The sequence below is a fragment of the Salvia miltiorrhiza genome, unplaced genomic scaffold (assembly GCF_028751815.1).
Source record: "Salvia miltiorrhiza cultivar Shanhuang (shh) unplaced genomic scaffold, IMPLAD_Smil_shh original_scaffold_217, whole genome shotgun sequence".
In the NCBI taxonomy this organism is placed as follows: domain Eukaryota; kingdom Viridiplantae; phylum Streptophyta; class Magnoliopsida; order Lamiales; family Lamiaceae; genus Salvia; species Salvia miltiorrhiza.
The window spans coordinates 163,896-234,664 of NW_026651503.1; the positions used below are offsets into that span (position 1 = coordinate 163,896).

The 70,769-nt window shown below is 36.4% G+C and overlaps 4 protein-coding genes and 1 non-coding gene across 11 annotated transcripts in view; 2 read left to right on the forward strand and 3 right to left on the reverse strand.

Moving 5' to 3' along the window:
- Positions 1–875, reverse strand: part of LOC131003465 (protein MODIFIED TRANSPORT TO THE VACUOLE 1-like) — a 4,607-nt gene extending 3,732 nt beyond the window's left edge. Inside the window, exon 1 of one of the 2 annotated variants that reach the window (XM_057929938.1) lies at positions 395–875. In XM_057929938.1, coding sequence (XP_057785921.1) covers positions 395–601 — 207 coding nt within the window. In that variant the 5' untranslated portion in view covers positions 602–875. The remainder of the gene's footprint in view (positions 1–394) is intronic. The other variant, XM_057929937.1, reaches the window with a different exon arrangement.
- A 7,185-nt stretch (positions 876–8,060) lies between these two features.
- Positions 8,061–10,498, forward strand: LOC131003489 (benzyl alcohol O-benzoyltransferase-like). 6 transcript variants are annotated; one of them, XM_057929980.1, is made up of 4 exons: positions 8,061–8,236; positions 8,330–8,864; positions 9,404–9,872; positions 9,945–10,498. In XM_057929980.1, the coding sequence occupies exons 2-4, from the start codon at positions 8,424–8,426 to the stop codon at positions 10,304–10,306; spliced, it is 1,272 nt and encodes a 423-aa protein (XP_057785963.1). In that variant the 5' UTR covers positions 8,061–8,236; positions 8,330–8,423; the 3' UTR covers positions 10,307–10,498. The 6 variants fall into 6 exon arrangements, with proteins under 6 accessions (XP_057785963.1, XP_057785960.1, XP_057785958.1 ...); XM_057929979.1 differs by having other exon boundaries at positions 8,086–8,236; positions 8,333–8,864; XM_057929978.1 differs by having other exon boundaries at positions 8,159–8,240; positions 8,333–8,864.
- Positions 10,499–29,590: 19,092 nt separating this feature from the next.
- Positions 29,591–30,668, forward strand: LOC131003473 (enoyl-CoA delta isomerase 1, peroxisomal-like). The gene has a single exon (XM_057929953.1). It carries the CDS (start codon positions 29,695–29,697, stop codon positions 30,427–30,429), a length of 735 nt encoding a protein of 244 aa, XP_057785936.1. The 5' UTR covers positions 29,591–29,694; the 3' UTR covers positions 30,430–30,668.
- Positions 30,669–32,875: 2,207 nt separating this feature from the next.
- LOC131003480 (protein FAR1-RELATED SEQUENCE 5-like) lies at positions 32,876–35,785 on the reverse strand. Its single transcript, XM_057929965.1, has 2 exons — positions 35,388–35,785; positions 32,876–34,461 (listed from the first exon to the last, which is right to left on the reverse strand). The coding sequence occupies exons 1-2, from the start codon at positions 35,536–35,538 to the stop codon at positions 32,876–32,878; spliced, it is 1,737 nt and encodes a 578-aa protein (XP_057785948.1). The 5' UTR covers positions 35,539–35,785.
- Positions 35,786–65,121: 29,336 nt separating this feature from the next.
- On the reverse strand, positions 65,122–65,228 carry LOC131003525 (small nucleolar RNA R71). The gene has a single exon (XR_009094709.1). It is a non-coding gene; the product is annotated as a small nucleolar RNA R71 (small nucleolar RNA).
- Positions 65,229–70,769: the final 5,541 nt, after the last annotated feature.

A 70,769-nucleotide genomic window follows, 5' to 3' on the forward strand; every position in this document is an offset into this window, starting at 1 on the left:
CAATCCATCCATAGGTCAAGATAATTATTTACACAAACACTTATTCAACATGTCAGTATTCTGCTAAAGTTTTGGTTGCATCCTTACCCAAATGATTCAAATGCTCCGAGATGTTTCGAAAAAAAAACATAACAAAGTAACAAACAAACCTATGGAGACGAATATGCAACTCAAGACACAGAAAACGATCAGATAACTTGGGGGGAATGAAATCTCCGTCTCATAACTATACTCATGTAAGAGATCAGCAAATTGAACTATGGTAACACACATAAATAACCGCAAAACCACCATTTTAATCAACCAAAACAAGTAACACACACAACAACTCAAAATTATCAAAACAACAAAAGCGTACAGCTAAAAAGAACAACGAATCGCATAATTGGATAACCTTCTGTTTAACAATCGGCGATTTGTGATCAAGCCGTCTGAGGATGAATTGGGAGACCTCTTTAACAATGGAAATGTGTGAAGACCTCAGCAAATCGCATATTTCCTCCAATTTGTAAACCGGAGTAACCTTATCCTCGTCGGAAGTCGCGACGTCGATCATTTTGGACCTCCAGTACGACTCCACTGCCCTCCTGCTCTGCTCCATTCTTCACCAAAATCACTTTTTCACTCCACCAAAGAAACCGATCGATTAGCCGATCCGCCGACTCGATTTACAAATCAAACAAACAGATTGTTCAACGAATTACTACAGGATCGGTCGACCGACCAGTGATTAATAGAGTTGTTAATCCTTGCGATCGCGGAGGTCTATGTTCATCGAAATGGAAGGAACGGAGAATTGGGATATTCTTTTTTGGGGGGGTTGATTTATTTTGTTAACAGAACTTGAATTTCTAATTTTGTTTATAGTTTTCCTTAATGAAAGTCAGGTACTCCTTCCTCTTCTTTTTTATTTTTTTTAAGTCAGACACTCTTGTGTAACTAATTTTGTCGGTGTTTTTACACCTTCAAAATCTTCTTCCTTCTCAATCAAATTTGAGTAAATTGCGTGGGGCTGTTGACTAAGGGCTCGTTTGATTTTCAATAAAGGATTATGTAGGATAATTTGTAATCAGGATAATTTGCATGAATAATGACGGATTATTATTCCCTCCGTCTCAGTCCAATAGGCTCAGTTTCCTTTTCGGGACGTCCCAGCTCAATAGGCTCAGTCTTAAAATAAAAATAATTAAGGGTTGTTTATATTATAATAAGGGCCTAATTTCAAATTAGATGGGGCGGTTAATTAAATCTTTCTTCCGATTCTTTTTTTTACATTTTACTTTTGAAAATGGCATCTCTCATCTCTTTCCTACGAAAACCCAAAATCCTCTCTTCTCTCTCTAGCGGCGCGAACTGATTCTTCAACCTCCGCCTCTCTCACCTTCGCCGATCAACCGCAACCCACCCCCGTGATTCCCCGCCGTGATGTATACTAAAAACCCTCGTCGATTCCTGCGGAGTCTGACCGATCCTTGGTCGATTTTGTCGACCAAGAGTCTCTGAGCGGCAGATACGCTTTCGACTCCCAATTTTCTGATGGGGATTCGTCTACTCTAGATCTCAGTTTCTCCGTTCCATGTCTACCTCAGGAGGTTCGAAGGAAGGCGGTTCGAGAGGCTCCAAGGAAGGTGGTTCGAAAGGGATTATGAACTCCTATATATGATTTGTCGGAGACCTTCGTCCCTGAGACAGAACCACTGGAGGTGGTGGTGGCTGAAGAAGAGGAGGAGGTGGTGCTTGTCCCTGAGACGGGTGAGGACTTTTCTTTTACTATTGTGATGGCATCTGTGATGCCCTAATTTCTATTGTTGGTGATTGTTTTTTTTTTTGAAAAGCGAATTGTTGGTGATTGTTGGTGGTGATTGTTGTTGCATCTGTGATGCCCTAATTTCTATTGTTGGTGATTTTTGGTGGTGATTGTTGTTGCATCTGTGATGCCCTAATTTATATTGTTGGTGATTGTTGGTAGTGATTGTTGTTGCATCTGTGATGCCCTAATTTTAAGTTTTATTTTTATTCATCTACCTTTTTCAATTCAGTTTTATTTTAATAATTGAGTTAAATTAAATGAAAATGGTATAAATGAGATAAGGAAGCAAATATGATTAACAAAAAATAAGGGAATACTTAAAAGCTTAATCTTTGGTGGACCACACTACTTATCCCTTATAAAATGAATTTCTTAATCTCCGTGCCAAAAGCAACTGAGCCTATTGGACTGGGATGGAGGGAGTAATATTGAGTTGGTGTTTGCTATCATGGCTAAATACAGAATATCCTGGTTTAACTTAATCCTAGGAGGGAGGTGGTATTATTAATCTTAAGAAATTTGGATTAATAATACTGGGTCGTGAGATTAAACCGGGTCATCCGCATTATTACTAAATAATACTCCCTCCGTCCACGAAAGAACTTCTTATCTTTCCTTTTTGGGACGTCCATAAAAGAACTTCCTACTTATTTATGGACTATACCCCACCACTTATAATCCTCTTATTTTTCACTTTTCACAACTCTCAATATTAATTATAACACTTTTTCACCACTCTCAAATCTCAATACACTCAACTACCTTTTATCCACTCTCAAAACACTCAACAATATTTTTTCTTAAAACCCGTGCCACTCCCTCCTAGGAAGTTCTTTCATGGACGGAGGGAGTACCAAATACTAGACTAATCTGTACTAAATTAGCTAATACAATGTATTAGCCAATATCAAATACGCCCTAAGAGGTTAATGCATAAGTTTAAAGACTTTGAGCTTAAATATTTTTTTATTTAATATTGTTAATTTATAAAAAAAATTAAGTAAAATTTCGAATGTTTGACATGGATTCCAAAAAAACTCAATAATACAACTATACAAAATTATAATGCTATATTTTCGTGTTCGTTATAAAGAATGCAATTACATTTTTTTTTTGTGTGTAGTTGCGTGATAATGCTTTGGTAAATTAAATCTTATTCATCAAGTAAACAATTTATTTTTAAAATACCGACTATTATTGTCATCTTCAATTAATTAATTATCGATTAATTTTAGTTTTTTTATATAAATTACATAAATAAATAAATAAATAAATTTAAAGACTGCGCGATAGAGTATTAATTTTAATCAGGTTTTGAGCATTAATTTCTTACCTCTAGATTAACACACACACAATTTTAGTTTGTTAATTCCACATAATGATCTTTTTACATTTCAAATTATTTTTCTTCTCATTCTCTGCATACAACATATTTTTACAATTTTCAATTAAAAAAAAAACATATCTTTACAATTTTCGTGCAATAAAAATACACAATAGATTAAATTATTTAAAATTTAATTAAATATTTTTTTAAAAAATCTTTAATTTGACATATAATATGTAAAACAAAATGAATTTTTAATGAATAGATTAAATTATTTAAAATTTAATTAATTAATCATATCTTACTTTTTCCTTTTCCTTGAAACGTACGTTGCAACATTGAGCTATATAATTTTAAAATAATAAATTTAATAATAGAAAAATAATAATATAACATGTAGATTATAATTACTTCCTCTCTCCTACTCCAATAGGCTCATTTTCCTTTTTGGATAAAAAAATTGTACTTAATTGGTGTGGACCACACCACTTTTCTACTAAAAAGTAAGTTTTTTTAATTTACGTGCCTAAAAGAAGTGAGCATATTTGAGTGAAACGGAGGGAATATTATTTAATTTTCTTAAAAAAGAGGAGGAAATGAAAAGAACTTACAATGCACTTGATTTTTATCATTTAGGCTCCATCAAAATTTAAAGACTTTCCTTTTACTATTGTGATGACATCTGTGATGCCCTAATTTCTATTGTTGGTGATTGTGTTTTTTTTTTGAAAGGCGAATTGTTGGTGATTGTTGGTGGTGATTGTTGTTGCATCTGTGATGCCCTAATTTCTATTGTTGGTGCATATGTGATGCCCTAATTTTAAGTTTTATTTTTATTCATCCGTCTTTTTCAATTCAGTTTTATTTTAATAATTGAGTTAAATTAAATGAAAATGGTATAAATGAGATAAGGAAGCAAATATGATTAACAAAAAATAAGGGAATACTTAAAAGCTTAATCTTTGGTGGACCACACTACTTATCCCTTATAAAATGAATTTCTTAATCTCCGTGCCAAAAGTAACTGAGCCTATTGGACTGGAACAGAGGGAGTAATACTGAGTTGGTGTTTGCTATCATGGCTAAATACAGAATATCCTGGTTTAAGTTAATCCTAGGAGGGAGGTGGTATTATTAATCTTAAGAAATCTGGATTAATAATACTGGGTCGTGAGATTAAACCGGGTCATCCGCAGTATTACTAAATAATACTCCCTCCGTCCACGAAAGAACTTCCTATCTTTCCTTTTTGGGACGTCCACAAAAGAACTTCCTACCTATTTATGGACTATACCCCAACACTTATAATCCTCTTATTTTTCACTTTTCACAACTCTCAATATTAATTATAACACATTTTCACCACTCTCGAATCTCAATACACTCAACTACCTTTTATCCACTCTCAAAACACTCAACAATATTTTTTCTTAAAACCCGTGCCACTCCCTCCTAGGAAGTTCTTTCATGGACGGAGGGAGTACCAAATACTAGACTGATCTGTACTAAATTAGCTAATACAGTGTATTAGCCAATATCAAATACGCCCTAAGAGGTTAATGCATAAGTTTAAAGACTTTGAGCTTAAATATTTTTTTATTTAATATTGTTAATTTATAAAAAAAATTAAGTAAAATTTCGAATGTTTGACATGGAGTCCAAAAAAACTCAATAATACAACTATACAAAATTATAATGCTATATTTTCGTGTTCGCTATAAAGAATGCAATTACATTTTTTTTTGTGTGTAGTTGCGTGATAATGCTTCGGTAAATTAAATCTTATTCATCAAGTAAACAATTTATTTTTAAAATACCGACTATTATTGTCATCTTCAATTAATTAATTATCGATTAATTTTAGTTTTTTATGTAAATTACATAAATAAATAAATAAATAAATAAATAAATTTAAAGACTGCGCGATAGAGTATTAATTTTAATCAGGTTTTGAGCATTAATTTCTTACCGCTAGATTAACACACACACAATTTTAGTTTGTTAATTCCACATAATGATCTTTTTACATTTCAAATTATTTTTCTTCTCATTCTCTGCATACAACATATTTTTACAATTTTCAATTAAAAAAAAAACATATCTTTACAATTTTCGTGCAATAAAAATACACAATAGATTAAATTATTTAAAATTTCATTAAATATTTTTTAAAAAAAATCTATAATTTGACATATAATATGTAAAACAAAATGAATTTTTAATGAATAGATTAAATTATTTAAAATTTAATTAATTAATCATATCTTACTTTTTCCTTTTCCTTGAAACGTACGTTGCAACATTGAGCTATATAATTTTAAAATAATAAATTTAATAATAGAAAAATAATAATATAACATGTAGATTATAAATATAATTACTCCCTCTCTCCTACTCCAATAGGCTCATTTTTCTTTTTGGATAAAAAAAATTGTACCTAATTGGTGTGGACCGCACCACTTTTCTACTAAAAAGTAAGTTTTTTTAATTTACGTGCCTAAAAGAAGTGAGCCTATTTGAGTGAAACGGAGGAAATATTATTTAATTTTCTTAAAAAAGAGGAGGAAATGAAAAGAACTTACAATGCACTTGATTTTTATCATTTAGGCTCCATCAAAATTTAAAGACTTTCCTTTTACTATTGTGATGACATCTGTGATGCCCTAATTTCTATTGTTGGTGATTGTGTTTTTTTTTTGAAAGGCGAATTGTTGGTGATTGTTGGTGGTGATTGTTGTTGCATCTGTGATGCCCTAATTTCTATTGTTGGTGCATATGTGATGCCCTAATTTTAAGTTTTATTTTTATTCATCCGTCTTTTTCAATTCAGTTTTATTTTAATAATTGAGTTAAATTAAATGAAAATGGTATAAATGAGATAAGGAAGCAAATATGATTAACAAAAAATAAGGGAATACTTAAAAACTTAATCTTTGGTGGACCACACTACTTATCCCTTATAAAATGAATTTCTTAATCTCCGTGCCAAAAGCAACTGAGCCTATTGGACTGGGACGAAGGGAGTAATACTGAGTTGGTGTTTGTTATCATGGCTAAATACAGAATATCCTGGTTTAAGTTGATCCTAGGAGGGAGGTGGTATTATTAATCTTAAGAAATCTGGATTAATAATACTGGGTCGTGAGATTAAACCGGGTCATCCGCATTATTACTAAATAATACTCCCTCCGTCCACGAAAGAACTTCCTATCTTTCCTTTTTAGGACGTCCACAAAAGAACTTCCTACTTATTTATGGACTATACTCCACCACTTATAATCCTCTTATTTTTCACTTTTCACAACTCTCAATATTAATTATAGCACCTTTTCACCACTCTCAAATCTCAATACACTCAACTACCTTTTATCCACTCTCAAAACACTCAACAATATTTTTTCTTAAAACCCGTGTCACTCCCTCCTAGGAGGTTCTTTCATGGACGGAGGGAGTACCAAATACTAGACTAATCTGTACTAAATTAGCTAATACAATGTATTAGCCAATATCAAATACGCCCTAAGAGGTTAATGCATAAGTTTAAAGACTTTGAGCTTAAATATTTTTTTATTTAATATTGTTAATTTATAAAAAAAATTAAGTAAAATTTCGAATGTTTGACATGGATTCCAAAAAAACTCAATAATACAACTATACAAAATTATAATGCTATATTTTCGTGTTCGTTATAAAGAATGCAATTACATTTTTTTTTGTGTGTAGTTGCGTGATAATGCTTTGGTAAATTAAATCTTATTCATCAAGTAAACAATTTATTTTTAAAATACCGACTATTATTGTCATCTTCAATTAATTAAAAATCGATTAATTTTAGTTTTTTTATATAAATTACATAAATAAATAAATAAATAAATTTAAAGACTGCGCGATAGAGTATTAATTTTAATCAGGTTTTGAGCATTAATTTCTTACCGCTAGATTAACACACACACAATTTTAGTTTGTTAATTCCACATAATGATCTTTTTACATTTCAAATTATTTTTCTTCTCATTCTCTGCATACAACATATTTTTACAATTTTCAATTTAAAAAAAAAACATCTCTTTACAATTTTCGTGCAATAAAAATACACAATAGATTAAATTATTTAAAATTTAATTAAATATTTTTTTAAAAAATCTTTAATTTGACATATAATATGTAAAACAAAATGAATTTTTAATGAATAGATTAAATTATTTAAAATTTAATTAATTAATCATATCTTACTTTTTCCTTTTCCTTGAAACGTACGTTGCAACATTGAGCTATATAATTTTAAAATAATAAATTTAATAATAGAAAAATAATAATATAACATGTAGATTATAATTACTCCCTCTCTCCTACTCCAATAGACTCATTTTCCTTTTTGGATAAAAAAATTGTACTTAATTGGTGTGGATCACTCCACTTTTCTACTAAAAAGTAAATTTTTTTAATTTACGTGCCTAAAAGAAGTGAGCCTATTTGAGTGAAACGGAGGAAATATTATTTAATTTTCTTAAAAAAGAGGAGGAAATGAAAAGAACTTACAATGCACTTGATTTTTATCATTTAGGCTCCATCAAAATTTAAAGAACTTTCAATGCACTTGATTTTTATCATTTTAGGCTCAATCAAAATTTCGCTTCACCTATCTTCCTCTTTTCATGAATTTAAGATTTAATTGGTGAATTTCAATTTTAATGTATTATTAGGAGTGATAAATGTATTTCCTTACATCAATTTAAAATTTTAATTGATGAATCTCAATTATATTGTATTATTAGAGTTGATAAATTCATCGTTAGAGTATATAATTTCTCAAAATTTTAATTTTTGGAATAAAATTAAATAGTATGTATAATTATATTCTTATAATAAATTTTATTTTAAAAAATTTATTAAAGTAATAAGATAAGATAGTTCGTACAAATTGTGAAACACTAATCTCTAAACCATTACTGTAATTTTTTTTTTTTTGTAAATTTGATGGGTTTATGTGGCGGCCGACCATCATTCAATTTTGTTGCCGATAAACTCGATCTTAAAGACTTATTCATCACTTTTCCTCATATTCACGACTTCGCCGGCGGCTGTCGCCTGGCCACTCTGTAAGTTCCGTACCGTTCCTTTTCGCAATTCACCTATCAAAGTTTAATTTTAGGTAGTATTAATTAGGAACTTTCATTTTGATGGTTATGAAGCAGGCGGAGATTTTGGTTTGTGGAACGATTTTGAAGGCAAAAAGGTTTTGATCATTTTTTGAATCTATAGATGCACACATCTAATTAGTTAAAAATGGCGTTAATCAACGCTGCAACCTTCAAAGTAATTAGGAAAAACCCTGAGCTAATCCGGCCGGCAAAGCCCACGCCTCATGAATTGAGAATCCTCTCCGACATCGACGATCAAGACGGCCTCCGTTTTCAGATGCCGCTGGTAGAAATATACCGGCATAACCCCTCCATGGAAGGGAGAGACCCTGTCAGGGTTATTCGCGACGCTGTAGCTGAGGCATTGGTCTTCTACTACCCTTTTGCCGGGCGGCTGAGGGAATACGCCACCAGGAAACTGGTGGTGGAGTGCACCGGCGAGGGGGTGGTGTTCGTTGAGGCCGACGCCGACGCCACTCTGCAACAGCTTGGCACACTTCTACCGCCGATCCAAAACCTGCACGAGCTGCTCTACGATGTCCCTGCCGCTGCTGGAGTCATCGATTGCCCTTTGATGCTTATTCAGGTATTTTCTAGCTCATATTGTGTTTCTTTTCTAGGATTATATATAATGTTTAGTTTTACGTCAATTACCTTATGAAGTCTTTCATGTGCTCACAGTTGATGGATTAAACTGATTGTGATGAACAAGATGGTTGTTGAGTAAATGAAAACCTGATTCATTCTTTCTCATATATTGATTATAGGTTATTAAGGTCAAATTTGACAGCAAAGTCAAGAAGCCCAATTTTGAATTGAATAGCATAATTTGTGTTTGATGTTTAATTGCAACGAGTGAAACGTGATATGAGAGAACGGTTAAATTATTACCAAAATCATTCTTATAAAGTATTTGAATTCTTAAAAGCAACGAGTGAAACATGATTTTTGAACAACCAAAAAAGGCCTCTGCAAGTTGCAGATGCCAATCCGGTCCATGAATACATTTTACGGAGAAGGGAAAGCACTGAGTGATTTATGTAATCTTCAATGTTTAGATATGCATTGGAATGGTGCCACATTGTTCATATCTGTCTATTTTTTTCACACATTCCGCCTCTTCAGGTTACGCGCCTACTATGTGGTGGATTCGTCTTTGCCTTGCGCTTCAATCACGCCATGTGCGATGCTGCAGGGATTCTCCAATTCTTCACAGCAGTTGGCGAACTTGCCCGTGGTGCTGAATACCCTTCTGTTCTACCAGTTTGGCAGAGACACATTCTCTGTGCTCGTTACCCACCACGCGTGACATTGAGACACCCCGAGCACGATATCGTGATTGACACTAAGCGAACCATCATCCCACATGATCGCATGATGCGACACTTGTTCTTCGGTCCCACTGAGATCTCCACCCTCCGCCACACCTTACCTCCACACCTCCACAGTTGCTCGAGGTTTCAACTGGTGACAGCCTGCATGTGGCGCTGCCGAACAATTGCTACCTCTCCTCACCCTAGCGAAGAGGTTAGATTGCTGTGTGTTGTGAATGTTCGTAAGCGATTGAATCCACCTCTCCCAGATGGGTACTATGGTAATGCTATTGTTTACCCTGCAGCAGTCACCACTGCTGACAAGTTATTGAAAAACCCATTCCATTATGCAGTAGAGCTCGTGAAAAGGGCGATTGACAAAGCAACAGAGGAGTATGTGAAATCAGTTGTGGATTTGTTGGTGATGAGAGGGCGGCCGAATCTGTCGGGGGTGCAAACATATTTAGTGTCTTACGCCAAGGGTTTCGAAGAAGTGGATGTTGGTTGGGGGAAGCCCGCGTATGGCGGGGTGGCAAGAGGCGGCTTTGATTCGTTCCCGCGAGCCGTGACTTATTTTTTACCCTTTAAGAATAGCAAGGGTGAGGAGGGGATAGTGGCCCCCATATGCTTACCGCCAAAAGCCATGGATGCACTCGTTGAGGAGCTTCAGAAGATGTTGTTTTGTCGAAGAAGCTCAATTGTTTCAGCGCTGTAACAGTCGCAAGTCGCAACACCTATGAGGTGGTGATGTATGGCGAGTTTCGATTATACTTTTACTTGGCATGTTAGTCATGGTACCACCAACCCCGTGTAATTATCTAAGAACTGATTTCATAATTCATAACAACTTCCAAAACTCATTATGTAAATACAAATATACAATCATATAATTCGGCTTCGTTTGACATGATGTTGCTTTGTTGGAAGTTATTTCTTTATTACGGATAAATATCAGTTTTTAGTCCATAGTTATATCTCACTCTAAATATATAATTATAAAATAATATCCATCGTTTCACTTTTTTTGTGCGTAAAAATTATTCGGCTACCGATATTTGACGTGTTCTGGCCAAGCGCCAACATGGCAGACATACAGAATTAAAAAAAGAAAAAAAATGAACGAAAATTCACATTGCCAAAAACCCATATCTGGAATTAAAATTAAAAACGTTTCTTCATTCTAATCTTATTCTAATTCCTCCCTCCCCTGCCACCTCATTCGCCGCCCCCTTCCCACCCATCGTCATCTCCTCCGCCGATTCCTCTCTCCCCCGCCATCTCCTTCGCCGGCCCCTGCCCACCTACCGCCATCTCCTCCACCGCTGACCGCATTTACAATCATCTAAGTTTGGTTTCGAAAACCATCTTTGAATCTTAAAACAAGGCTGAATTTCCTAAATTCTTGATTGTAACTAATTTTGGTTTCGAATTTGGTTTTCGAAAGGGTCCATCTTATCTTGGTTCCCACGATATATTAGCGGTCAGTACACTTTTTATTATGAAAATGTGTATAAAGCATGCATTGATGGTAGTAGTTAAAAATGTGAAATCCTAAAAATTGAAATTGGAGCATAGGAGTTAGGATATATATATATATATATGTAAAGGCCACTCCATTGCATCTATATAATACTATATAATAACGAAATCGGGTTGCTGCAAATAGTAATCTCAATTTTTTGTTCTTTTAATTATTCCATTTATGAAAATCTATAATTATAACTTAAATAAATGTTTCTAACCAATTGTTTTATTATATATAGAGTCAATTATTTTTCTTATATATTTAACCGTTACATTAATCAATCAATGTGCATTTATATGAGATACATTAAAATTTTGAAAGTCTATATAAATTATAGACATATAAATTAGTTTAAAATTATAAACTAATTCTAAAAGAATATTTTTATGGTCACATAACTATGAACTTTCTACAAATGTGTTATTTCCATCAATGCTTCAGTTTTCTTTTGTCAATTCTTTTAGCCATGAATCGCTTATGTTGGATGTTCTGTTCCTCATTTACCATTCACCTTAAGTCTTTATCTCCATCTACCCGTCTCATCCACTCTCAATTCAATTAATTCATTTTTTCACAAAATAAAAGAATACATAATCACTTATCTACGCAAACGGCCGGGTGAGTAAACTTATTGTAATATTTATCTTATTAGACTTGGGGGTATTGATGTGTATATTTTAGTTGTTCATATTTTTAGATTATTTTGTGCTTTAATTAAATTTAATATACATAATTAGGTATTTATTGATGCAGGAATTGAAGAGTTCTATGTCGATGGAGGAGAATAGAAGAATACAAAAATAAAAATAATAAAAAAATGAGGAATTTTGTTGCTGAAATAGAAATTTTATTAAAAAGAAAAGAGAAAAAGGACCTGAAAACCCCTGAGAGCACAGACGCTAGCAAAGGGCCGGGTCACAAAGGAACCGTCTAAAAGCAAAACAAAAAATTGTGGAAAACGCCCGCAAAGGGACCAAGGAAAGACAAAAAAGAAAACGAAAACTAAAAGTTGTTCGGCCTGTGCAAATTGGAAAAGATCCCAAATGATGAAGAACTAAAAGTTGTTCAGCCTGTGCGAAAAGATAATCATTATATTAGTGAAAGAATAATTATTATATCATGAGAATTAGTCCAAAAAGAGATGAACTAATGTTGGCTATGATTTTGATTAATTTTATTTCTTGTAAATCAATAAATGATTTTAATATATTTTTATATATGAAGGGTATATTAAGTAAAGAGAACACTTTTGAAATAGTCATTTTGAAGAAGGAAATACAATATTTGGCTACTAATTAAAAAAACACAAAATCTAGTCATTTATTATGTGTAAAGACTGTTTTGCCCTTAATTAGGGCGGATCGAATTCGGATTTGCGCGCGGATTAGGCATAGTGCCATATGTGCCAACCAAAAAAAAATCTAAAATATATGACACTAATGACATTAATATGGCCATAAATACCATTCGTGCAACACTACATAAGAGAGTATATGACACTAATGACACTAATATGGTCATGAGTACTATTCGTGCAACATACTGAATGGAGAATCTAAACCCTAAATGGATAATGTAAATCCTAAATGGGGAATCTAAACCCTAAATGATAATCTAAACCCTAAATTAATAATCTAAATCCTACGGAAAAGTGTTCAAAAGAGTTATATAACTGTACCCATCTAAATAATATTAGCACACAAGTATATGGTACTAATGACACTAATATGGCCATAAGTACCTTCCGTATGACACTAATGACACTAATATGACCATAAGTACCATTCGTGCAACACTGAGTATATGGCACTAATAGTGCCATGTGTGCCTAATCCGCACGCAAACTCGAATCTGGTCCGCCCTAATTAAGGGCAAAACAACCCTAAAACGTAAAAAATGGCCAGATTTTGTGTTTTTTCAATTAGTGGCCAAATATTGTGTTTTCTTCTTCAAAATGGTCATCTGGGTATATTGTTTCTTTATTGAATGTGGCGGCTAGGTATATGTTGGGGGGAAGGGATTATCATCTTTGGCAATTCACTTTTAGCTGCAGGAGATTGGCGACTGGATTCTGGGACGGGCAGTAGCGCATTGGCAGCAGCATTAGACGTTTTCTTTCTTGTTTTTTTTCTTCCTAATTTAGACTTATTTTGAGTTTTCAAGATTTGTTCCTCAGTTTTCGGTAACAATTTTATTTATTTCATCATTCGATTATTACTTATATATGTTTTCTTCGTTCGATTTTATTGTATGAAATACGATAGTATGAGTAGCTAATTTTCTTGATTCTGTGAGAATAATGAACTACTAATTCAAAATCTGTGAGACCTAATTATTTGTTAATTGATTTAATTGAATTTTGATTTGTTCCCTGAGCAGAGTGTTTTAATCTGGTTAATGAGCCCGATCACCTTAGGTTAATTCAGATTAGTGTCAATTAGTTCCCTCAATCCGTAATTGTTGGAATCGAGCTAATTAGTGACGAAGTTATCGTACCGGTAGTAGGGAATAAATTGGTAGACGAATTATTACTTGCGTTTCTTGGGTAATTTGTCTAAATCATGTTCATTCATCTTAATGCTATTGAAACATTAAATCTATGTCTGACGTCTACAGCTAGGTTGTGTTTTGATAAGGGAAATAGTTAGGTCTGGTGTCTACAGGTAACTATCGATAAAGTAAGTGAAATTGGAGTACGTCCTTTATATTCACGGTATCATATAACTGATTGGTTCATGAGAATTAAATTATCTTTACGTCTATGATCAGAGCAGTGATTAGTGTGGATTTATTTGAACCGAGTCCGTTTTATTCTTGATTTATCTCTACTTGTTTTTCTTAGTTTTTAATCAATCTCTCCAATTTAAGGCGTGGTGGCTACACCAACAAAATTCTTTAGGAAATTGAGTGCATTTACCCGTTCTCTATTGTTCGGCCATGCTAATTGCTATACTAACTTAATTCTTGGTAGGATTACGGGAATTATTTGGTGATATACGACGTCTACCAAATTTCCGCACAGGCCGAACAACTTTTAGTTCTTCATCATTTGGGAGTTGGAACCTTTCCAATTTGGAACAAAATCCCTCATTTTTTGTATTCTTCTATTCTCTTCCATCGGCATCGAACTCTTCAATTTCTGCATAAAAAATCACCTAATTGTGTATATTAAATTCAATTAAAGTACAAAACAATTCAAGAATATGAACAACTAAAATATACACATCAAACATCCTCACACTTGAATCATGCTTGCCCTCAAGTATGAAGTGAAAGCTAAACTCAATTCTCAATCATTGTTGTTCACACATCTTAATCCTCTCAAGACACGACACAAGAGACCCCACAAAAAGAAGGAAAATAAAAAGAAGACGACACAACAAACACGACATACAAAACAACCAAGTAAAACCAAATAATTTCTTTGCCAAAGTAGAATCAAGCAACTCACAAGGCAACTCTCAACTATCGAATATCAATTTGAAATCATCAAAAAATGGATCATTATCATCAACTTGGTCAAAATCGGGCACAATCAGATATATCTCACGGTTTTCGCTCATTCACTCCCTACACTAATTCCGGACAGCCACACATAGACATGTTTCACGCAGTCACAATATATAATGGTCACTTTGTAGCTCAAGAAGATTTGTTCTCATTTGACGTGGTGGGGGTAATGACCATTAATAAATTTGGAAGAATCTAAACGGAGTACCTAGGCTTCAAAAATAAGAACAAAGTATCATGCATGTTCAAACCAAATCATCATCCATAAACAATAAGCATCTCAGGAAAATCAACTGACTCATCATTGAGCGAACAAAAGAACATCATATATCAGCCTGTATGCTCAACTCAACTTAGGTGCAACCGTTCCCAAGTTTGATGAATTCACATCTGAATTGCTAGTGTTAGTTGTGAATTCGAGTTTTAAAGCTCGAAGTCACAACTAGAAATAATGCTAATTTGAACCTTGAATTATAAAACCCCCCCTCAAATGTTACTTTAACTTGACCAACATCATCCATTATAATAATAAGAATAAAAAAATAATACTACCTATCATTCACTAAATGTACTGTAATTTTCTAATAGTTACCAATTTTTCTTACACTTTTTTTTTACATATAATTGTACTTGTGTAAGAAAAATGTATGACTTTTCACAAAAAATAATGACAATCATCAACATCAAAGAACTTATTAGGAAGATCACTACAATTTGGATATATGATTCATTTTCCTTATAATAAAGGACGTTTTTAATTACAATTTAACAATGTGGATATTTTACCCATTGACAATTAAAAAAAAGGCTCATGACACTCCATTTTCTTTCAATTTGAAAACCTCCAATGTACCGACACGCACGCTCTCTTTTCTTTCACCCCCTATAGGCACCACCATTTCACCACTTTCAACACTAAACAGCTCTTGATTTATACTCTCTCTGCCCCATTATTTTTGGACACAAAGATTAAAAAATGTGTAATTCGTAGATAAAGTGGATTGGTGGAATTATTTAAATATTAGGTATAGAAAGAGAATATGTTGCCAAAAAATGAGTGAGATATTTGTAATGAGACATCCCATTATAAAAAATGGGACATTTGTAACGGAATGGAGGGAATATCCCATTTACTACGCATTGGGTTCCTGCTTTTTCACCACTCAAATTTCTCTTTTCCTTTTGTTGAAAACTCAGCCGTTGCGAAAGCCAAGTCAATACAATCCCATCAGAAACATGGAAAACGCGGGCTATGAGGTTGTTTTGAATAATTTTAATATCAAATTTTTAATTAGGTTGTAACTGGCCAAATAATAAATAAAGGTAAAGATAACAAAAAAGTTAATAGTTGGTGGTCGTCGTTTAACACCAAATAATTCTTCAATCTTGTCAAGAATCAAATGAGTATAGCAATAAGTAGGATCCAACAATACACTCAATTCCCTAAAGATTGAGTTTGGTGTAGCCATCATGCCTTAAATTTGAGAGATCAATTATAAACTAAGAAAATATAAATGAACTAAATAATAAACAAGATATAAATTAAAAATAAAACGAACCCCTTGACTAAATCCACAGTAGTCACTGCTCTGATCATTGACGTAAAGATAAATTAATTCTCATGGACTAATTAGTTACCGTGAATGCAACAGACGTACTTCAATTCATACTTACTTTATCGAGAGTTAGCTAGAGACTCTTAAATTAACTATTTTCTTTATCAAAACATAACCTAGTTGGAAACGTCAAACCTAGATTTAATGTTCTGATAACATTATTTGACAAATTATCTAAGAAATGCAAGTAATACTTCGCCTACCAATTTATTCTCAACTACTGATATGATAGCTTCACCACTAATTAACCTGATTCCAATATATAATTACAGATTGAGGAAACTAATTGACACTAATCTGAACTAACCTAAGGTGATCGGGCTCAAAATAATCAAATTAAAACTCTACTCAGAAAATAAATCAAAATTCAATTAAATTAATTAATAAATAATTAGGTCTCACAGACTTTAAACTAATGCTTCATTATTCTCACATAATCATGAAAAATTAACTGCTTATGTTATTGAAATAAAACACAATCAATTTTTTTTAAATAAATATTAATCTAATAAACTGAAATAAATAAAATTGTTACCAACAACACTGGTCCAAATCTTGAAATTTCGGGATAGCCTAAACTACGAAAACAAAATAAAACCAAGAATCGTGTCGCCGCCATTAACCTACTGCTCATCCCTAATCTCAAAACTTCCTCCTACTCCAACCCAATAATGTTGTCTCATATGAAGTCATAGGCAAAAATTAAAATAGCCAATTTGATTAAGTAAAAGTTGATAGTGATCATAAAAATAAAAATATATTAATTAGGTACATTTTTACAAATATACCCTTTTATTATTTGAATTTAAACAATATTAAATTTTGAAATTTTGAATTTCATTTTACTAAAATTTGAATAAAAGAAAAAAAAATCAAATCTACCCCCTCACGGTCTCACCCCTTTTCAACTTCGTCCCCTCCATCAAATTGCTGATTCCTCTTCAAAAATTCCGGCGAACAACAACAGTCATAGGCCGCAGCCTTCAACCCCCCTATGTCGTGTCGTTCCCTATCGTCTACCTCTCGACGACGACAACATCATCTCTCTCTTTTCTCAAATCTTGATCCATTTTTCCTTCTTTAATTCCTCGCAATTTTCGGCGAACATTGTCGCTGTGACAGCAACACCGTCGCCACCTGCTTTCTTTCTCTTCCGCATAATAGTAGCGGGTGGAGTCACCACCATCGGCCTGTTTTCCCCTCGTCCCCGCCGAGCAACTGCAACAAAGCCACCATCGCCGTCGTTTGTTGCTGCTCAACATCTCCCCCTTCTCGGTTTGTTAGGTCCGGAGGGTCTCGAATAGGTGTAGGGGGGAATACACCTATGGGCTATTTTCGATCTTTACAAGAGATCAAAACGAAACTTCAAACACAAACTCAGACACCTGTTTACTGAAAAGGAGTTTTGACCAAAATAGGGTTAACGACTGATACTGAATACTCTTCAGTAAGGAGTTATCAGTTAAGTCAAAAGAGCTTAACTGATGCACGTAAGGCTTCAGTCGAGTTTGATAAACAGAGATGTTATAAATCTTACTGACTATCAGAAGATAGATCAGTCAGACTGATAACACACGCAACGGAAAACTTTTATTTCGCAATAGCCTGTGAGTTGAGCACGTTGTTAGTCTTAAGTTTCTCTTTGCAATTAATCAGTTTTCAGTTTACGAAAGGAATAGCACAAGTAAGAAAGTAAAAATTGAAAGCTGTAAATAACACAAAGATTTTACGTGGTCTGGAAAATACTTCCTACATCCACGGTCGGTTGATCAGACCAACAACTTCACTCGGCAAGTGCTTACTGGTGCACTGCAAACCTGAACAAGTGCTTACGGGTGCACACAGCCGAAACAACTGAAGATCCAATCTCCAGTACCAACACACCTTGTTGGATTTCTCACTCCTAGCACGCACTGGGCACTAGGATCTCACGAAGACAGAACGCCTTTATCAACTCCTTTACAACACAAACACTCGATTCAGTCGGTTGAAGGGAAGTTTGAAACTTGCCAACTAAACTTCAAAGAACAAGTTCTTTGCAGTTAGTTTGACCTAGGCTTTGGATAAACGAGGTTTGCCTAAGGTCTAAGAAAATTTATGTAATCAGCAGTGACTGATTTTTGGCTTTGGGATTCACTTCTTCGATTCAAACTTTGGAGAGTCTGGGCTTTAGCTGAGAAACAATTTTGGCAGAGTTTTAGCTTATGTCGTTGAATCGGTGAAGATTGAAGTGATCCTCGAGCGCTATTTATAGGGGAAGTCTTGAATAGATCCGTTGGCGGAGAAGGTCTTCAAGATTTCTTCCGTTAGAGAGTAATTTGAACTTGGGCCGAGGCTTCAATCTTCGAGGTTCCTTGTTTGGTGAAAACGGCTATCTTGAAGAGCAGGAGATGCGACATCTCTGAAAAGGTAATCACCAAAGCGGAATGACCTCTGCAGAGAAAAGACGATCCTGAGATCTCTGCATTTAATGCGGCTGTACTTCTGGAGTGCGTGGCTTCCTTTGAACGTTTGAGGTTCAGTCCGATGAAGAATTTTTTATTAAATGAGATTTTATTAAAAGAAAGAAAGAAAAAACGCACCTAAAAAACCCTTGAGAGCACAAAGAAGCAAACTAAGGGCCGAGCCTCATTAAAACCCCTTTAAGACAAACCCGAGAGGGAAAATTCTTAAAAGGGAAAAAGAGTACTCGTCTAGACAACTGTGTGGAAGCGGAAATGAGACAACTTAAGAGACTCCGGCCTAACCATCGTCCCTAAGTTGCTCGGCTTCCAAACACAGTAACACCGAACCAAAAGAACAAAGAGGACCAACAAGAAACAAAAAACAAAAAACAAGAAACCGCTAACAAAGCAAAAAAAAACGATTGAATAAAAAGACGGAGATAGAACTCCAAGAATCAGTGCGTCGACGACAAAAGCTGCTGATTCCCAAAGGAAGCTCACTGCGAGAAAGCCCAAAAATCCAAACGCAGAAATCCAAAGAGGTCCGACCAGCGACACCCCAGCGCCGAGCGCACCCGGACACTGAAAGAGCACCGCCGACACCCCATCCCAACACGACACCATTCTCAAACGAATTGCTCACCCACCAACTGTGGTACATCACCCAACCCCCGCTTCGAACAGCTCGCCGCCAGCAAGCAAAAGCCCAAGAAGTGTCGACCGAAACTAAACTCCCCCAGAGATGGCTATACCACGCCTTCTGCAGCCCCACAAGAAGAACGCCCAGCAGATGTTTGTAAAAAGTCCCAATCCAGTAATGCCCATTGGCGTGTAGCTGCCTGCTTAACATAAAAAATCTTTGAAGAAACCAATGAACTGGAGATAAAATTCCAAGAATCAGCACGTCAATGATTGGAGCAACTGATTCACAAGTAAACTCAACGCGAGACTCCCTCGGGAGCCAAACGCGGAGATCCAACGGGATCCGACCGACGACGCCCCAACTCCAAGTGCACCCGGACACTAAAAGAGCATCGCCGACACCCCAACCCAACATTACACCCGAACTGCTCACCCACCAACAGCAGCGCTTCAACCATCTCCTGTTGCGCCAGTTCATCTGCTGCTCGCCCAGCAGGTGTTTGTGAAAAATCCTGAACCAAAACAGAAAACTTTGAAAAAACCAAACTAGCGGAGATAAAACTCCAAAAATCAGTCCGATGAAGAATGTTTAACTGATACTTGACTTTAGTATCAGTCCGCAGATTCCACGTGGCACACATTAAGTAATCAGTCAAAACTGATGCTTCAGTCGGCAACTTCAGTCTTCAGTCTTCAGAACTGCAACTAAACTAGAAAAAGAACTCTAACACTTGAGTTCGAGCAGTTCTAGTCTATTACAAAAGAAACCTATTGATTTTGGTATCATCAAAATAAGGATTAAGATATTTCATTAAGTTCCCAACACGGTTAGTCCGTCAGAGACGAGAATCATTGCCACAGTCCGGCCAAACAGAAACAGCCACCAGCCGCTGCCCTCCTTCCACCTCCGGCAGACTACTAGGACAGGCTCGCGCCGCAACCGCAGCCATCACCACTTTCTTTCTAATTTATGTTTTGATATTTTTCTTTTTTATTTTTTTCTCACTTTTTTATTATTTATTTTTATTATATTTTTAAGGGTAATATAGTCTATTTACACAAAAATTGATTAAAATTAATATATTTTTAATTCTATAGGTACAGTTAACTTTTTGTTAAGCAAATTGGTTATTTAGAACTATTAGCCCAAATACAAAATACAATCAAATATCTATCCCAACTAAATTAAATATTAATTCGACGCTTACGATAATTAAATTTATTTTCTAGCGCAAAATATGTTTCTTCAATAATAATTAATTCTACATTTCAAGATCTTCTAAAATCGCACAGAACTCTCTTCTTTTTCGCTTCATTCCACCCAATTTTCTTGACATCATGCATCAAAAGTCACTTAATTATGTATATTAAATTCTATTTAAGCATAAAATAATCCTAAAATATGAATAACTTAAATACACTCATGACGGTCCTATTAAGTCCGTTAATGAAGATCGGATGAAATCAAAACCAATAGAATAAGAACTTATTCAAACATAAAAACTGTATAGGAATCTAATGAAACAAAACATAAAAATACATAGATCTAGCTACGAATGTGTTTCGCCAATCTATTATATAATAGGATTAAGCCTTAGCCTATGTGGCATATCTAAAATCTCACCATTTCAAAATTTTCCATATATAATCTTCATCATTTATTAATTAATTAACTATTACATTCTATATAAAGATTCATTAATCATAATAAATATAACTAATAATAAATGTATATATATATATAATAATATTAACATTACATATAATCTAAATTAATAAATTTTATTATTTATTTTTTCTAGATAAAAATTAAATTTATATGTCTGATAAGAAAAAAATTATAATCTATATACGATAAATTATTTTAATTGAATGTTAGTGATTAGATGTATATTTGTTATTAAATTTATATTTCTCAATAGCGTACATATTATATGTATATGTTGCAATATATTATATTGTGTGTGTGTGTGTGTGTATATATATATAATATTTATATTCTTAATAATTTTTAATAAAATTAATTTTAAATTAAGTTTGAATTGAGACATGTACATATATGTAAATTATAAACGGGTCCGGTCATTGATTTACATGTTTGCATAATAAGGCATGCACAAATTCTATAAACTGATTAATTTAAAACAAAATCTTATTTTATGTCTATCAAAATAATTAAAATTTTATTTTTATTTTTTATAAAATAAATCCATACATTTTATTTATATAGGGAAGAAAAATATATTTTTCATTTCTGCAAACTTTATTTGTTTCTGTTCGTCCATTACTATAATAATAATAATAATAATAATAATAATAAATTCTATAATACGATTAGACCTTAGCCTACGTGGCAGGCCTCAAATTCTTTCTTTTCAATCTCAATCTCCAACGTGGCATTTAAGAATCCAATCTATATATTCTCATTCTCACTTTTAAAACAAAAGTCACGCCTCTCTCTTCCTCACGCCTGCCTCTTCCTCACCCCATCGCCATCGTCCCTGAATCCGGTCGGCGTCGTCTCCCCCTTCACTGTCTCTCTCTTCTCTCAATCATTTCCTCTCTCTAAAGTCGATAATTCCTTAGTTAAATTCTATAATTGCATACCTAGATTTTTAGCTATAAATTCTTTAGTTAATAATGATTTACGCTTCATCGTGTTTTTTCAGCCAACACAAGGTACTTTTGTTCTTTTTTTGTTGTGTTTAGGGAGCAAAGCAAACCTTTTGCTGTGTAATTTTAGTGCTTCGTATTTGAATAAAATTTGTTTCTGACTTGTGAAAGATATGTTATAAGCCTTTCGACGGAATATGTAAATTACAGTTGATTGGGTCCATATAATACCATTTTGAGTTGCTAGAGTAAAGCTTAAAGAGCAGAGTTGCCATAGCAGAGCTTCCAGAGCAGAGCTGCCAGAGCCAGAGCAGAGCTTCCAGAGTAGAGGGTCAGAGCCACGTTGCTAGAGCAGAGATGCCAGAGCAGAGCTAGCCAGAGCAGAGATGCCAGAGCCAGTGCTAACCAGAGTAGAGCTGACAGAGCCAGAGCTAACCAGAGCAGAGGGCCAGAGCCAAGTTGCCAGAGCAGAGATGTCAGAGCAGAGATTCCAGAGCTAAATCATTAAAGTCAGAGCCAGAGCCAAGTCGCCAGATCCAGAGTCAGAGCTAAGTCATTAGAGTCAGAGCCAGAGCCAAATCGCCAGATCCAGAGTCAGAGCTAAGCTATTGGAGCCAGAGCGCGGAGCTACACGCTAGAGACAATTCGCCAGAAGGCGGAGCTACTTAGCAGAGCGGAGCCAAAGAGTAGAGGTCTGCCCCAAGGAAGGAAATCCAGAGCGGGATGATGAGGACATAATCCAGCTCTGTAATTAGGGGACAACGACCTGACAAGTTATAATATAATAATAGCCTTAATTAGTTTAATGACGAGCATGCAGAATAGATGACCAGACGAATTTACTACTTTACCCCGACTGTAATGCCTATAAATACCTACGATGATGAAATAAAGCACACGCTCTCTCTTTTACTGCTTTAAGAACTCTTCTCTTTCCTTTCTCTCTAGAGTTTGAACTAATAAAATTATATATATAAATAAAATATCTAAATTGTTAGAGTTATGTTTGTTAGATAGTTGACAATTGGAGTCATGGTTGAATATAATTTCATATTTGATGATGCTCTCTCAAACTCTAGATGAGATGATGCTCAAAACTCCAGACGAGATGACGCTCTTTCAAGTTTTAGACGAGATGATTCTCTTTCAAGTTTCAAACAAGATGATGCTCAGAAGTTAGAGGTGATCTGTCAAGTTTGTGACGAGCTGATGCCCACAACTTGGTTGGTCTTAAAACTCCAAATGATACGATGTTCGATAAATCAGTTATGGTCTTTTAAATATCAGGCGAGATTATTTTCATAATTAGTTATGCTTTTAGAAGTTCGGAATTATATGATACCTATGTCAAATTTATATGTATTTCTACTCTTTTTTTTTCTTACGCGTCAACTTTTTATAAAATTTCATATGAAAACTAATGGGTATTTTTATGATCTCAACAAAATTAATAATTTAATTGCTAAAAGTTGTTGACATTAATATAATTTAAAATGTATTACTAATTTAATTTAATTTAATTTAATTAATTATATAAATAATTTACATAAAAAATTATTTTATATAATTATCATAAAAATAACATAAAATATATAAATTACAAGAAAATATGTACCCGTCGAATTTCGACGGGTAATACACTAGTAGACTATAATGTCAACTAGCTAGCTACTGGATGGTCCATACCATTGCCACAAAGTAGTATAGGGAAGGTCCATTGAAAATTAATGTCTGTTGAAAACATATATTAACAATATTTAAGTACTTCATCTGTGCACGATAAGTATGATGCGTATTTAAGGATAAATTTAAAGAAAATATCAAGAGAAAAATATCCACTAAAATTGATTTGTTAGGTAATTAATAAATAGTTGTGAGATAAATTTTCTTATAAACATTGTGTGGGAATAAGTGTGAAAATATAAGGGCACATGTCCTAAAATGGAAATGCCGTGTTTATTATAAACGGACAAAAATGACAAAAAAAACACACTTATCGTGGACGTATGAGGTATTCGAACTAAGTTCTTATTCAATCATTTCATCCTCTCTCTCTCTCTCTCTCTATATATATATATATATATATATATATATATATATATATATATATATATATATAGGAAGAGGTTCTAATAAAAACCTCTGTTAAAATGAGAACTAGGAACCTAATCTTGACCTTTTAAATATTAGATCTAGTGGTTAGGATTTAGTCAACAAAATAAACTGTGCATCTATTATATTTTACTGTGCAATTAAAAATTATGCAATTTATGCAATTGAAACCAACAATGCAAAATACTCAAGCAAATCGAAATTGTGCATCTATGCAATTGAAACTGTGCATTTATGCAATCGAAATTGTGCATATGTAGTTTAATCTCAGCCCTCTATTTTATTTAAATCAATGGTTTTAAATTGGTTCCTAGTTTTCATCTTAAGAGGGGTTTTTATATTAACCCTACCCTATATATATATATATATATATATATATATATATATATATATATATAAATGAGTTCTAGTGAGATTGTTATTTTTCGTGAGATTTGAGACTAATGAATAAGACAGTATGGAATAACGATATTAAAAAAATTAGTAGAATTTTCGATCCCTCCAGGATTCGAACCCAGGTAAAAAACTTTCCCCTCCAGATGAATATCAACCATATGATACATCCAATCAAGGTGCATTGACATGTAAATACTCGAACTTTTCTTATTTTTTGGTTTTGCACCCCAACTTTAAAATCTGCCTATAAATATCTATACTTTGAATTCTTTCTGATTTTACACCAGGCAAATTTTTACCCCCAAAACGTTGTTGATATGACAGCCTGATTGACAACCCAAACCATATAATTACATGTTCTATATCCCACATTAACAACAAAGTTATTTGCTTCATTATGTACTCCAAACTAATTCCTCTTAATCCGGCTGCGATGTCAGCAACGATTTTGGGGTAAAAATTCGTCGGGTGCAAAATCAGAATGAATTCAAAGTTAAGATATTTATGGGCAGATTTTAAAATTGGGGTGCAAAATCAGAAAATGAGAAAAGTTAGTATTTATAGGCCAAAGCCCCTTAAACCAACACCTACAAATAAATCTAAGATCTCACCATATATGAGGAATCACATTATAACATTATAACCATTTCACACACACACACACACACACACACACACACATATATATATATATATAGAGAGAGAGATGCTAAAATAAAAACAACTTTTAAAATAAATAATACTCCCTCCGTCCCTGAAATAAGTTCATCTTTTTCCTTTTTGGGACGTCCCTCAAATAAGTTCCTCTTTCTTTCTTTCCATTTTTGGACAACTACCCCACCACTAATAATACTTTACTTATTCTTACTTTTCATTTTTTCACCACTCCCAATACTAATTATAACACTTTTTCACCTTTTCACTACTCTCAATACTAATTATAACATATTTTTCTCCACTATCAATACACTTTACCATTTTTCCTTAAAACCCGTGCCGTCCACAAAGAGGAACTTATTTTGGGGACGGAGGGAGTATGAACAATTTCAGCTCTTAGATCATCAAGATCTACGATTGATTTATCACGTTGTTAGATGAATTTAAAGTACTGGACTCGAATCCAATGGAAACCAAAAAATTAATTTTTGAAATTCAGACATTTAAAATAGCGAATTCAAATGTATTCTACTTAGAATTCAGATGTATTCTACATACTCCCTCCGTCCCACTGTATCTGAGACTCTTTCTATTTTGGGCGTCCCACTGTAAGTGAGACTCTTTCCTTTTTGGGTAAAAGCTTTTCCCTTTAAACACTTTTTCACTTTTCCACCTACACACAAAATACACCTTTCTTAATTCCCGTGCCCAAAAAAAAGGTCTCACTTACAGTGGGACGGAGTAAAATACAGACATTTACACATAATTTTTCAAAGATAAAATCTTAATCGCTAGATTATGAATATATCAATGGTATAAATTTGTTCCTATTTTTTTACTCTAAGAGTGGTTTACTACCTAACCCCTTCCTATATATAGAATAGGTTTGAATTCACAGTGTAAATGTTTAAATTTTGAAAATTAAGAGATGTTTTTATAAGGGCTGAAAAATGTTCTTATTTTTTATTTTAAGATGTGTTTTTCATATAAGGGTGAGCTAGAATAAAAATATATTTTAAAATAAAAAATAGGAACCATTTTCACTCCTTAGATCATCAAAATTTATCGATGATTCATCACTTTATAAGATAAATTCATTGTTAGAGTTCGATTCTCATAGGTAAGGAAAATTTTAATTTTTAAAATTCAGACATTTACACAACACAAATTCATACATGTTTTACATGAGATTCATACATTTTAACTGATTCGTATTTTTTTAACTTTAAGAGACGATTTAGCCTATAGGGAGAGCTAGAATGAATACAACCCTTAGACTATAAAATAGGAATAATTCCCAACCATAGATCATAGTGAATAATGGTCTAGCTAGATTAGTTTAAAATACATATTCTTATTTTATTCCCAACCATAGATTATATATATATATATATATATATATATAGGAGAGTTTTCCCAACCATATATATATATATATATATATATATATATATATATTCTTATTTTATTCTTATTGTATATTTCACAACATTTGTCTTTGCATTTTTACATTTTTCACACTACAACAAATTCGCTCATAGTCTACAGTTTTAAATCATAGACTATGTTTGTTCCTCACTGTAGAGAAATTATAGTATATAAAATGAGAAATATTAAGAATGCAAGTACAACAATTGTAAAATGCAACAAAAGTTATTTTACTGTGCATTTACAAAATTCGGTGCACGGATCAAATTTTTCACGAGGATTGATGCCATCCGGAGCAGTCTCTGAGATTTGAAGCGTGATTATTCTAGATCATCAAGTCTTCAACCACCCAATTGGAACATGAAGGAGGATGTGGAATCATCTTTGACGAGGTCGTGGCGGCGTGAGTAGGGGTGTAAAATCGGGTACCCGCGGGACGAAAACTGCCGAAAACCCCACCCTCACCCGACCCTGATACCCGCTGCGGGTATGAGGGTACCCTCACATTCCCGCAATTTTTTTTTAATTGTAATTTTACGGTTTTTTGGTCCCGCTGGAGGGTATTTCGTCCCGCGAGAGGGTATTTTGTCCCGCATTTCACAAAAAATTGAAAATATCCTTTCTATTTTTTTTTTATTGTAATAAAATGTTTGGAGAGAAATTCAAGAAGAATCAACACACAAAATGATAGTTAGAGACAGAGAGATTAGATGAAACTAGGGCTTGGAATTTTTGGTTTAATTCCTATTTCCTAATATTGTTAAATAAAATTATTTAATTTTAATTTTTAAATATTTATTGCGGGTACCCTCTACCCGCAATTTTTGAGAATTTGATACCCTCACCCGACCCTCATCTTCAAATTTGCGGGTATCGGGTACCCGATACCCGCGCGGGTATCGGGACGGGTGAGGGTATACCCGATACCCGCAACCCGAATTTACAGCCCTAGGCGTGAGGGAATGCCGCCTCGTGCATCGTGGTCATGGGGGTGTGGGGAAGACGATCATGAACGCGTGGCTTTCGAGTTTTGAGCATCCGGAGTCTTTGATATTTTTGATTTGTGGATTTAATTTTTTTAATTTGTAGATTTGTTAATTCGAGAGGAAGCGATGGAGCACCTTTTTTTTGTTTGTTGTGTGTGTTGAGTTTAGCGTGAGATGAAGGAAAGTCGGTGGCGATGAAGGCAAGTCTGACAAGGTTAGCATCAAGGGATGAAAGGAAGTCAGCGGCGCTTTGTTGTTGAGTTTAGCGTGAGAGAGGAGAAGAGATGAAGAGGATTACTTAATGTGTTAATATATAAGAATACCCACTTTCATATAGCAAAAATAAATTTTACCCACTCAAATAAAAACTTAAAAAAAATACCCCCTTTTTGTGTTAAAGGACTAAATTATCCCTAAGATTAAAATTAAAAAAATACCCACTCTTAATCCCAATCACTTTCTCTCTCTCAAAAACGTCTCTCTCTACTCTCTACTCTCTTCCGGCGATCAGATCTCCGCCGCCGCCCTCGACTTCTCAGAGCAATCTCGGACGCGTAATAGATCGGCGCAGCAGATGACTCAGGTAGAATCTCGTGAAACTCGACGATAACGTGGTCGGAGCAGTGATTCCTTTCCCAATAATCTACGGCGGAGGAATCGATCCTCTATTCTGGCAGCCTCTGGTTTCAATTGGAGCATTCGATTTCCCAACTTACGAGCTTGAATTGACGCCATATTTAGGCATGTTGCTCGAAAAGGGGGGAAAATTTTCTCTCTAATTTCTACTTTACCTTCTCCTCTTTTTGGTTGGCTGACTGCTATCTTTCTACAAAGAATGTGTAGTATGTCTATGGCTATGTGATTGTCTGTGTGAGAGAAAAAAAGAGTAGGAGGGGAGCCTTCTATAATCTGGTACGACTGTACCATATGTTGTGTGATTAAATAAATCCATTTCAATATTTAATCAAGAATAATGTCATATAAAATTACTTTTAATTTACGAATCTTGACCTTTTTTTCGTAACAAAATTAATTTTGGATGATATGAAATAATCAGAAAATGTATCTTTTGATCATTTTCTTATAATGTTCTTGAATTCACAATTAGATTTATGAATTCACAATTGAATTATCGGCGTTGGTTGTGAATTCACAACTAGAAATAGTGTTGGTTGTGAATTTTAGTTTTATTGGTTGTGAATTCACAACTTGAAATAGTGTTAGTTGTGAATTCACGCGAATTCACAACCAACACTTGTTATTCACAACCAATACATGAATTCAGTTGTGAATTCGAGTTCAGTTGTGAATTCGAGTTTTAAAACTTGAATTCACAACCAATGAACTGTGGGTATTTGTAAAATTTTTATATGTAAGGGTAAAATGGTAAATGTGAGTATTTTTTTAATTTGTTATCTTAGTGGGTATTTTTTAATTTTACTATTCCAAAGTGGCTATTTTCAAAATCCACTCTTACTTAATTAACAATAATTTAAATTTAATTAAAATAATTTAAATGGCTGATATGTGTTTATGCCACACTTACGGATTGCAACACAAGGGAGTCAGTAACTTTTTCTGGAGTTAATATTAAGAAATACTCCAATGACACGTGCTTTTTTGATACACAAATTAAGAAAAGTAGAATTAAGTAAAATTACAAGTTTAATTAGAGTTATTTTAATTAAATAACACAAAATTTAATTTAAATACATAGCACTAGATATGTAATTTTTTTTAATTCTATTCTTTTTAATTTTTGTGTCGAAAATATGTGTCAAGGAAGGAGTATTTCTTAATATTAAACCCAGAAAAAGCAATCGATTCCTTTGTGTGTTAAATCCGTACGTGTGGAGCCATGCATTACTCCCATGAACACATGTCAGCCATTTGTTTTTCGGAACGAGAACGACTAAAGTACGAGTGGTAGTCGTAAGACGCAACATCACCATCGAAGATGCTGAGGTTAATAAAATTAAACGTGTTTAATCTTTTCAAAAAAAAAAATTAAACGTGTTTAAAACAATTTTTACTTATTATTCTCGTGTTTTTTAAATAATTCCAAGTAACAACGAGTAGGAGTAATATTTTTCTATATATATGTGGTACCTTAAAATCTCTGGAACTGGAAGCGTTAAATCTCAGTCTCATTGTGAAAACATAATTAAGGCGCGATGTGCAGTTTAGAGAGACGCGGCGACGTTTTCATCCTCAGCATCACCGGCGACGACGACCACCGCCTGAACCCAACCCTGATCGACTCCATCCGGGCCGCACTCGCCCGGGTCAAGTCCGAGTCGACGCGGTCCTGCGCCCTCATCACCACCGCGGAGGGCAAATTCTACTCCAACGGCTACGACCTCGCGTGGGCGCTATCCGACCCGACCCGGCCCAGGATCATGTCGAAGAAACTCCGGCTTCTGGTGGAGGACCTGATCTCCCTCCCCATGCCGACGATCGCAGCCGTAAACGGGCACGCGGCGGCGGCCGGTTTCATCCTGGCCCTGAGCCACGACTACATTCTGATGAGCGAGGACGGAGGGTGTGTCCAGATGGGCGAGGTGGACATTAATTATAGGGTTTCCATGTGGTTTGTGAGGGTGCTGAGGAGCAAGATTGGGTCCCCCCAGATTCTGAGGGATGTGATATTGAGGGCGGAGAAGATCGGCGCCAGGAGAGGGGTGGAGTGGGGGATCGTGGACTCGGCCCACGCCACCGCGGCGGCCACAGTGGGGGCGGCGCTGGAGCTGGGGGCCGATATGGCCGGAAGGAGGTGGGACGGGAAGCTGTACGCGGCGAACCGGAGGAGTGTGTTTGCGGATGTGCTGGCGGTGATGGAGAGGGATGAGGTGGTTGGGGAGGAGGAGGACTCTGTCTCTCGGGATAAGGGACCTACTTCCAAGTTGTGATTTTTTTTTATTAAAGAGGATTAATGGTTCTCCATTTTAGCTGACTCAAACCACAAATCTATTTAATCTATTTATTGGAACAGAAACGTCTTATCAAGTATGCTAAATTTTGTTATCTTTTAGGTTGTGATTCTTCTCATGTTTAACTTGAAAACTGTATTAATATTGTTTTCAAGGATCTTTGTATGCTCGATTTTGGGGATAATGATTAAAGAAATAATTCATTTAGAATGATCAAATATTAATAAGAAATGAGAATAAATTCGAAGCCTAAGATTTTTAAATCTTATGATTAATATTTATTCGAATTAATAGGGTGAAATAATAATAAATAAGAATAACGAATAAGTCAAAACAAATCTACGAGTAAGTTTCTTGTAATGCAATATAGTCATTTTCACATGAGTTCAAATTTTGGAGAGGATGCAAATTTCATCATATTAACTTAATATTGTTATTCGTGCATAAACAGCTTATTTGTATATTTATATTAGTTTATTTATTATTTTCATTTCTCACAAAAAATATCATTTTCATTGCATCCCAACCATGTATGATTATATTACATATTTAATAAAAAAAAAATTGGAGCAAATTTATAGGTAGCTTGAAACACATTGAAATTTGTGAGACAACATATATAATATAGTTAAGCTCGAACTAAAAGTTATTTATAAAATTTAGAAAATCAAAATTTCATTTTGAGATAATTTTAGATAAATAATTTAATTTTGAGTTTTTAGTTTTATTGAAATTTGTGAGACTAGTAAGCTCGAACTAAAAATTATTTACAAAGTCACTCCACCAATTAATAAATGCGGGTATTTGACTTTGAGAATAGAAGCATCCTTTTATACTCAGTTCGGATCCTCTGTACCCACTCTCTGTCCCACTCTCTGTCCCAAAGTTAATACTACGCCGTTTAGATTTAGGTTATTTACTCCCTTTAATCTCCTAAAATATGTGCGGTATCAGCTCGGCTCTTCAAGCCGTAACATCTTCCTCACTAATCTTTTATCTTCACCAACTTCCATACTCCAATCGGAGAAGAGGTGGCTGATGGTGGAGCACCGCCTGCACCTACCGGAATATGCTGTGAGAAGGCGGCCCAAACGGACGACTGACCATCGATCTCGATGGCCCGTTCGGTGGCGGCGATTTGCGGCGACTTCCAAAGAGAGAAAGAGGCGGTGGCGGATGGTGGAGCACCGCCTGCACCTACCGGAAATGCTGTGAGAAGGCAGCCCAAACGGGCGACTGACCATCGATCTCGATGGCCCGTTTGGTGGCTGCGATTTGCGGCGACTTCAAAGAGAGAAAGAGGCGGTATTTGAACGCCGATTTCAGAGAGAATGCGAACGAAATCCAGGATTTAGCGGCAGTGATTGGATGAGAATCGATCAAAGACAGTGAATTTGTATGGCATTTAGCGGAGACATTCATCCCTTCCCTTGACATACTTGATTTTGTAACTATCAAGGAGTGATTCATTTATTAAGAAATTAGTGTACTTAATACGAATTCTATCTTTTCCATCTTCATAACTTAAATTGTTTTGGAATAGTTGAATGGTTTGTTGCAAAATTGACTACAGCAGATTGTTGTCCCAGCATAACTACAGCAGATTGCTTATTGTTGCATAACTACAGCAGATTGCTGTCCCAGCAGAGCATTTGGGTATAGCTCGTCTCAGATTGCTGTCCCAGCAGAGTATTTGCGTATAGCTCGTCTCCTTCACTTACCCAAAAGCTTTTGGGTATAGCTTGAGTACTATGGCTATGAGTTGGTATACTAGTTCATATGAGTTGTTTGCTTATGGTGAGGGTGTGAAGTTCAGTACGTGGCCTGGCTATGAGTTGGTAATGTTGCAGCAATGGTGTTAGTTCTTTAATGATAGTGTTAGTTTTTCAATACTTTTGCATTTGTTCTTCATGCGATTCACAAGTCTTAAATGGGGAAAAAACATTAAATTTCAAAACATTACTACTGTCATAATAATAATAACAATACACAAATCTTGATCACATTTCAAATTAATAATAATAATACACAAACCTTGATCACATTTCAACTAATTTGAGAAGCAACACATACGTAGAATAATGTATCCAATTCCTCAAGCAGCATAATACAGATCACAATTCAGAATCAAAATTCAGAATCCAACTTATAGGAAAAATCATTTTGTAAGAATAAGGAAACAAGGCGTTTGAGTGTTGAAAACTTGAAGTGGACCAAAACCAACTAATTAAATTAATTTGCAAATATATATGTGAAATAATATGACAGTAAGAATATTGGGATTCGGATTCGATGCAATGTAGTCTAATCTGGACAAAAATCTAGGCAACAACGCAACATAAAAATCTGGACAACAAATTCATCAAAGTAGCATAATCCAACATCAGCAACCATCCAATATGCCATCCACCATATCAGCAACAGCTCATTTATTTTCATTAATGCTTTGCTGCGAGTCATCTATTTGCAAAGGGTTAGAGTTCTCAACTGGATACACCATAGATGGAATACTTGTATTAGCTTTGAAATCAGCTTTTAGCTCCTCATATCGACGATCTTCAAGAAGCCTTTGGAAGTGATTAAAAAATTCTAAGAACTTGTGCTTGTAGTTGACATACCTTTTCACAATACTATTCACGCTCTCACTTCTTTGGGTGGTAGTCATATCAGCACAAAACATTTGTCGTCCGTAGACCAAGGCCCATTTTTCTTTCAGTTTAAACATTCGCTTCAACCAATCATTATCTTCAAGCCTATACTTTTTCAACATATTGTCCCATGCTGCAAAAAACTCATCTTCTTCTTCAAAATCATAGACACATGCACCGAAGTCTTTAGCAAAATCTTTAAATTGCGAAAAAACACCACTCAAGTGAATTGCAGCATTTTGAAAAATATGCCAAAGACATAAACGATGATGAGTTTCAGGCCATATAGAAGATAATGCCTTAGCCATTGCTGCATCTTGATCTGTAAGAATAGTAATTGGTTTCTTCTCACCCATAGCTCTAGTAAATGTATCAAATAACCACTCAAATGTCACAGCTGTTTCATCATATAATAATGCAGCACCAAAAATCACAGTCTGTTTGTGATGATTTACGCCTACAAACAAGGCAATAGGACGACCTTCATTATTTTTCCTATAAGTTGTGTCAAAGCAGACCACGTCCCCAAAATGTGAGTAATCTGTTCTCATCTTTGCATCAGCCCAAAAAATATTTGTAATCAAGTCATCTTCATCAACTTGAATGGCATAAAAAAAATTCGGATCATCAAATTGCATCTGCTGCAGATATTCTAATACTCCACCTGTATCCCCTATTCTTGAATCTCTTGTTCTTTTAGATCGCAAATAATTTTTGTAATCTTCAGGAATGAAACCCAAATTCTCTCTCCCTCCTACTTGTCTTGCCATAAGATCATGAGATGCTTTAGGTCTGATACCCACGTCATTTGCCATTTGAATTTGCAATGCTGCAACTGGAGCTACTTTTCTATGACTTCTGTGTAAGTGTATTTTGTTTGGACTTGAAAGATAATGATTATGCTCCTCAACAAACTGAACCACACAAAGCTTTCCAGTTTCTCGACTGCTAACCTTCAGTTTAGCTTGACAATCAAATCTTGTTTCTGGACGAGCCTTTTTCACATAGATATCACGTTTATCGTGTGATCTTTTTCCTTGAGCACTACAACAAAAGATCCTGTCAACTAATTCTCCACATGTGTTCTTGTGACTTTTGCTCCTTCTTATACCAAACCCCACACATTTTGAATACTTTAGATAAAATTCATAGGCATCCTCTTCAGTATCAAAGCTCATTCCAATCTTTGGAGTATCTTCCTTGCAGTTCATACTTGTCAAGTTAACTAAATGATTTCCACTGTCATCATCTATCATATCACTGTGAAGTTGATTATGTTCTTCACTAGAAGACTCAAAACTCAAACGACGCGAAGATGTACCACCAATCTCCATGCTAAGCTTTTCTTTGATCTTAAAAAAAACTGAAATGAAAAAGAAATATATAAGTTTCATGAAAAGGTATATAACAATAAATAAATAATTGAGATTAGTGAAGAAAACTGGCGTATATTAAACAAACAAAGAAAGACAAAAAATCAATCTTCCAGATGTAGTTCGAAGATTTCACATGCAGTTCAAAGATTTTCAATATCATACTCTTTATTAAAAAAAATATCATATTACTCATATCAGCAGTACAACACTACCGCACACTGGAAACGACGTCGGCCTTTCTTATTATTTTAAATAATAAGAAACAACAATGTTTCTTTAATAATGATAAGAAGTTACAAGCAGTGAACAAGATATCAACCCACCCAAAAATATGAAAGAGTCGTAAATCTAGACTACAGTCTAACAATATAGGATACAAACAAATATGAAATGCCTACAAATCATAATGCTTTAGGACCCATAAAGCTACCATTATTTTAATTATATCCCAACATTGAGATGCTCCCCAATAATATTTTAAAATTCTTCTATTCATCTTCGATCAATGAAACATATAATATGATTATAGGAACAATAACTCAAAAAAGGATTTTCCCCCTGTAGCCACAAAAAGGTCCAAACATGATTTAAAAATCACCCAAATTACCCCAAGCTTGCCAAAATTTTGTATCAGTGAAGCTATGTGAATGGACATTGGACAAATGAAGAAAGATAGCTCCTGAGTCTCTGAACTGTTCCTACACGGTAGAGACCAGTTTGGAGAGAAAAGATTTATGTGTTTCTCCCTAACAGTATATATTTTAACAATAAATATCTTCACTCAATCAAAAAGCACATCAACACAAAAATACATATAGAACAGTGGCAGAAGAAATAAGTTCTGCATAGATCAAGAACCAGGTATACCTAATTAAGAACTAACGAAAGATTATAAAAATAAAAGAAAACTCACTCGTCGTCTTCAAAGTAAACTGTTCGATTGCGTCGGATGCACAAAATTGGTTCTTGTGGAAAAAGAAAAATAATAAAATTCGAGCATGGGCACTTGTGGAGAAGAAGAATAAAAGATGGAAGCAAGAAAAATATTGATTTTGGATATCCATAACCAAATCCCGTACAAAATACAAATTCCTGATTTTTCGGTGGAGAGAGAAAAAATTTGATCGTGAAAATAGAAGAATTGTGTTGGTGAAGAAAGGAAGAAGAAGATTTACGGCTGTTGGAGCCGAGCCGATAGCTGGAATGAATCAATTAACTATTAAAAAAAATAAAAAATGAAATAGCCTTTAGAAAGCTGAAACGATGTCGTAAATGGGGTTGGGACAGGGAGTGGGACACGGTTTAGAGACAGAGGATCCGAAGTGCCTTTTATAAGTATAAATTTTCATTTGGTGAAATCTCATGACAAAATCAATATGTAATGTAATTATTCAGATTTTAGACAAATAAAAATGAATAAATAGTATTTTGAGAATTGAAATAAATAAGCAATGAATTAAAATATGGTGATACCACATTAGATTAATTCATATACATGAGGACATATTTTTTCGACTACTGAAAATAGACATACATTTGTAGTATTCATATTAGATACTTACAGAGGTTATTATCGTAAAATACATAAAGTTTTTCAATTTTCTGGTTTATATCATAACTTTTCTTTTTTACCAAAAAATACATAAATTTAATATTGATTCTGAATCGTCTCACGGACGATAATTTCGCCCAAGTTTAAGCAACGGTGCAGACCAGTAATAGGGTGCAATATGTTAATTTCGCTTAAATCCAATTTGAATAGTCCCACAACTTGTAATTTCTCACTGCAACATTAGATTGAATTTGGACGAAATTACCACCGTGAGACGATTTAGAATCAATTTTAAATTCATGTATTTTATGGTAAAAAAGAAAGGTCATGATATAAATCAGAAAATTGACAAACTTTAGGTATTTTACGACGATATATACTTATAATATATAGGAATGAAATTCAGTGTTTCATAGTTTTACTTTTATGTGTGCTTTTATTATTGTTATTTTAATAATATTTTTTTATAAAAATAAAATCTAGGTTGCTCACATAGATTCAAACTATTTATTCCTTCAAAAATTGTTAGAGTAAAATTAGTGCTCTATTTAGTTGGCATTATGTAGACGATTGCTAGTATCTGTCAATGTTCTTCACAAAGTTAGTACAGTACCTCTCAGAGTACTGAGTCACGTTTGAGACATTCAATAGCCTTCAACTTGCAAATTTAGTAGCTTTCTTGGAGTTATCTTCTGCGTGATACTAGTAAGATAAATACGACTTCAAATCTACAGTTCGTGAGGAGTTTTTTCGGTCAGTTAAATCAGATAGACTACTACTCATTCAGTGAGTCCTATTCAAGCAAGTAACCTGTTAGGATTTGTCTATATATATACGCGACGAAGAAGACCAGTCAAGGTTCCACTTTGATTGATATTCTCCTACATATTGAAGAGTAATTTCGTGCATTCTCCAGAGCATACATTGTGTGCGTGTGTGGTCTTGTAAGTTCGCTTATGTCTTATTATAAGTGTTAATTGGTTGGTTTATTTCTTTGCTATCTTACACCAACTTGTTGGTGTAAGTTTATATTGTTGGGTTCAGGTGGTGAATGTGTATCATTCACGCTTAGAGAGTAGGTCATTTGTCTCGCTCTCAATTATGCACTGTTGGTGGAGTTTTGGGAAGATCATAGAGACTATAAAGATCGAGTCTTTTCGTATAAGTCATTTGTATATCTTAACTTCATTAGTGGATAATTTATCTTGGACATGACCCCTCAGACGTAGATGTTTTATCACCAAACTGGATAACAAATCTTAGTGCTTTATTCTTTATAATTTCAAGTACGTTAAGCGTTACTATATCTCCACACGTACTAAGTGTTACTATATCTCCACACATATATATTAACTTCTGTGTGTGCGAGATAATGTATTTAGATAGGTGACAATTTCAGAAACTATTGCGGGAACGCGTGCATTAAAATTTCTACATTGCAGGGTAATCTACATTTTGGACTTGGATTTAAAAAAATGGGATTTCTTGGATTGTTCATCTTTACTGGCTTACCATGATTTCGTATGAAATACAACAAATATAAATAAAACGACATCTCATATTACAGAATCCGGTGCTTATTCTGTCTAATTAAGGAATACGTGATATACATGTGTCTAATTAATTAATTAATGAATACGCGATATACATGAAAAGATTTTGTAGATCCGAAAGGAAGACTATATGTTGAAACTTTCTAAATAGACAAATAAAAGAGTTTGTGAGGTTGGCCCATTTCTCATTCCTTCTTCATTTTCTTTTTCTTTTTTGGGTCTGGGCCAACTTCAGGGCCCAGAACCGAGCCCACCCACTTATCCCAGCCCATTCCCAAACCCTAGCCCACTACCCCTCTGATATACCCCACCCGAGCCCCACTCTCTCTCTCACTTCCCTCAGCGCCGCTTCCTTTTCACTTTCCTCTCTCTCTCCAACTCCTCGGCTCCTCCACCCTCCCACCGCCCTTTTGCCTTGATTTCTCCAGCGCCTTCAATGGCGTTCCACCCTACCGTTGCTTCTACTCCCCTTAAAACCCTGATGCTTCCTCATGCTGGGGATACCGTCATTATCAAAGTGAGAAAGGCTCTGCTATTCCTTTCAAGTGTTGTTTCTTTGGTAGTACAGGATTCCCTGTGTGAGTGGAGGTATCACCGGGCTTTCCTGACCATCGGAGCCCTGATTGGTGGTTACCTGAAGAAGATCTGAGCCGCCGGAGTTCTGTACTTGGCTCCTGATGTTGGTGGCTCTGCTGAGATCTGAGAAGCTGCTCCATATCCACCACCTGGTCTTGATCGAACTGCTGCCGGAAGGGTTGCCGAGTTCAAGGGGAAAATCTGAGCCCCACCGTGTCCCGAGGACACCTTTTCCCCCCTCTGAATTCTCTTTACTTTATCTCATTTATCTTGTATCTTTTTCTCCTTTTCTTTCTCTTATTGTGCAGATCTGAAGCTGAAAAGGAAGAGGGAGCAGAAGACGAAGAAGACGACGAGTCAAGTGCTTGAGCACGTAGTGGGGAAGACAGGAGGTTCGGGAACCAAGCGGTGAACCCTGGCTAGGCGAAGATACCCTACAGTGGTATCAGAGCCACGGTGACCTAGCCAGGGCACCCTCCGAACACATCTTACCCACCCCGCCGCCCTTTGGCTGCGCAGATTCGCTCCCAACGAGCAAGGAAAAGAGTAAGTCCAGCTCTTCCCCCTGGAAGAGTGTGGCTCTGGTAAATTGGCTGAAAACCCTAGCTCCTAGACATTAGGATTGGTGTTGCCTGCTATTTTTTCTTTTCTGTGATCTTTGTTTGGTCTTGGTATCTTGCGATCCTGTTTTTTTTTTTTCTTGTGCTTCCGCTTGTTGCTATACATCTCGATAAACCCTTGACATTCTAAGCCTGGTGAGATCTCTCTTGCCTTGGTCCAGTTCGTCTGGATTCTTCTTTAAAGAAGTCTCCTCGTGCGAGTATCCTGGAAAGCAAGAGAGAGAGGGGTTTATCTAGTGTGGCTGTGTGTGCCTTGTTGCTTGCCTTGTTTCTACGCTCTGTGGTACTGTGTACCTAGAAAACTCTCTCTGATTGAGAGTTTTTTGCCCGTTTTTAAAACTGAGAAAGTCAGTGTTGGAGCTCCTGAGGTGACCAGTGTGACTCCTTGCTCCACAGAACAATCTGTGCCGAGAACTGGGCTTTCCACTGCTCTGCAACTTCAGTTGTGGTCTCCCTGTGGTCTTCTTGACCATTTCTCTTTGTTTGGTTGTGCTCTGCTTGCTTAAGTGCTGCATTCATCATGAATACTGTGCATATGGTTCCCTTTAATGGTAGGGATGACTTCCAGGACTGGAAAACCAAGATTGAATGTATTCTTGTAAAAGAAAAGGTTAATAAGGCTATTGTAAACAGATATGATGAAAATACTGCTGATGAAAAATTGAGGGACCTAAATGATAATGCAAGAGCAACTATTCTGTTAAACTTGAGTAGTTCTGTGGTAAGAAAGGTGTCTCATCATAAAAGTGCTAAAGACTTATGGGATGATCTGACCACCTTATATTCTGCATCTTCTGAAACCCTTGCATGGTCCTTGCAAAATCATTTTATGTCTTTTCAAATGGACTCCTCCAAAGATGTTGATTCTAACATGGATGATTTTAATAAGTTGCTTCAAGACTTGAAACTTGCTGGAGATGATAATATTGAAAAATATGCTCCTCAAATTTTGTTGGGTTCAATTCCTGAAACATTTTCTAAAGTCAAATCTGCTTTGAAGTATGGAGGGTCTAAAGTAACATGTGATATGATTGTGAATGGACTAAAGGCTAAAGAAAGTGAACTAAAATTTCAGAAACCAAAATCTCTGCATGGTGATGTGATGTTTGTGAACAAAAATGATCATAGAACCTCTAATCACAGCTTCAATAAGGGTCAGTCTTCCAATGATGTTAAACATGTTACCAATGATAGACAAAGAGAAGAGAAAAGGCCTAATTTTGCTCCTAATCAGAACAGAAACCAAAATACTGATCAAAAGCCCAGAAAAGTTTGTTGGAATTGTGGTAAGCCTGGCCACTTCATCAATAGGTGCAAAATGCCTAAGAAGAATAGAGATTTTGTCCCTAATGAGCCAAAACAACATGCCAATAATGTCTATGAGGAAAATAGTGTCTACATGGTGCATGAACTTGATTTTCAGTACATTAATTACTCCAATGATGTGTCTAAATCTGTAAAATCAAATGAGTGGTTGATAGACTCTGGCTGCACATTTCATGTCACACCTTTCAAACACATGTTTCACAATCTGGAGTCTGTCAATTCTGGTCATGTGGCTTTAGCTGATGGTCAAAAGTGTGATATTCTGGGAAAAGGAGATGTTTGCCTGAAATTTGAAAATGGGAGTCTGTTGACCTTAAATGAAGTCAGATATGTGCCTAACTTGAAGTTCAGTCTCTTATCTGTTTCAAAGATTACTGATAAAATGCTTGATGGGTCTGTGAACTATCTGAGGTTTCAATTTGAAAAAGACTCCAAACTCTTCTTTACTGCTCCTAGAAAATGTGACTTGTATGCTGTCCAAGCTGAATCTGTGCCTCCATCTGTGATTAATTTGGTGCATGATGACAAGACTGCATTGTGGCATACTAGGCTAGGTCACATGAGTAACAAAGGTCTAGAAATCTTAAGAAAAACTGGAGCATTTGGTAAGGATAAAGTCTCAAGCATGCAATTCTGTGAACCTTGTGTGATGGGCAAGCATCATAAGTCTGCATTCCCTGTATCCAAACCATACCCCAGAGAACATGTTAGTACAGAAATCCTTGAATACCTGCATGCTGATGTTTGGGGCCCTGCAAAGGTGCCCACCCATGGTGGAAATTCTTATTTCTTGTCCGTGATAGATGATTTCTCTAGAAAAACTTGGGTTTTCTTGATGAAAAACAAATCTGATGTTTTTGAGAAATTTTCTAACTGGGCTGTCCAAATTCAGAATCAGACTAAGAAAAGAATCAAATGCATAAGAACTGATAATGGGCTTGAATTTTGCAATAATGCTATGAATAAATGGTGCTCTGAATCTGGTATTGCAAGGCATAAGTCAGTCCCATACACTCCTCAACAGAATGGAGTTGTGGAAAGAATGAACAGAACTCTCCTTGAGAGAGTGAGAAGTCTTCTTGTTGGCTCTGGTTTGTCAAAACATTTTTGGGGTGAAGCCCTCATGACTGCTGTATACTTGATAAACAGATCACCCTCTGTGCCTTTGCTTGGTAAATTGCCTGAATCTGTTTTCTTTGATAAACCTGTCTGTTTGAGCAATCTGAAGGTTTTTGGGTGTGCTGCTTATGTGCATCAAAGTATTTGTAAACTTGAACCTAGGGCTAAAAAGTGCATTTTCTTAGGTTATCCTGAGGGTGTCAAAGGTTATAGACTTTGGGATAGGTCTGTACCTGGATTTAAGACATGTATCAGTAGGGATGTGATTTTCAATGAACTTGTTTTCCCATGCTTGCCTGAATCCTCACTTTCTGACACTCCAAGTGAGGTGGAGACAACTAGGCCTTGTGACCTAGAAAGGTATGAGTTTATGATCACTCCCCTCATTCCTTCTGAGGTGGACCCTGAACCAAACACTGAGCCTGAGCATGTGCATGATCATACCAATAACAATAGCCCCCCAGTACCTGAACCAGAACCTCTACCTGAACCTGAAGTTTTGCATGATCCTGCCCCAGAACCTAGCTCAGATAGGAACACTGCTCAGATTGATTACTTGCTGTCTAGAGATAGAGAAAGAAGACATGTGAGAACTCCTGCTAGGTTTGATGACTACAATTTGTCCATGTATGCTTTCAATGTGTTTAATAATGTTGATGTGTCTGAACCTAGTACTTTTTCTGAAGCCATGAACTGTCCTGAATCTGAGAAATGGTATGCTGCTATGGAATCTGAGATGAACTCCTTGCATGATAATAATACTTGGATTCTTGTTGAAAAACCTGATAACTGCTCTTTGGTTGAGTGTAAGTGGCTGTTTAAGATAAACAATGAGGTGGACCATGTTAGATACAAGGCTAGATTGGTTGCTAAAGGTTTTACTCAAAAGGAAGGTGTTGATTATGATGAAATCTTTGCTCCTGTTGTGAAATTCACTACTGTCAGGATTATGCTTGCTTTATGTGCTCATTTCAATTGGGAATTAAAGCAAATGGATGTTACAACTGCTTTCTTGCATGGTGAATTAGAGAACAACATTTACATGAAACAACCTGAAGGCTTTGTTGACAAAAACTTTCCAAATCATGTGTGTCTTTTGAAAAAATCTTTATATGGCTTAAAACAATCACCAAGGCAATGGAATCTTAAATTTGATCAATGCATGAGAAGCATGAACTTTACAAGGAGTAAGTTTGATCACTGTTTGTATTACATGAAGTTTGGTACTCCTGTTTACTTGCTCTTGTATGTGGATGATATGCTGATTCTTGGTCCTTGTCTAAAAACCATTAAGCATGTTCAGAGGTGCCTGTGTGAGAGTTTTGATATGAAAGATCTTGGTGATGCAAAGAAAATCTTGGGAATGTGCATTGAAAGAGATAGGGAGAAATCCACTTTACTTTTGCATCAATCAGATTATGTGAAACAGGTCTTAAAGAAATTTAACATGGAAAATTGTAATTCTGTCAATGTGCCCCTTGGTTCTCACTTTGAGTTAAGCAAAAAACAATGCCCTGTATCTGAGTCTGAACTTGCAGAAATGCAGAACATTCCTTATGCCAATGCCATAGGTTCTGTTATGTATTTGATGATAAGCACTAGACCGGATATTGCTTATGTTGTTTCTTGCCTTAGCAGTTATATGGCTAATCCTGGAATGCCTCATTGGGAAGCTGTTAAATGGTTGTTCAGATATTTGAAATCAACTGTGAATTGTGGTCTCTCCTTTGATAAATCTGATGATGGAGTCAAATGTGTTGGTTATGTTGACTCTAATTATGCTAACAATAAGGATAATAGAAAGTCAACTACTTCCTATGTGTTTACTCTCTGTGGTTCTTGTATTAGCTGGAAATCTCAATTGCAGGGAATTGTTGCTCTGTCAACTACTGAGTCTGAGTACATTGCAGCCACTGAGGCTGTAAAGGAAGCAATATGGCTAAATGGAGTCTTATCTGAACTTCAACATATTGATGACAAACCCTTGTTATTCTCTGATAGTCAGTCTGCAATTCAGTTATGCAAAAATCCTGTGTTTCATGATAGAACCAAACATATAGATGTCAGATTTTATTTCATTAGAGATGTTGTTGAGAGAGGTGAGGTCATACTTGAGAAAATACCCTCTGAGTTCAATCCTGCTGACATGGGTACTAAGTGTCTTCCTGTTGCCAAGCTCACCTCCTGTCAGAAAACCCTGCATATGAATGTGTAGTTATCATGTTCTGCTTGTTTTTCTTTCTTCTGTATGCTTTGTGTTTGATTGTTGATCTGTCATGTTCTTGTTCTTTTCTTTTCTCTTAGGCTTCTTGTGTGGATCTCTTGTGTGTGTTTGCTTTGTTTTCTCTTTTCTGTGCATGTTGGGCTTTGAGCTCTGTTCTGCTCTGTATGTTTTCTGTGTGTGACTGTTGAGTCTCCAATGATAACCCCTTGGGTTTGAGGAATGGTGATTTCCCTGGGTTGGTCTCTGTGGTTTGAGATTGAGTTAAATATGTATAATATTTTTCTCACCCTCTATTGTCTTGTCTCTGTGATAGGATGATAGTAAAAATAGGGGTTGTGATCACAACTCCAACTCAAAGGATGGCCCTTCCTTGGTGACTAAATGATCAATGTGCCAAAGGTGGATATGTGAGGTTGGCCCATTTCTCATTCCTTCTTCCTTTTCTTTTTCTTTTTTGGGTCTGGGCCAACTTCAGGGCCCAGAACCGAGCCCACCCACTTATCCCAGCCCATTCCCAAGCCCTAGCCCACTACCCCTCTGATATACCCCACCCGAGCCCCACTCTCTCTCTCACTTCCCTCAGCGCCGCTTCCTTTTCACTTTTCTCTCTCTCTCCAACTCATCCGCTCCTCCACCCTCCCACCGCCCTTTTGCCTTGATTTCTCCAACGCCTTCAATGGCGTTCCACCCTACCGTTGCTTCTACTCCCCTTAAAACCCTGATGCTTCCTCATGCTGGGGATACCGTCATTATCAAAGTGAGAAAGGCTCTGCTATTCCTTTCAAGTGTTGTTTCTTTGGTAGTACGGGATTCCCTATGTGAGTGGAGGTATCACCGGGCTTTTCTGACCATCGGAGCCCTGATTGGTGGTTACCTGAAGAAGATCTGAGCCGCCGGAGTTCTGTACTTGGCTCTGCTGAGATCTGAGAAGTTGCTCCATATCCACCACCTGGTCTTGATCGAACTGCTGCCGGAAGGGTTGCCGAGTTCAAGGAGAAAATCTGAGCCCCACCGTGTCCCGATGACACCTTTTTTCCCCTCTGAATTCTCTTTACTTTATCTCCTTTATCTTGTATCTTTTTCTCCTTTTCTTTCTCTTATTGTGCAGATCTGAAGCTGAAAAGGAAGAGGGAGCAGAAGACGAAGAAGACGACGAGTCAAGTGCTTGAGCACGTAGTGGGGAAGACAGGAGGTTCGGGAACCAAGCGGTGAACCCTGGCTAGGCGAAGATACCCTACAGAGTTTTTGAGCTGCATGCATGAGTCGCCATACACACTTTGCCAACCAAATAAAATTTGTAAAATAGGAATTAAAGAGTTTTTATGCTGCATGAGTTACCATCGACAGTTTGCCCACCAGAATAACTAAACAGGTTGAGAAATACCGGCAATTATCATAATGTTTGATAGGGGTGGTAAAACGGTTCCGGTTAATCAGTTTTAACCGTAACCGAACCGGAAAAATCAGTTTTCGGTTAACCGATAACCGGTTTTTACCGGTTCGGTTCGGTTATCAGTTAGTGTGTTCATCACTAATCGGTTAATCGGTTTAACCGGTTAACCAACCGGTTTAACCGATTTATTTTATATTAAATTAATTAATTTATATTTTAATATTTTAATTTAAATAATACATTAATATTTCAAGTATCTATAATTTTTTTTGTTCTAAATTATCATAAGTTATGAATTGGTGCAATGGATAAGACCTTATTCTTTCTTTCAAAGGTTAAGAGTTCAAATCCTATTGCACACATTCTACAAATTTGAATTTTTTAAAATAAAAATCGGTTAACCGATTAACCGAATTAACCGGTTAAATTTGGACAAATTGAGAAATCGTGAATTAATCGATTTAACCAGTTAACCGATTAACTGGTTCGGTTAATCGGACCGGTTAATCGATTAACCGGTCCAATAACCTGTTCGGTTACCGGTTAGAGAAATGGTCCTTAATTCAATAAAGACCTTTTTGATCTTGGTTATAGGAGCACACGTGTAGTGGTGGAGAGGTGAGACGATCGACAAGCCTATGGTTGAGCACTTGTCTTGCTTGAACTGAGCGTATACACGTCCATGATCTTGATTGATACACTTGAGAGTTGAGAGTTCTTAAATTCTTTATCTTTTGGTGAGGATTGCAAGCCATTGAGACCATAATTTGAAGTTCGTCATGAGTGTGATATCTTGATGATAGGAGATACAAATGCATGTTGGTTTTTTGTTGACAAATCTGAAACCACAATATTATCAACTTTTCCATGCGCTCTTGTTGATTCATTCTTGATTCATCTTTGTATTGTCCGAGGACGGACAATAGTTTAAGTTTGGGGGGGGTTGATGAACATGCATTTTTTACCTCTTGGTATGTCATATTTGATGGTTAGTTATGAGGTTTTTGTGTGTTTGATGGTTTATTTTGAACTTATATTGGTTTTTGGTCAAGAACTTGTCACTCGCTTGTATTTGAACGTATTTTCAGAAATAAAGAAGAAGTATTTGGAAGATTTGGCTGAAATACAAGTTGTAGTTCATCTCGAGAGGAGTTCGTGAGCGCAAACGGTTCGTAAATCGGAGTTTGGACGAGGGAGAACGAGCCAAAACAAAATCACTGCGCAAGGCCGCGCGAGGTCGCGCGGTCGGTTACCGGTTAGAGAAATGGTCCTTAACTGGTTCCGGTTAACCGGGTCGGTTAAAATCGAACCGACCGATTTACCAGCCCTAATGTTTGATCTTTTGTTTTGGAGAATATTGAGTTTTTTCTCAATAATGGCATGGTTTTTTTTTTCTTTGCATTAAATTGGTACATAATGTTTCAATAATTTTTCAATACCAAATTTTTCGCATCGGAATGTCTGCGTGGCCGTGAGAACGTGATGTGGAATATTTAAGAGCATTTACATTGGTGCATACTTGATAGCTTACTTGATAGGAGGGGACCACATTGAGTAAGGAGACGGCATTGAGATTACTTGATAGCCTACTTGATTTTTTTAATTTTAATTTTTATGTTTTTCATTTAAAATTGCATTAAAATTAAAATCTTAAAAATTATATAAAAAATTAAAGACATAATTAAAAATATTTTTTTAAGTTAAAAAACTATCAAATAACATACATTATATAGAGTAAGAAGGCAACATGTATATTGAGTCAAAGGAAAAGAAAAAAAAGGAAAAAATCGGCTAAGCCTTGAATTCAAAAAGCAACATGTATATATATACAATTTTAAATATGTTGCGTGAATGACACGCGCTGCTCATTTATATGAACGAGTATTACTCGTTTCAACGAGCATCCCTCGAGTACCCCCCCTTGCATTGGGCTACTCGATGCTCGCCCTACTCGAGTTAACGCCAATGGAGTAGGGCGATGTAAATGCTCTAATTTGCCTCCACCACATACCCATTATAAATCGATCCGGATCTGTCCCACAATGTATTACTTCGTGTCCTACTCTTAATCTTTCTATTTTATAATTATAAGTTATAAAAATAAAAAATATTATTATATAATAAACTCTAATTAATATTTGACACCGAAAATTAAAATTAAAAAAAATTATATTTCCTAATTTTGAATTAGTTAACCCAAATAATATATCATTAATTCAAAATATAAAGAAATAATTATAAACCCTAATTGAATGGGTGAAATTATCTTAAAATTATATTAAAACATAATAAAATAATATTGAAGAAAAAGTAATTAAAATCTATAAAATATTAAGAGTGAGACACACATTAAATCGTGGGAACGAGAGGATCCCATCTCCGCCCGTAAAGTTAAAAGTAAAATTACTAATTATTAACAATGAAAGTTAGTTTATTTGTTTAGAAAATGAAATATATTTTTTTAAAAGAATGCATAAAAGTATATTTTTGTATGCTTTCAATCTACTTAATGTTGAATTAATTGAATTAGAAACAATTATCTATTATATTAAGTGATTGTTAAAAAAATGCATGAAAATAAAGTGTAAGGAATGCTCAAAAAAAATTGCCCCGTGTAAATGTCTTCAAATGTCGTAGATCAATAAATTCAGCCCCCAACCTCCAATCCTGGCCGGATCCACCCCTGGAAATAGCTATAACACATATTCCATGTCATATTCGTATGGTTGCATGCATAGACGTTTTAATACGATGAGTGCTAACTAGCTAGTATTGTGAAGGACATTCCATGAGAAGTAAATAACACAAGTAGTTTAGTTTTTGTTGTTTCAAATTTCTTGGCGGTGTAAATTAAACAGATCTGTATATACTATATGTTTCTTGTGTTTGTTGCTTGCAATTGTGGGGGGTGGGGGGAGGCTGCGTGAAAAGGGGATCTGGGAAGGGAGACGGGATTTAATATAACCAACAGTGACGGCAAAATGCCGTCGGTAAATAATGTCCACAATTAAAATTAAACTTAAATTAGATTATTTTATAAATACCGGCAGCGAGTTGCCGGCAATTACCGGCAGCGACCATGCCGCCGGTAAATTTAAAAAGGCGGGTGGTCGCCTTGTTTGCCGTCATTGTGCCGCCGGTAATTATCGGCAGGAGCTCCACCGCCGGTATTTCGGCATTTTTTGTAGTGTATAGTTTATGGCTCGAACTTTGAAGTCATTTCTAAAAGTAACTCAAATTTTTAAAAATACAAAAAAAAAAAAAAAATTCAGATCCGTTTTACAAACAACTCTAAAGTTCGGGTCACGAACTATAATTAACCCTTTTTTTAAATAGTGCGTGCATAGCACAAACTTTTCTCTTTCCTCTATGCACCGAGCGTGAACACAAGAGTCAGCAGCATTCGACCAATGTATTTGATTTTTATAGTAGAAATCTCGTAACAAAATTAATGATGCCACATAAAATTAATTCATATATATAATGATATTGATTAGATGATATATAGGATGCGAGGACATATTTTTTCGTCTATTGAAAATAGACATATATTTATAGTATTCATATTAGATACTATAATATAGAGGAATGGAATTTTACAATTTTGTGTGTCCTATTGTGTTCTATTATTATATTTATTGCTTTAATAATATTTTTTTTATAAAAATAAAATCTAGGTATTAGTTGCAACTACTTGCTCACATAGAAACTATTACGTACGGGGACTTGTTCATTAACATTTCTACATTGTAGGTAATCCACCTATTTCGTCCGTTAGTTAATATTCTCTCCGTCCGCTAATTAAGAGTACGTTACAATTGCCATTTTAGGCATCCGCAAAAAAATGTCACTTTTTTTAAGACATGGTCGCATATCTTTTTCTTATCATTCATCCTTATAAATACCCATTATTTACAAAAAATTCACATCTTATTCAATTTTAACCACTCATTTCAAATAATGGTGGGACCAATTACCCACTACATAAAAATCACCAATCATTTTATTAAATCATGTGTCCAATCAAAGTGTCATACTCTTGGCGGATAATGAGAGTATATTAAAATAGTTATTTTCATATTATAAAATAAAAATAACTATAGAGAAGCTAGCATATATAACTACTATTTTGACCTAAAGGACGATAACTACAACAACGTTAATCTAAGAGCATCCGCATCGGTTACACGATAGCGGCCTAGTCGTGTAAGGCTGCTATCGTGTAACCGATGCAGCCCACTCTTACACGAGGGCTACACGTTCTATCGTGTAGCCCTTTTCGACCGTTGGTGATTGGCGCATGTTTTACACGCGCCATTTAAAAAAAAATAGAAAATTCGAAATTTGACTGCCTCGATTTTTGTATTTTTTGACCGATTTTTTTATTTTTTTATTTTTTTCCTCTTCTTTTTCTTCTCTTTTTCTTCTTCTTCTTCCTCACTTTCTTCCTTCACCTTCTTCATCTTCCTCACTTCTTTTTTCATCCTCTCTCTACACCTTCCATGGATCCACACAACCCAACTTACTATGACCTAAATTGGTGCCGCAATCTATCCGACGACTACCATCCCGATTTGTCGGGATGTAACTTGGGGGATGCTCCTCCATCCGGCGAGGAGATGCCTTCGGCCGCCCATAGTGCCGCCAAACTGAAGAAAGGCAGCCGGAGGAAAGAAGTCGCCCACAAGATCCGGCATGACAGGCAGGCGCCGGTGGCGGAGGAGGAGGGGGCGGAGGATGACTGATTTATGCTTAATTTACACTATTTTTTAGGGGTTTGTATGTGCGTGTTTTAGGATAATCTTCTGGAATTTGGTGCGTTTTATGGTGTATTCTATGCTTTGCAGGAGATTTAGGCTTACCAGATGAAAGAATGCAATTTTGGAGAATTTTGGATTAATTAGGCGTTTTCTAAGTGTTCTGGAATGCCAGAGCAGAGGAATCAAAAGCCAGTCCAGAGAAATCCGCGGAATATCAGAGAAGCGGAGCCGACATCTCCAGAGCAGAGAAATCACCGTTCCTCTGGCACCAGAGATGTCACAGCCCGCCCTAACTAAGGATAGTTAAGCCGAGTGATCTACGACTAGGGATGGGGTTAAAGAAGAAGGGGAAGAAAAGGGGCGTCATTTATAGCCGTAAAACTTACTCATCTTAATAAAACTCGTCATTTTTATTCATGAATACTCAATTGAAAGTAGTCTATGAAAGACAGCATAAAACTTAATTAATATCATTAATCAAGTTATACATCATATGAAACCATTCTCTTAAGACTCAAAGTGTGACATAACATACTATAACATCAACAACATCTTGCAGCGGAAAGTAGCTAGACATATGTATGAAGACATATTCTAGACAGGTTAACTATTTATTAACAACCCTGGAGACTCCGCTCATTGCAAGCACCATCATCACATCAGCTCAACCTGCACATTTAGAAAACATATGCAGGGCTGAGTACAAAAGCACTCAGTGGGCACGTATGCCTAGGTATAAAAATACATGCTTCAAAACTGTAAATTGTCATGCCAATCATAAACAGTACAGCAAGGGAGTTTTTCGCTAAAAGGCCCAAGCTTACTAAGTTCATTTGTGATTCTTAAAGTTCGTCTGATCAGACTAAGTTCTTTTGTAATCTATCATATCTGAAACTTTGTGCCGGAGAGGTGGCCACCTCTCACGGTCACTTGACCGGCCAACCCGCTAGATGACTCACGGTCGTGTACACTAGTCAAGGCAGGATAGCTATCAACTGCTCAAGACCCGAATTTGATTGCATCATTGGCAAAGCCAAAGCAGATAGATATCATACTAAAATTTAAACATTTTATGGCAAGACAATACTTGAAATAACTTTAACTCAAAGATTTCGTCATGAAAACTTGCTTGAACGTAACATTTAAACTCATTTGATATATATATGAAACTGAAATTAACAGTTAGATCATCTCATGCATTCATTCGTATAAGAGGCCTACGACACGCAGGGGATCTCTATATACGTATAGTAAAAGTAATGCCCACCTGATTGCAGTGTTTTGCTACTTAAGACAATGATTCTCTTTCCTTAGCGCGATAGGTTACTCAGGCGCTTTTGTTTATTTGAACCTTTAATAACACGAAAACATGTGTTCGAGTGAATAATAGAAAAGATAACAACAAATGCAGTGAATCACTATTCACTCATTTCTCTAACTACCCATATTTCCTTAAACGACTATATCTAACTCATATACAATCGTTCTTCCTTTATCAAAATACTTCATGTACCTTTGAGGATGTAGGAAATTCCATTTTATATTATTCTTTTATTTATCTATTATAAATAAAGAATAATTCTATAAACATAAAACGTTTTCCTTTTCCCCATTTAATAATGTCAATCACCAATATATATATATATATATATATACACATCAATAGCTCATTTATAAACTAAAAGTGATATTTTATCAACAATAAAACTTTAAAATTCTTAATAGGAATTATTTTGAATCATTTCCATCTCAACAAAACTGTATAGATTCAACTTCAACTAATAAACTGCTTTTACTCCGAACTCGTATGGAGTCGAATTTTATATCAATAGAAACCTCTTTGAGTCTAGTTTAATTGAAAAAAAAGTATGTTGAAAAACTCCAAGTAGTTTAAGAGATATAGCGATTTTCCCATCGCCTACCAGATTCGGCAGTTTCTGCCAACTGAAAGTCCAGATCTTTGAAAAATAGCAAACGTTTCCGGAATGACCTCAAATTTTATATGCAGATAGATAACGCATATAAATTTATACCATAAAAATTTGAGAGCTAAATATCAACATATGGTTACTGAAATAGTTAACTTAATCATCTGCCTCACGACAGTTTCAACAGATACGGGCAGTAGACTTCTCAAATTTTAAAAGGGTAGTAAACGAAGTTCAAATAACATGAAACTTTGTACAAATATTCACCACACTCCCATCTATACCCCAGAAATTTCCCATAATATAATAGAAACGGGAATGCATCGAAATAAGGGCGTCAACTTACCCTTGTCCAAGTGAGCACTAATGGAAGTTGTTCGCCGGGGGTTTTTCTGGTCGTCGTTCCGCTATGGTGTTTAGCCGCGAAGGTCTACGACTTAGTCTTCCTCGTGCGAGGTAGATCAGGCTACACAACGGTGGTTTCTCGATCCTTTTTCGTCGTAAGGATAGTGAGAAACGAAGGCCGTAAGTTGGCCGGTGGCTAAGTCGGGAATTCGACGTTGGCCTCCGAAGGATATTGTGGCCTTTGGTCGGGAAAATATAGAGAAGGTTTCGGCCTTTCGATTGTTGGGTTTGGTAGCCTGAAGATGGAGGAACGAGTACACGTTCTCGGTTCAGAGCCTAGTGGCCGGTCGGCGAATAAACGGCCCGGCGAAGGGAGCTCACTTGAGCTTAAAAGTATGTAAAGTTGTGATTTAAAGCTTGGTTCTTGAATCTAAAATATGGAATCTGAGTTTTTTTCTTGGCGAGAGAGTGTTGTGTGGGATGAAGGAGGACTTTGGCTGATGAGATAAAGAGTGAACCTTCTACTTCTTGCGAGAATGGGGTGAGTGAAATTGTGGGAGAGGTGGTGAATAATGAAATGTTGCTGCAAGCTCAATTTATAGGCAAACTTAGCCGTAATAGTTGAAGACAATGGCAGTAATAGTTGAAAACAATGCATCAACTTTTGACAATGAGATTATTAGTTGAAAACAATGCATCAACTTTTGACAATGAGATTATTTGCCGTAAATGCATGGAAATTGGCAAGAGCTGTGAATAGTAGCCTATGTGCTAGCCCATTTGACCAACAGCAAGAATAGATTTGCTGTCGTGTAGTTCAGTTTGGAGGGGAGTTGGTGTAATAGTGTAGTGATTCGACTATTTATCGTGATCTAATTTCTCATAGTTCGTACTTGTTTCTGTAATAATTCTCCAATTCTTGATGATTAAATACTCGTCGTATTTATATAAATTAAATCCTCAATCTTGAGATTTAATACGTAAAAGTCGGAATTAATTCGCGACTTAATACCTTAACACATATAACGCGAAATAATAAAATTATTATGCATATGATCTCAAATTATAATTCCAGCAATTTGATTTAAATAACACGATTTATGAAATCGGTTATAAATGTAAAATTTCTAATGTTAGTGATTCAATCAACTGGTAATGCAAAGTTTCAAATGTGTAGCTAAACCAATAATTTAATTATTGGTTTGATTCATGACTGAATATTAAATCGCAGCTCTGTATCTCTTATACAGACTTTTGCTGAAATAATATTATCTGAACAAAATAATCACAATAAATAATTAAAAGAATTTTATAACTAATGCACATATTTAATCTAATATGTATTTAAAAGAGCGGGGCATTACATACTACCCCCCTTAAAATAAATTTCGTCCCGAAATTTGCATACCTGGTATTCTAGCTTGTGATACTAGTCATTCGTTTCATTCATCTCTTTTGTAGCCTTTTCCATCCTGTGATGGTTCCACTACATGACGAGAACAACATTATTGCCTCGTAACACTTGAACCTTGCAATCTAGTCACTAAACTGATTTCTCTTCATAACTTAAGCCCTTGAGCTTGGACTATCTCATCTTTCTTAATCACATACTTTCTTAACTGCGAGACGTAATATTCAGTGTATACATCCACAATCCTCCACTAACCATTAGTGCACTATTCCTGACTTTCGTGAATCCTTTCGTTTTTCTTATTCTTGAGGCGAGACACATTTTCTCACCAATATCCATTTTCATTTCGTGCTTTCATAATCCTTTCTTGAAATTCACACTTAACTATTGATGCAACTACACAGCTTGATATTGTCTCCGGATGGTGAACAATTACTAAACCGAATAAGGCAATCACCAATCAGTACTTTATATTTAGTGGTGAAACATCTTATCTTAATTTCCAATTGATGGTACCATCATAATTCTTCACTGAATCGTCTCTGTTGTCTTACATTGAAATCTCTTTGCTCGAAAAAAAAAAGCACTTCAAATTCTTGTCAGCTATAAGGATCTCATACTTAACTCAGTAGAGATAGTATCTCCAAATTTCCAACACGTGCACAACCACAACGAGTTCTAAGTCATAAGTCAAGTAATTCAACTTTGGGGCTAATGAGACATAGTGCTCAAGTTCTCTGAAGTTTAAAACAAATACTTGCTTCCTTTGAACATTCCTATTGATGGAGCTTTTGATACTATAGCCGAAACAATCACCCTTCTAGTGTGAGGTTGTTGGCTCTGAGGCTGGGTTAGATCTTTAAGTCTTATTCTAAAGTTCTTTTTCTATTCTCGAATTTTCTGTTGTTTTCTTCATTCCATTTTCTTTCCTTCACCACATCTTGAGGTGGTGTATATCCAGATTGTGTCGGAGTCTTCCCATTCTCCCTTGGTAGCAGTGATTCGATGGTGAGAGTCTTGCTCGTTGGTTGCTCCTACGTAATATTTCTTTGGCTTGGTAGGGGAATTGAATATCTCATGACGCCATTCGTTTGCGAACTCCTTCACGCGTTTCTCATAAGTGTCCACCACATTTGGAGCACGTCCTGACATTTTGTTGAAAACTTCTATCATACTAGTTATCTGCCCTGGTTCTCCACTTGGGATTCCAGAAGTTGCTTTGTTTCTACCGACTATCGGTCAAAAGATAGGTTGATGCTTAGTGTATCTTTCTAACTGTGAGAATATCACCTTCTAGTACTTCGAGAATTGACAGCAAACTAAGTCATTCTAGTCATTACTGTGCTTATCGTGGTAAAATAAGATCTTATTGTGACAACTACATAGTGTGAGTCTATACATTGGGATGACGCCCTACTCAGGATCAAAATCCTAATTGACAATCACCGAGATCTTAGTTATATGGGCTGACCAGACCCAGCACGATGAATCACTCAGTCAAATGGGAGCTTCGCCCCCAATCATGTCAACTTCTTATCTCTTATAAAGCTCTAAGTCAACTTCTAACTTAAAACACTTACTAATAAGTATTTCATCATAAGTTATTGATACCATGAAAGTCCATTCTATGTTGTTCTAGCCAAGCTATCACGACTAACATCATAATCACAAGCAACATAAGTTCTTATGTAAAAATTTAATCTCACCGCTATTGAAATAGTTCAAATGAATCCTTAGTCTTAAGGCATTGCCTCTATGTTGTAACATCTCTATGTTAAACATTTCTATCTTACCAGTCTTTACTTAAATCGATCAAGCGGTGCTATCACGATTAACATTCTCAAAGCATTCTTGGGTGGTACTCAAACGGCTTGTAAGAGGACCCATCATTCTAATCGTATAGGCAGCTAGCCTAAAACGACAACATAAAGCTTTCTCATTCTTTCATACATACATACTTCTGTTTCTTTTGAAACCTTAACATATATGGACATTTAATGTCCCTTTCATGAAAACTTTGCTTATGCCGGAAAGATTCAAGGAATCTAACTCGACCATACATACATACATACATTGATTCGTTAAGGGCTCGGGTTGTCCCAAACACGAAATACATTCATTGAGTCGTTATGGGTTCGGGTAGTCCCAAACACGACAAAAAGCATTCACATAGCATCGTAAACATAAGGCGCACATTTTCTTGAAAAACTTTCATAACATCTGAAATACATATATGTATATTTTTGAAACTATTATCGTACCTTTGTTGCGGCAGTGTGACGGCGAGCTGAGGGTTACTGACATTCTTAGAAGTCTAGAGATACTATTCTAGACTCGACATCAAAAACTTATGATTATCAGAGACATGAAAGGAAACTTATGCTCTATCTCATATTCTATCTCCTTACTCAACTCTATATAAACTCTCCACTCATCTCAAATCCTTAAGTTCAAGGATAGGTTTCAAGAAAATCATGGTTCCAAGTCTCGATTTGTCTCTCATATAAGGCTCGTCTAATCTCATTCAAACACATAGACAACACAATCACCTAAGGCCCATAAGAAAACACAATCAAACATTATCAAAACATGCTCTGTTTTTATACTGACTCAACTTCAAAATCTAACCTGTTCTGACTCCGACACCTCCTGGACTCGAGACTCATACCAAAAGAAAGGTCTTCGAGTCTAGTTTCATAAAAAAAAAAGTCAAGTCAAAAACTCCAAGTATTGTAGGAAATATGACTGTTTTACTACAGTATACCATATTCGGCAGTTTTGAGCAATCTAAAACTTGGATTTTTGAAAAATAGTAAACGTTGTCAAACTGGGCTCAACTTTGGTAGATATATAGCTAACCCAATAAGGTTAATATCTTAAAAATGTTGAAATCTAGATCACACAGGAAGCTACTGAAATGAATGACTCTTTCTCCTGTTTCTCTGAAATTCTCGGTAGTAATGTGCAGTTTAGGTTTTGTATTTTATAAAAATAGTAAACGAAGTCCAAATGACTTGAAATTTTACCGGTGTGCTTAAGACTCATGTAGGGATTTGTTATAAAATTATCAAAGCTATTAGACATCTAAAAACCGTCGATCACAGTAGGTTAGTAGGCCTACGAAATTCACCAAAATCTCATCTCAAACTCTTAAATGCTCAACCCAACATCCCTTCAATGAAAACCAATCAAAGCTCATTTTAAACACATATAGCACTTGAAAACATTCAAGCACATTATAATACTCATCATACTCAATCTTGACTCTCTTCTTACATCATAACCTCAAATCTTAAGTAAAACATTTCAACGAACGCATCATTAAAATTCTCTTCTCATTTTCGTGCTCAAAATTACTCAAATACTCAAATATGATCTCATTCATCATATAAATCATTATACACATATAGATTCCCTTTTATCATGTAAACTAAACTCTAATGAAACTTCATGTATCATCATAAAACTCTTAATAAAACATGACAAACTTTCACATAATGGTCATAAAGCAATTAGACCTCATTTTATCAATCATCGACTTCTCAAAATATGAAAACTCAAAAACTCATACAAACTAAACTAAGTAAAAAATTTTCTTAGCCAACAAAAGACTTACTCAAACATAATTATACACTAATATCATGCTCAAATACATATATCTTAAGCCAAAATCACTTAAATAACACATAGGCAAAAAGTCCTAATTTTTATTAAAGTAAACTCTTTGAAATTTAATAAACACACATGATACCTTAATCCATTCATAGATCTATCAATCTTAGCCAATTAATCTCACATATAACCCATCAATTTACAAATTAGAGCATAGATACACATATCCCTAATTTTATTAAACTAACTCATATCAAAATCATCAATTGACATCATATACTCAATTTACTCCATCAATCATCATCATATACATCTCATGGACTCATCTTCATAATCTATTAATCATCTTAACCATTGACTCAAAAGTTCCCAATTTTGGGTAAACTAAACTCCATCGAACTTTCACATCTCAAGGCATATACTTCACACATAACATCATACAATCTAGATCTATAAAAATAAGAATCACTTAAAACTATCGTAGACCAATTAACTTAAGTCCTCGTACTCGAACACTATATTACGATCTTAGCTTGAACTCTGAATTTCTATCATAATGAGTGGTCGATATCATTTATAGGACAAAGACTAATCTCAACTAATTACAATGAGACACAATTATACGAAGCCATAATTTGGGTAGTATACTACGTCAGTAGACTAACACTTCTTAGTCTTATCAATCAAGGGGATCTTATTATGACAACTCACGAGTTGTAAGGCTCAAACTCAACACAACATCAAAGCAAGGTGTTGTAGAAATTGTTCAAGAGAATCAAAAGAATGACCAGAGGGTATGAAATGATTAACTACTAGGTTGAACAAAATGACCTCGAGTATGAACCCATCTGGCTTTTCAACCAAAAGTTGAAACACATGGATTTTCAACCCAAAAGACGTCTACTGAGATTTGGATCATGTGGACTGGCCAGGTCCAACATAATCACTCCCCAGTCACACGGGATATACTATCCCGAACTTGAAAATTCTGTGTCTTCTAAACCCTCAACATACTATACATAACAAAACTTAAGTTCACACCAGCAAGCTAAAAGCTTAAACTCAGGGTCCTATGTTCTAGACTCTTGTTTCGAAAGTTCAATATTTTTCGACTCTCCTCTCATGTTGCGGTGGTGGTGGCGGAGTATTATCCCGCCTATCCTTCACATCACACTCTTGATGATATCTTTGAGGCATTTTTGAAATCACAAAAGGAAAACTCAACTCGACCAACGCTCTAAGCATCCTCGAAACTCAAGTGCAATTTACTAACTCAACTTTAAGGAAACCCTCACGGTCACCTTAACATTCATCTGTAAGGCAATAAGCACTCACGAAATGCTAACAAAAAGACCACTCTGGTCAACCTAATATATCCATCAGTAGAATGCCTCTTTTTAGAGGACTTACATAAAGGGGTTATATAAACCCTACAAAAACCATAGTATCTATCGTAATGTCCCTTCTAAACCGACACCATTAATGGTGCTATGTCTCGGTTTGGACTTCCTACGGTAATTGTTACCGGTTAACTCATCTAGTTGCTACTTTAGCACACTAGGAACATCCATCTATTTAACATCAGTAGGGTACTATATTCGCATGCTTATCTATCAGCATGTCAAAAGCTCAAGTATCAATATCTCCTAAGTAAGTTATATACATCGCAATATAATTGAAACTAATCAAAAACAAGGGTGTACTGCTCATACTCTCAAGATCATCCTTAGCTCTAGCCTACATCGGCTTCTCTTCTCATTCTCATCAACTCTAGCCCTCCTCGGCTACTTCTCATCCTTTCAACCCTAGCCTTCCTTGGCTCTAGCAACAGAAATAAACAAAACATAACTTAGCAAAACTCCTACTAAGTAGTACTGTTATCTTAAAACTCAAGCTCAAAACATTTAAATTCTCATCTCGTCCCATCTTTACTCAGTAGGGAATCTCTCTAAACAATGATATTAGATCCCTTAATCTAAATCATCGTGACTCAGTAAGACAACTCAACAATTCTCTCTCAAAGCCATCTCCAAAGACTATGGCTCATGATACCTCCTCAAGTACCATTAAGGTTGCGTGAGCAAAACTCGCGTCACAAAACAACTCAACATATCGTACAATATCTCATTGCAACATGCTAATAACTCATCATTAATCATGCTATTATACTCAAGCTCATAACTCAAACTCATAACTCAAACCAACAAGTACTTAAAGCAATTGCTAATTCTCTCAAGCTTTAGCTCTAAGTTCTCATTTCATCCTTCTACTTAGTAAAAAAAAAAATCTCTCTTAACAATGACATTAGATTCCTTCATCTAAATCATCGTGACTTATCACAACTGCTCAAACAATTCTCATCACAAAATATCTCAAATACATCACATCATAACTCATAATTATGCATCCTCAATCATATAACATCATATGATATAAACGCTCTCATGATTCATCATGTAACGTCAACATATGCTCTTACAACATAATAACTCATTATTAATCATGTTGTCATCCTCAAACTCAAACTATGCACCTTCAAAGTGTAACATCATAACTCATCATATAACCTCAACATCATGCTCTTCAAAATTTAATGTCAAATAAACTTTGAAATTTTACATACCTCGTTGAGTCTGGTGTGATGGTGCGCTGAGCTCACGGTTGTTAATAATTATTAGTCTAGTGACTCATTCTAGACTAAACTCAAGACTTATAATTCAGAGCTTTCCTTCGCTCTGATACCACTTTGTCACAGCCCGCCCTAACTAAGGATAGTTAAGCCGAGTGATCTACGACTAGGGATGGGGTTAAAGAAGAAGGGGAAGAAAAGGGGCGTCATTTATAGCCGTAAAACTTACTCATCTTAATAAAACTCGTCATTTTTATTCATGAATACTCAATTGAAAGTAGTCTATGAAAGACAGCATAAAACTTAATTAATATCATTAATCAAGTTATACATCATATGAAACCATTCTCTTAAGACTCAAAGTGTGACATAACATACTATAACATCAACAACATCTTGCAGCGGAAAGTAGCTAGACATATGTATGAAGACATATTCTAGACAGGTTAACTATTTATTAACAACCCTGGAGACTCCGCTCATTGCAACACCATCATCACATCAGCTCAACCTGCACATTTAGAAAACATATGCAGGGCTGAGTACAAAAGCACTCAGTGGGCACGTATGCCTAGGTATAAAAATACATGCTTCAAAACTGTAAATTGTCATGCCAACATAAACAGTACAGCAAGGGAGTTTTTCGCTAAAAGGCCCAAGCTTACTAAGTTCATTTGTGATTCTTAAAGTTCGTCTGATCAGACTAAGTTCTTTTGTAATCTATCATATCTGAAACTTTGTGCCGGAGAGGTGGCCACCTCTCACGGTCACTTGACCGGCCAACCCGCTAGATGACTCACGGTCGTGTACACTAGTCAAGGCAGGATAGCTATCAACTGCTCAAGACCCGAATTTGATTGCATCATTGGCAAAGCCAAAGCAGATAGATATCATACTAAAATTTAATTTTATGGCAAGACAATACTTGAAATAACTTTAACTCAAAGATTTCGTCATGAAAACTTGCTTGAACGTAACATTTAAACTCATTTGATATATATATGAAACTGAAATTAACAGTTAGATCATCTCATGCATTCATTCGTATAAGAGGCCTACGACACGCAGGGGATCTCTATATACGTATAGTAAAAGTAATGCCCACCTGATTGCAGTGTTTTGCTACTTAAGACAATGATTCTCTTTCCTTAGCGCGATAGGTTACTCAGGCGCTTTTGTTTATTTGAACCTTTAATAACACGAAAACATGTGTTCGAGTGAATAATAGAAAAGATAACAACAAATGCAGTGAATCACTATTCACTCATTTCTCTAACTACCCATATTTCCTTAAACGACTATATCTAACTCATATACAATCGTTCTTCCTTTATCAAAATACTTCATGTACCTTTGAGGATGTAGGAAATTCCATTTTATATTATTCTTTTATTTATCTATTATAAATAAAGAATAATTCTATAAACATAAAACGTTTTCCTTTTCCCCAAATAATGTCAATCACCAATATATATATATATATATATACACATCAATAGCTCATTTATAAACTAAAAGTGATATTTTATCAACAATAAAACTTTAAAATTCTTAATAGGAATTATTTTGAATCATTTCCATCTCAACAAAACTGTATAGATTCAACTTCAACTAATAAACTGCTTTTACTCCGAACTCGTATGGAGTCGAATTTTATATCAATAGAAACCTCTTTGAGTCTAGTTTAATTGAAAAAAAAGTATGTTGAAAAACTCCAAGTAGTTTAAGAGATATAGCGATTTTCCCATCGCCTACCAGATTCGGCAGTTTCTGCCAACTGAAAGTCCAGATCTTTGAAAAATAGCAAACGTTTCCGGAATGACCTCAAATTTTATATGCAGATAGATAACGCATATAAATTTATACCATAAAAATTTGAGAGCTAAATATCAACATATGGTTACTGAAATAGTTAACTTAATCATCTGCCTCACGACAGTTTCAACAGATACGGGCAGTAGACTTCTCAAATTTTAAAAGGGTAGTAAACGAAGTTCAAATAACATGAAACTTTGTACAAATATTCACCACACTCCCATCTATACCCCAGAAATTTCCCATAATATAATAGAAACGGGAATGCATCGAAATAAGGGCGTCAACTTACCCTTGTCCAAGTGAGCACTAATGGAAGTTGTTCGCCGGGGGTTTTTCTGGTCGTCGTTCCGCTATGGTGTTTAGCCGCGAAGGTCTACGACTTAGTCTTCCTCGTGCGAGGTAGATCAGGCTACACAACGGTGGTTTCTCGATCCTTTTTCGTCGTAAGGATAGTGAGAAACGAAGGCCGTAAGTTGGCCGGTGGCTAAGTCGGGAATTCGACGTTGGCCTCCGAAGGATATTGTGGCCTTTGGTCGGGAAAATATAGAGAAGGTTTCGGCCTTTCGATTGTTGGGTTTGGTAGCCTGAAGATGGAGGAACGAGTACACGTTCTCGGTTCAGAGCCTAGTGGCCGGTCGGCGAATAAACGGCCCGGCGAAGGGAGCTCACTTGAGCTTAAAAGTATGTAAAGTTGTGATTTAAAGCTTGGTTCTTGAATCTAAAATATGGAATCTGAGTTTTTTTCTTGGCGAGAGAGTGTTGTGTGGGATGAAGGAGGACTTTGGCTGATGAGATAAAGAGTGAACCTTCTACTTCTTGCGAGAATGGGGTGAGTGAAATTGTGGGAGAGGTGGTGAATAATGAAATGTTGCTGCAAGCTCAATTTATAGGCAAACTTAGCCGTAATAGTTGAAGACAATGGCAGTAATAGTTGAAAACAATGCATCAACTTTTGACAATGAGATTATTAGTTGAAAACAATGCATCAACTTTTGACAATGAGATTATTTGCCGTAAATGCATGGAAATTGGCAAGAGCTGTGAATAGTAGCCTATGTGCTAGCCCATTTGACCAACAGCAAGAATAGATTTGCTGTCGTGTAGTTCAGTTTGGAGGGGAGTTGGTGTAATAGTGTAGTGATTCGACTATTTATCGTGATCTAATTTCTCATAGTTCGTACTTGTTTCTGTAATAATTCTCCAATTCTTGATGATTAAATACTCGTCGTATTTATATAAATTAAATCCTCAATCTTGAGATTTAATACGTAAAAGTCGGAATTAATTCGCGACTTAATACCTTAACACATATAACGCGAAATAATAAAATTATTATGCATATGATCTCAAATTATAATTCCAGCAATTTGATTTAAATAACACGATTTATGAAATCGGTTATAAATGTAAAATTTCTAATGTTAGTGATTCAATCAACTGGTAATGCAAAGTTTCAAATGTGTAGCTAAACCAATAATTTAATTATTGGTTTGATTCATGACTGAATATTAAATCGCAGCTCTGTATCTCTTATACAGACTTTTGCTGAAATAATATTATCTGAACAAAATAATCACAATAAATAATTAAAAGAATTTTATAACTAATGCACATATTTAATCTAATATGTATTTAAAAGAGCGGGGCATTACAAGAGATATCAATGTCAGAGGCGTGTCAGAGGCGAGATCCATTTCTCTGGCGAAGTCAGAGAAGTCATATCCAGCAAAGTCACAACCCAGATCAGAGAAATCGTCAAGAACAGAGAAGTGCCAGAAGAGCCGAAGATCAGAGCAGAGAAGTCATTGCAGAGGGATCGAGTCCCCGCTGCCAGAGAAGTCAATACCTAAATTTCAGAGGAGTCACCGTTCCTCTGGAGAAGGCCAGAGCGGAACCCATTCCTCTGGCGAGGCCAGAGAGATCAACCATTCCTCTGGCGCAACCCGTTCCCCGAGAGACATCCATTCCTCTGGCGAGAATGGGCAGGCAGCGAGAGTGGGAGTGTTTTCAGTGCGTGCATCCAGCTGGAAAGTTGCCTTGTTTTACACGATTCTATTACCTTTAGAATTCTATTTCCTTTTGGAATTCTACTTTGCATGGCAACTCCTATGGTGATTTGAAGGAAATCTGAAGCTTATAAATAGGTCCTCTTTTGACCTAAGGCATATCATCAGACGGCAGACACCCGAAAACCTTAGCATTCATACTTTAGTTTTTAGCTTTAGAATTTTATTGCTTTCTAGTTTTCAAGGCTTGGATCAAGATTGAAGATTCAAGTCGCTACTTCAGTTTTTATTTTAGTTTTTATACAATTCAGTTTTTATAATTGCATTCTATTTATTTATGTTTATGTTTTACTTTAGCATGTCTGGCTAGTTTCCTTTAGCTGATTCTAGGGTTTGTAAATAGTTGATTGAATTTATGTGATTTATTTGTTAATACTTTTGTGCCTTCCAGTTTCTGATTCATAATTCCTGGTACTTAATTCTTGTGAATTATCTGATCAATAGTTTGCATGTTTAGCTATTCGGTTTGAGACCTAGCGGAGATAACTGTTTAGCGGATTCAGGAATGTATGATATGATTTTAATCTTGAGACCTAGCGGAGATAGGTGGATCATAGGGAGCTATTCATAGGAACTTTTGGGAGTTAGTAGATTTTCTTGAGACCTAACGGAGATAGATAATTTGCTAATCTACGATCGTTGCTGCTCTAGCGAGAGTAATTGATTACTTAAGTGATCTCTCATCATAGCTGGATTAAACTGGTACATAGGATTAATAGATTTATTGCGTAGATTTAATTGATGAATTTACTACCCTAGGATCAGTTGTTTTTTATATTTGATTTTTCCTACGTCTTTTTAATTATTGTTAATTGCGTTTTAGTTTAAGTTAATTAAACCTTCATTCTTTCGTTTGCCTGAATATTACTAGAGTTTAATTAGGATTACTTAGAGTGATTCGTCATAATAGTCCCTGTGGATACGATACTCGGTTACTTAATTTGTGCTACAATTACACCGTGTTAGTTGCGGTAATTTGTTGCTAATAATTTAGTGATCAACTTTTTGGCGCCGTTGCCGGGGATTATTTAGAATTTACTTTAATATTTCTGATTAGACTTAAGCATTATTTCAGGCGTTATAAGTTTTAATTTTATTTTATTTTTAGTTTTTAAAATTTCTGTTTTTGTTTGTTGTCTCAGGCGTGTATGATCACGAGATCCAAAGGAAAGGAACATCTAGTGCCTTTGAACTTGGAAATCGAAAAGCAATACAAAAGAGACAACCGCGAAAAGAAAAAGCTAGCAATGGCAGAGAATAACATGGACCTTCAAACTCTTGTGGAAGTCGTGACAAACCTTCAGAGGCAACTAGATGAAGAAAGAGAGCGCAACCGGGCTCCTCCACCAGAGCCACCACTGAATCACATGTATCAGCCTCGAGTTGATCAATTTCAAGGAGGCAAATGGGGACCAACTGTGCAAGCCAACACATTCGAGCTGAAGCCGGGATTGATAAACATGGTGCAAGCTGAGCAGTTTAGTGGAGCGGCTTCTGAAAATCCGCATGCTCACATTACCCAGTTCCTAGATATCTGCGACACTATTAAGCAGAATGGAGTGCCACCTGATGCCATCAGAATGAAGATGTTTGGATTCTCTCTCAGGGACAGAGCGAAGGAGTGGTTCAAGAGTCTGGACAGAGGTGCTATTACTGGATGGGAGGATTTGTGTAGAGCTTTCCTAGCAAAATACTTTCCTGCCTCTAAAGCTCAGAAAATCATTGCGGAGATATCTCACTTTTCCCAGCTAGGAGATGAGACCATTCATGATGCCTGGGAAAGATTTCGTGAGCTGCTCAGGAACTGTCCACAACATGGTTTCACGGAGGATCAGCAAATCATTCACTTTTATAATGGTTTGACTGGTCTGACAAAAAGTATGGTGGATGCCACTGCAGGTGGATGTCTTCTCCATAGAAACACAAAGGAGGCATATCGTGTGATAGAAGAGATGGCCTCCAACAGTTATCAATGGCCGAATGACAGAAATTCCACGAGAAGAATTGCAGCTGTGAATGAGGAGAGAAATGATTTTAAGGAGAAATATGAAGCTCTTCAAAAGCAGTACGAGATGGAGAGAAAGACACTACTAGCTAAAATTCCTCAGCAGCCAAGTTTACCTGATGTGTCGCAACTGGAAGACGCTAATTATGTCCAGCGGCAGTACCAATTTAATAGATCAAACTATCAAGGACATCAGGGCGGCAACCCACCGTATCATCCAAATAATAGGAATCATCCAAATTTTTCCTATTCAAATCCCAACAATGCTTTGCAACCTCCACCTGGATTTTCCGTTTCTAGTGGGGGAGTCATCAATGAGCCAAAGAAAGATTCAATGGAGGAAATGATGAAGCAAGTATTGGTGAAGGTCACTGGGATGGAGACAAACTCAGCAAACTTGGGAACCAAAATATTCAACATGGAGCAAAATGTGTCAGCACTTTCTAAACAGGTGCAGATGCTAGAGAATCAAGTTGGTCAAATGGCTAACCAAGCAGCTGCACAGCACAAGCCGGGCCACTTTCCCAGCAACACTGAAATTAATCCCAAAAATCAGTGTAATGCAATTCACTTGAGAAGCGGGACCCAGTATCAGAATCATCCGGAGCAGAGGGATAGGCCAGAGCAGAGGGATCAACCAGAGCAGAGGGCTCGGCCAGAGCAGAGGAGCCAGCCAGAGCAGAGGAGCCACCATTCCTCTGCAGAGCAGCGGGACGGCAAGAATGGAAAGGAGACAAATGTCGAGATTGTTGAGGAGGATGACTTGGAGACGATTGTGCGCGAGTCACCGTCAACTTCTAAGGCATCGTCGAAAATCTCTGATGCTAAGAAGCCTAATCTTACTCCTACGTTTCCCGGGCCAGAGTATAAACCTGTAGCACCTTTCCCGAATAGCCTGGCAAAACCGAAAATGGATCAGAAGTTAGCCAAGTTCATGGAAATGTTTTCAAAGCTTAACATCAACATTCCCTTACTTGATGCTTTAAGAGATATGCCAGGTTATGCCAAGTTCCTCAAGGATGCAGTCTCCAACAAAAGGAAGTTGGGGAAATATGAGATGATTAATCTCTCCGAGGAATGCAGTGCAGTGCTACAAAGGAAGCTACCATTGAAGCAAAAGGATCCTGGCAGCTTTACTATAGCTTGTGTGATTGGAGGGCAGAATTTCTCCCGCGTTCTTTGTGACTTAGGGGCAAGCATCAATTGGATGCCTCTCTCTATTTTTAACCGGTTGGAGATCGGAAATATCAAGCCTACCTCTATTGCACTGCAGATGGCCGATCGCTCCATCACATATCCCAAGGGAGTTGTGGAAGATGTTCTAGTGCAGGTGGAGCAGTTTATCTTTCCTGCAGATTTCGTAGTGTTGGACATGCCGGAGGACAAGAATACTCCACTGATTTTGGGACGTCCATTCCTAGCTACCGGCCGTGCTCTTATTGATGTGCAGGATGGAGATCTCACTTTCCGCGTCAATGATGAAAAAATGACATTATCCATCTATGATGCGATGAAAAAACCAGCCGAGCCACAAGTTGAGGATTGTAATTCAATTGATACTGTGGTGGATTTCCCTGCAGCCGTGAATGATCCTTTGGAGGAGTGCATCACACAGTCTTTATACCCTTATTCCGATCTTGATGGGGCGTGTGATGAGATCTTAGATTATATTGCAGAGCTGGAGGCCGTAGATAGACACCCCATTGATCCTGTGCCTTACATGGATATTCGCAAACCTGTTGATGGGGGGAGAAAGTTGGTGGACAAAGAATTCCCTGCGCCAGAGGAATCAGCCAGGCCAGAGGAATCATCGCCAGCGGAATCAGCATCGCCAGCGAAATCAGGGTCAGAGGGATCCGCCAGAGCAGAGGGACCCGCCAGAGCAGAAGGGTCCGCTAGAACAGCGGAATCAGACAGAGCTACGGCCACACCCAAACTTGAGCTGAAACCGCTCCCTGAGCATTTGAAGTACAAATTTTTGGGTGACAATGAAACTTTTCCTGCCATTGTCTCTGCTTATTTAGCTCCGTTGGAGTTGGAAAAGTTAATGCGAGTTTTAAGGAAATACAAGTCAGCTATAGGATGGTCTATTTCTGACATCAGAGGAATTAGTCCTTCTATTTGCATGCATCGTATTCTATTGGAGCAAGAATACAAGCCAAAGGTGCAGCCCCAGCGACGACTAAATCCAGCAATGCAAGAAGTTGTGAGAAAGGAGGTGCTGAAGTGGTTGGATGCCGGCATTATCTATGCCATCTCTGATAGTGAGTGGGTGAGTCCCACTCAAGTTGTCTCCAAGAAGGGAGGCATGACAGTAGTTAAAGATGAAAAAGACGAGCTCATAGCTACGAGGCTGGTCACAGGATGGCGCGTGTGCATTGATTACCGAGCTTTGAATGCAGCCACACGTAAGGATCACTTTCCTTTGCCGTTTATTGATCAGATGCTTGACCGATTGGCAGGATATGAGTATTACTGTTTCTTGGATGGATACTCGGGCTACAATCAAATTATGATAGCCCCAGAGGATCAGCATAAGACCGCGTTTACTTGTCCCTATGGCGTTTTTGCTTTTAGGAGGATATCTTTTGGTCTTTGCAATGCTCCTGCCACTTTCCAACGCTGCATGATGGCGATTTTCCATGGGTTGATTGAAAATATCATGGAGGTATTCATGGACGATTTCTCTGTCTTTGGATCTTCCTTTGATAAGTGTCTGGACAATCTTGCTCAAGTATTGCAGCGCTGTGAGGAGACGACACTCGTGCTAAATTGGGAAAAGTGCCACTTCATGGTCCGTGAGGGTATTGTTTTGGGGCATAGAGTCTCTGCACAAGGATTGGAAGTGGATCGTGCTAAGATCGTGGCCATTGAAAAGTTGCCGCCACCTACTTCCGTGAAATCAGTGCGAAGTTTTCTTGGGCATGCAGGATTTTATAGGCGTTTCATCAAAGACTTCTCCAAACTGTCCAAGCCACTCTGTGCTTTACTAGAGAAGGATGTGAAGTTTGACTTCACCAATGAATGCCGCGCTTCTTTTGAAAAGTTGAAAGCTGCGCTGATCTCTACGCCAGTGTTGATCACGTCGGATTGGAGTGCTCCATTTGAGTTGATGTGCGATGCTAGCGATTGGGCCGTGGGAGCTGTGTTGGGGCAAAAGAGAGACAAGTTATTCAAGGTAATTTACTACACTAGTAAAACTTTGGATTCTGCTCAGAGGAATTACACAACCACGGAGAAGGAGCTACTAGCTGTGGTGTATGCATTTGACAAGTTCCGTTCTTATTTGATTGGAACTCATTCAATTGTCTACACTGATCATGCCGCCATCCGCTACTTGTTCACAAAGAAGGACTCCAAGCCCCGTTTGATTCGATGGATCTTGTTGCTTCAAGAATTTGATATGGAGATCCGAGATCGGAAAGGATGTGAGAACGTGGTAGCTGACCACTTATCTCGTTTGGAGAATCCAATCGAGGGGGATGATCCAAAGATGGCCATCAATGAATTTTTTCCCGATGAGCAGATTTGGACTGCATCGCCAGAGAACTCCATCATTCCTCTGGCTGCCTCGCCAGAGAACTCCATCATTCCTCTGACTGCATCGCCAGAGAAATCAGTTAAACCAATAGATCAGCAGATTTGGGCCGTGTTATTTAAGGATCCTTGGTATGCAAAGTATAGCAATTACTTGGTTATTGGAGCTCTTCCCGAGGGATTGTCGCACTATCAAAAGAAGAAGTTCCTCCATGATGTCAAGTTTTATTATTGGGAGGATCCTTACCTCTACCGAAGGTGCGCCGATGGCTTTATTCGGCGATGTGTTCGAGAGCATGAATGGCCAAAGATCATTGAGGAGTGTCATAGCTCCCCTAGTGGAGGTCACTTTGCTGCCAACCGCACTGCCATGAAGGTAAATCATAGTGGATTCTATTGGCCTTCAATTTTCGCAGATTGCCATGCTTTCGTGAAGTCTTGTGATCGCTGTCAACGCATGGGCAATATCACCAAGAAGGATGAGATGCCGCAAAATATCATTGTTGAAGTGGAGCTGTTTGATGTTTGGGGAATTGACTTTATGGGTCCTTTCCCTGCCTCTTGCGGTTTGTCCTACATATTGCTTGCTGTGGAGTATGTGTCTCGATGGGTGGAAGCGATCCCAACTACCACCAATGACTCCAAGGTAGTCATTAAATTCTTGCAAAAGAATATTTTAACTCGATTCGGAGCACCGAGAGCGTTGCTTAGTGATGGGGGGTCGCATTTCAACAATAAGTTACTAGCAAGCGTGTTGGCAAAGTATGGAGTAAAGCACAAGGTGACGACTCCATATCATCCTCAAGCTAATGGGCAGGCAGAGTTAGCAAATCGAGAGATCAAGCAGATTTTGGAGAAGAGTGTCGCCAATAAGAAGGATTGGGCGAAGCACCTAGATGATGCTCTTTGGGCTTATCGCACTGCCTACAAAACTCCGATTGGTATGTCTCCCTATCAACTCGTCTTCGGCAAGTCATGTCATTTACCTGTGGAGATTGAGCACAAGGCATATTGGGCGACGAGGAGAATCAATCTCGAGTTCAAGGAGGCTGGTCATACAAGGCGAGATTTATTGACGGAGCTGGATGAATGGAGGAATGAGGCCTATGAGAGTTCTCGCATCTACAAAGAGAGAGCCAAGAAATTCCATGATTTGAGCATCCGCACCAAGGAAATCAAGCCAGGAGATGAGGTACTTTTATACAATTCGAAATTACGTTTGTTTCCTGGTAAGCTGCAATCAAGATGGACAGGGCCATATGTGGTGCATAAGAGCAATTGGAATGGGACATATGAGTTGTTTGCCGCTGATGGTACTACCTTCACTGTCAATGGTCATCGCCTCAAACTATACTTCAAGTCAAACGTGGATCGTGGTCTTGAAGTTGTCAAATTCAATGATCCATAAGTTTGAGGTATCGTCGAGCTCTAGACGTTAAATTAAGCACTTGTTGGGAGGTAACCCAATTGTTTTTCTTTGTTTTGTTTTCTTTTCTTTCAGTTTCGTTTTGTTTCTCTCTGTTTTGTTGTTTTGTTTGGGGTTTTTGTGTTTCTCTGCCAGATTTCCGGAAATCTCCATGTTCCAGCAAAGTTACTCTTTTCGCTGCTCTGGCCAGCGAAATCACTCTCATCGCTGCCCTGTCCAGTGCAGCGCGGACATCTTTCCTCTGCTCTACCCAGCAAACCTCTCCTTTCGCCGTCTCCCACGATGCTTCAGTTTATTAATGCCGATAATCAGGGAAGTCTTCTATACTCTTATTTCTTTTATGCCCTGAGGACATGGCATACTTTAAGTGTGGGGGAGTGGTGTTTTGTGTTTAT

Coding starts and splice junctions, on each gene's coding strand:
- LOC131003480 (XM_057929965.1), bottom strand. CDS start 35,538: ATGGATATCCAAAATCAATATTTTTCTTGCTTCCATCTTTTATTCTTC. Junction 34,462..35,387: donor GTTTACTTTGAAGACGACGA/GTGAGTTTTCTT, acceptor TTTTCATTTCAG/TTTTTTTTAAGATCAAAGAA.
- LOC131003489 (XM_057929977.1), top strand. CDS start 8,424: ATGGCGTTAATCAACGCTGCAACCTTCAAAGTAATTAGGAAAAACCCT. Junction 8,865..9,403: donor GCCCTTTGATGCTTATTCAG/GTATTTTCTAGC, acceptor CCGCCTCTTCAG/GTTACGCGCCTACTATGTGG.
- LOC131003473 (XM_057929953.1), top strand. CDS start 29,695: ATGTGCAGTTTAGAGAGACGCGGCGACGTTTTCATCCTCAGCATCACC.